At 41.9% G+C, this 71,817-nt stretch overlaps 10 protein-coding genes and 2 pseudogenes across 12 annotated transcripts in view; 1 reads left to right on the top strand and 11 right to left on the bottom strand.

Moving 5' to 3' along the window:
- Positions 1-329, top strand: part of LOC311025320 (olfactory receptor 1500-like) — a 955-nt pseudogene extending 626 nt beyond the window's left edge. Inside the window, exon 1 of the transcript in view lies at positions 1-329. This exon is cut by the window's left edge and continues 626 nt beyond it. The product of the transcript in view is annotated as an olfactory receptor 1500-like (transcript).
- Positions 330-4,125: 3,796 nt separating this feature from the next.
- Positions 4,126-5,118, bottom strand: LOC311025319 (olfactory receptor 2AT4-like; the record flags this gene model as incomplete). Its single annotated transcript, XM_084028169.1, has 1 exon — positions 4,126-5,118. The coding sequence occupies one exon, from the start codon at positions 5,116-5,118 to the stop codon at positions 4,126-4,128; it is 993 nt and encodes a 330-aa protein (XP_083884295.1).
- Positions 5,119-5,891: 773 nt separating this feature from the next.
- coa4 (cytochrome c oxidase assembly factor 4 homolog) lies at positions 5,892-8,726 on the bottom strand. The gene is made up of 2 exons (XM_084029437.1): positions 8,605-8,726; positions 5,892-7,301 (listed from the first exon to the last, which is right to left on the bottom strand). Exon 2 carries the CDS (start codon positions 7,266-7,268, stop codon positions 7,014-7,016), a length of 255 nt encoding a protein of 84 aa, XP_083885563.1. The 5' UTR covers positions 7,269-7,301; positions 8,605-8,726; the 3' UTR covers positions 5,892-7,013.
- Positions 8,727-9,956: 1,230 nt separating this feature from the next.
- On the bottom strand, positions 9,957-10,986 carry LOC311025318 (olfactory receptor 2AT4-like; annotated as a pseudogene). The gene has a single exon. The product of its transcript is annotated as an olfactory receptor 2AT4-like (transcript).
- A 1,823-nt stretch (positions 10,987-12,809) lies between these two features.
- On the bottom strand, positions 12,810-13,850 carry LOC311025317 (olfactory receptor 2AT4-like; the record flags this gene model as incomplete). The annotated part of the gene is made up of 1 exon (XM_084028168.1): positions 12,810-13,850. The coding sequence occupies one exon, from the start codon at positions 13,848-13,850 to the stop codon at positions 12,810-12,812; it is 1,041 nt and encodes a 346-aa protein (XP_083884294.1).
- Positions 13,851-14,286: 436 nt separating this feature from the next.
- On the bottom strand, positions 14,287-18,568 carry LOC311025316 (olfactory receptor 2AT4-like; the record flags this gene model as incomplete). Its single annotated transcript, XM_084028167.1, has 2 exons — positions 14,287-14,333; positions 17,593-18,568. 2 exons carry the CDS (start codon positions 18,566-18,568, stop codon positions 14,287-14,289), a joined length of 1,023 nt encoding a protein of 340 aa, XP_083884293.1.
- Positions 18,569-21,065: 2,497 nt separating this feature from the next.
- LOC311025315 (olfactory receptor 1M1-like) lies at positions 21,066-22,028 on the bottom strand (the record flags this gene model as incomplete). The annotated part of the gene is made up of 1 exon (XM_084028166.1): positions 21,066-22,028. The coding sequence occupies one exon, from the start codon at positions 22,026-22,028 to the stop codon at positions 21,066-21,068; it is 963 nt and encodes a 320-aa protein (XP_083884292.1).
- Positions 22,029-30,068: 8,040 nt separating this feature from the next.
- LOC311026376 (olfactory receptor 1496-like) lies at positions 30,069-31,031 on the bottom strand (the record flags this gene model as incomplete). Its single annotated transcript, XM_084029899.1, has 1 exon — positions 30,069-31,031. One exon carries the CDS (start codon positions 31,029-31,031, stop codon positions 30,069-30,071), a length of 963 nt encoding a protein of 320 aa, XP_083886025.1.
- A 4,319-nt stretch (positions 31,032-35,350) lies between these two features.
- LOC311025314 (olfactory receptor 1M1-like) lies at positions 35,351-36,313 on the bottom strand (the record flags this gene model as incomplete). Its single annotated transcript, XM_084028165.1, has 1 exon — positions 35,351-36,313. One exon carries the CDS (start codon positions 36,311-36,313, stop codon positions 35,351-35,353), a length of 963 nt encoding a protein of 320 aa, XP_083884291.1.
- A 4,347-nt stretch (positions 36,314-40,660) lies between these two features.
- LOC311025313 (olfactory receptor 1M1-like) lies at positions 40,661-47,154 on the bottom strand (the record flags this gene model as incomplete). The annotated part of the gene is made up of 3 exons (XM_084028164.1): positions 40,661-41,240; positions 44,934-45,172; positions 47,122-47,154. 3 exons carry the CDS (start codon positions 47,152-47,154, stop codon positions 40,661-40,663), a joined length of 852 nt encoding a protein of 283 aa, XP_083884290.1.
- A 1,921-nt stretch (positions 47,155-49,075) lies between these two features.
- LOC311026105 (olfactory receptor 1M1-like) lies at positions 49,076-50,038 on the bottom strand (the record flags this gene model as incomplete). The annotated part of the gene is made up of 1 exon (XM_084029438.1): positions 49,076-50,038. The coding sequence occupies one exon, from the start codon at positions 50,036-50,038 to the stop codon at positions 49,076-49,078; it is 963 nt and encodes a 320-aa protein (XP_083885564.1).
- An 8,985-nt stretch (positions 50,039-59,023) lies between these two features.
- On the bottom strand, positions 59,024-61,739 carry tpbgl (trophoblast glycoprotein like). Its single transcript, XM_084028987.1, has one exon. The coding sequence runs from the start codon at positions 61,655-61,657 to the stop codon at positions 60,473-60,475; it is 1,185 nt and encodes a 394-aa protein (XP_083885113.1). The 5' UTR covers positions 61,658-61,739; the 3' UTR covers positions 59,024-60,472.
- Positions 61,740-71,817: the final 10,078 nt, after the last annotated feature.

Below are 71,817 nucleotides of genomic sequence, written 5' to 3'. Positions count from 1 at the left end.
TGCTTTCTTTTTAATCATCTGCATTCCTTTTGTACTGATCGCATTCACATATGTTTGCATTTCCATAGCGTTGATCAGGATTGCATCAGGAGAGGAACGACTCAAAGCATCTAAAACTTGTACTTGTGGCTATTTTCTTCCTACCAATTTTTGGCACCAACATAGCATCAGTAGCCACCTTCATTAATCTTAATTCCAGGATCATGAACACCACTTTGACACACACCATACCAGCTTTGCTCAATCCTATTATATACTCTTTTAAGACGGAAGAAGTTCTGACCTCTATCAAAGCACTTTTCAAAAGAATTTGGATCAAAAAATGGTGATCTCTTTATCATTGCTACAATGAAACATTGAGGGTTGTTTCAATCTGCTAAACTCTTATACACACTATCATTTTAAGAAGGTTATCACCTAATTATTTGTTCTTTACAGTTCTTTGCTATGTATAAAACTACAGCAGCAAAACAGTAAAATGATCTCCCATTCAAAATGTAATCAGGAATTTCAGCTCCTCCTTGAACCGACACCTTACCGTGGTGGAGGGGGTTGAGCACCTTAATGATCCTAGGAGCTATGTTGTCCGGGGCTTAATGCCCCTGGTAGGGTCTCCCAAGGCAAACAGGTCCTAGGTGACAGGTCAGACTAAGAGCGGTTCCAAAGCCCTTAATGAAAGAGTTTAAATCGAGGAAGTTTACGTCGCCCGGATTGGCGTCACCGGGGCCCCACCCTGGAGCCAGGCCCGGGGTTGGGGCTCGCAGGCGAGCGCCTGGTGGCCGGGTCTGTGCCCACGGGACCAGGCCGGGCACAGCCCGAAAGAGCGACGTGGGCCCGCCCTCCTGTAGGCCCACCACCCGCAGGAGGGTTCAGAAGGGGCCGGTGCGGTGGGATTTGGGTGGCTGTCCTGGGCGGGTGCCCCGGCGACCCAATCCCCGGACGGTGACTCTAGCCATGGGGACATGGAATGTCACCTCACTGGGGGGGAAAGAGCCTGAGCTAGTGCGGGAGGTAGAGCGCTACCGGCTACAGGTAGTCGGGCTCACCTCCACGCACAGTCTGGGCTCTGGAACCCAACTCCTTGAGAGAGGCTGGACTCTCTTCTACTCTGGAGTTGCCCGCGGTGAAAGGCGCCGAGCTGGTGTGGGCTTGCTTATAGCCCCCCAGCTCGGCCGCCATGTGTTGGAGTTTTCGCCGGTGAACGAGAGGGTCGTTTCCCTGCGCCTTCGGGTCGGGGATAGGTCTCTCACTGTTGTTTGGACTCTGGCAGGGCTGCCCTTTGTCACCGGTTCTGTTCATTATTTTTATGGACAGGATTTCTAGGCGCAGCCGTGGGCCGGAGGGGATCTGGTTCGGGAGCCACTGGATTTCATCCCTGCTTTTTGCGGACGATGTGGTCTTGTTGGCTCCTTCGAGCCAGGACCTCCAGCATGTCCTGGGGCGGTTTGCAGCCGAGTGTGAAGCAGCCGGGATGAGGATTAGCACCTCCAAATCTGAGGCCATGGTTCTCGACCGGAAAAAGGTGGCTTGCTCCCTCCAGGTCGGGGGGGAGTTCCTGCCTCAAGTGGAGGAGTTTAAGTATCTTGGGGTCTTGTTCACGAGTGAGGGAAGGATGGAACGTGAGATTGACAGGCGGATCGGTGCAGCGGCTGCAGTAATGCGGTCGTTGTATCGGTCCGTCGTGGTAAAGAGAGAGCTGAGCCGAAAGGCGAAGCTCTCGGTTTACCGGTCAATCTACGTTCCTACCCTCACCTATGGTCATGAACTTTGGGTCATGACCGAAAGAATAAGATCCCGGATACAAGCGGCCGAAATGAGCTTCCTCCGCAGGGTGGCGGGGCGCTCCCTTAGAGATAGGGTGAGGAGCTCCGTCACACGGGAGGAGCTCAGAGTAGAGGCGCTGCTCCTCCACATCGAGAGGAGCCAGTTGAGGTGGCTCGGGCATCTGTATCGGATGCCCCCTGGACGCCTCCCTCGGGAGGTGTTCCAGGCATGCCCCACCGGGAGGAGACCCCGAGGAAGACCCAGGACACGCTGGAGTGACTATGTCACCCGGCTGGCCTGGGAACGCCTTGGGGTCCTCCCGGAAGAGCTGGGGGGGGAAGTGTCCGGGGAGAGGGAAGTCTGGGCGTCCCTGCTCAGGCAGCTGCCCCCGCGACCCGGTCCCGGATAAGCGGAAGAAAATGGATGGATGGATGGAATTTCAGTATGTGACTGTACACTGTTTATTATGACAATTATTTGGGACAAATATGCAGTACGTCATTTTGTTTACATCAGTTTTGAAAAATAAATTATGGTGTCCCATGTAATGTACAGACAAACCCACAAGAGGGCAGGCAGGTCTTCGTATTCTCTCATTCAGTGGGTCTCAACCTTTTTCAGTTTCTATCTCCATAATAATCAGATTGATGTTTGCAACATCCTCAGTTTTGTTTGAACGGCAAGCACAGAGGCGATGTCTCCCCCCCTGATCCGCTGAAAATCCCCCCGTCAGCAACTCATATGCATGCACACTTTTACTCTCACAAACACAATCATTAAAATTCCACCCCGAGGCAAATGATATTACTGGTACAGGTGATATAAAGTGAAAACCATTCCCCAGTCTAAAATATGTTTATTTTTAATAGGGTTATTATATTTCGCCTGCCCCCAGAAATGGTCTGCCCCATACTTGGGGGTCCTGAACCCCAGATTGAGACTGCTCTTATTTATGACCTCCATTATCTTAAAGCACAGTGTGCATTATACAACAAGATATCATTAAGCAGATACATTTTGAGAAGATCTGAAAGAGTTGTCTACTGTAGTTCATGATGCCACACTTTTGTCAAGGACCCGACCAAATACAGTGCATTAAATGAATCTGGTATCCTGTTTGTATCTAGATATGATTGATGTGTGTCTTTCAAAACTTTATATTTTGTGACCGCGAAAGTGAATAAACAGTGCAATGCAATAACTTTTAAATGTTCTAAGCTCAGTCCACAAGCACTATATTACCCACATGATGAGAATGTCAGAACATTTGTATGCAACAAGTAAATGATGCACAGTGAGTCAGTGACTCTTCTTAGCACATTAATCAACATAATGGTAAAAAATAAGCCCAACATGCTGCCCTTATAGATTTTATGAATGGCCTTTTCTTAAAAAAATTAAAAAACCTTAACTGTATGTACCTATAAAATAATTAATCAGCAGAATAAGTGTAATTTTAAATAGTGAATTTGTATATTTTAATATGGACAGCGAGATCGGCTGGATATGGAAAGGAAAGAATAATCTTAAAGCCTCAGTGTCCCAGGATTATGTAGGTGTGTGTACATCCAATGTCACCTTACCTTTAAAAGTCTGAATGTGCCTCATTCCTGATTGTCATGCACTCCTTTATGGCACAGTGTAGCTCAGCACAACCAAACAGCCCTAGCACCTTTCAAATAAAATGTTTTATATTCAATAAAATCATACGTTGTTGTTATTGGATTCTCCAAACACCAAATCTGTTATTTGAACACACATGAAGTACACAGGGATGAAAAGTTCACACATTTAATGCAGGAAATGTTTAAATGCAGTGAAAGACACTCGTAAAGCATTTATAGTCAGGTCATTCTATTCCAAACTATTGAAAATCCTTTACAATTAAAGGTGGAATATAAATGACATACACTTTATGCAATTAAGTTAATTACTAAGCAGTTGAACGAGCTTAACATTTGAAGAATTCATCAAAATGACACTTTTCCCACACCTACGTCTTTGAAGTCTCTCAAAATATATTGCATATTAGAACTCAAAACCTGCACGCACATTTGATTCATTGTAGTTAACAAGAAATAGATCTGCTGCCGTATCTTTCTGCACAAAACTCAGCCGAGTGAGGTGCAGTAGAGCCTCAAGGGAGCCACTCACACATTTTTTTTCAGGTTATATTCTGTTGTGCTGTTTTTAAATCAACAGTTAATGTTATTAAAAGGCGGTACAACATTTGAGTCCATGTATGCTTTTGTTAAGTTTAAGGACTTACATTCAAAGGTGATTGGTTACAACCCAAAAGATAGGGATGATTAGTGTATATCATTGTAGTTCTCTGTTCATAGCCTTTTCCACACTGATGACTTAATGACTGCTCTTACGTTGGTCCGTTTGCTTCGTGCTGATTTTATTTTTCCTCACTAGTGCCAGGGCTCTGATTTTGATCTCTTTGGTTTTCAAACAATATACAATAGGATTGATGCAGGGTGGGATGCAAGAGGCCAGAGACAGGCTCAGCACACGCTGGTCCGAGTCGATCAGACGCAGATAAAACCCGATCGTAAAAATGGTAATGAGAGGAATGTAAAACACAGCAACAAGGACCATATGCTCAACACAAGTGGCCAGAGCTTTCACCCGACTGTCTAAAGACTTCATCCTGAACACGGTCACCAGGATGCTCACGTATGACAGAAGAATAAACACGAAGGGTCCTACAAGGAGCAAGAAAGTAAAGGACGAGGCCATGGACCACTGCATTGTGTAATCGTTGCAGGCGAGTCTAAACACAGGTGCATAGTCACAAAAATAGCTGAACACTCTGACAGATTTGCAAAAGGACAGTCGAGTCATTATGCCTGTTGAAAATGTTGTTATTCCCAGAGCAAAAGACCAGGTCAGGCCGACAATACAAAACATGCTCCGCACCGTGTTGATGGAGTTCTGACGCAGAGGGAAACATATCGCGATCAACCGGTCGTAGGCGAGGACGGCGAGTGCAAATGACTCCAAAGTCCCAAATGTGTAGTAGACAAACATCTGCACCAAACAGAGGTTGAATGGAATGAAATTGTCCTTAACGAGGAATATCTTTATCATGCTGGGAATAGTGCATGTGCTCAGGATTATGTCCACTACCGCCAGGTTGAACACAGCCAGAAACTTTGGAGTGTGTAAACAGTGATGGAAGGCAATGACGTAGATCACCAAACTATTGAACAGCACTGTAACCACATAAACAAAGGCTAGAAAGATGAAGTAGACACTGATGAACGGGAACGTTTCAAATCCGATGATGTAGAAGCCCGGAGGATGAATGATGACGGAGTCATTTAAAACGATCCTGTAAAAAGACATAGTTCAACTCCACAGTGTCGGAGGACGGCGTCCGCTTAAAAGCTCTCCAGCCTAAAGAACAGAGAAATCCTGTCATGATGTACAGCTTATAAACCACACGTATCATTGTCATGCCAGTTCAATGAGAGCATTTAAACACAGCAGTAAACACATTCTCAATGAGTCCACATTTGTGCACATGTGCTGAAAAACAGTGAATATGGCTCACCTGATGCTCTCTTAGTAATTGCTTAGCAGCAGCTCTGTTTTTTTGCTGCAATAGAAAGCAGCAAATGGATGACTGCGTGTTTGACCTGTGCACGGTGGAAGATAAACTCTCCTCAATGGTCTCTAGAGATAATGCTTCAATTTGACAATAACCTATTAATTGATCCATAAACTCACTCCAATTAAACTTGTTGTTGCAATCAAAGCAAACATCGGATTATTGTTTTGAAGGATGATGAGTTTGAGCCGCTCACGATGCTTTTTAAACAGGGAAAAGTAGGTCAGTTGCTGACATGATTTCTGGATTGTGGAAATGTTGATGATGAATACTTGAATTTAAGATTCATGACAACTTAAGAACTTTCTTCCAGTCACATGGCACCACCATGACCTCCATGACCTCACTCAGGGATGGGTTGGAACATGGTTTAGTGGCAACAAACTCAGGAGGCAGAGATTTGTATGGAATCAGAATTTAATAAATGTGTCCTTAACTTACTGCTAGATTTGCTGCTACATTTCACACTATATGTATAAGTCATCAAATGTTTTGTGATGTTTGTGAAGGTAGTTATCATTAAATAGGTCATGTTTGGAGTGGATAGATTTGCAAGCAAATAATTTTGCCATAGATCCATAAAAAATAATTCTGTGACAATTGTGTACGAAGTTACAAGACATTCAAGTGAATAAACAGACAAACATGTGCAGTAATGACTTGTTTAATGTCCCACGAGGATGCTTTTATCATAGGTACAAAACATGGGTAATGAGCTAGTTTATGATGCCATCATCAGTGAACGCAAGTTAATCAGCTTCGGTGGTAACAAACAAGCCCTTCACTGTTTAAACTTGAGACTAATTAATCTCCCGTCACTTAGTAATTATGTTAATGATTAAAACTTGTCATTTAAAGTAAACTTTCTAACCTACAACGATCTGCAAACGAATACAACTGTTGTGTGTACCTTGTTTAAATTAGGTGACATGTCTAACCTTATCATCCTCTTACTGACTGCATATCATTCTTTGTTGTCCCATAGTGTTATTTTAAACATGGTCGACCTTTTGAAGGTGTTTGAATCACTTGACTTCCATTCACAATTTTAACTTTGCTAACCATTGTAGTGGCAATGTCCTCTGGGCTTAGTGAGGAACCTTGTAATTTCTCACATATAAAATGTTTACTGAAAGGAAATTTGTGAATTTCTCACAGCTCTGTATTAAACACATATGAAGTTATGTTATATTTGGGTAGTGAGAGACAATAATTATTCATATTTTAGCTGCGTTTTTGGTGTGATGAATTTTTTTTTAACCTGGTCCATGCAGTCACTGAGCCATATATACAGTACATGCCATGTATGGAGTATGCTTACGGAAATGCAACTAACCACTGCCCTCTGGTGGACAAACCTTATAAGAGACTGTTTCTAAATTACCTTGAGCATCTTTTGCATTTCTGTGCTCCCATTTCTTGTCACTTACCACATATAAATTGATACAAACTGTCTGCACTGAGCTTCTATTAGCTGATAAATCACATTTACCGGTTGGTCTCTTCACCACACAGACACACTTGAAAGTCCATGTCAGGATTTTTTGTAGCTGCTGATGCTTTATTTTCATTAACAATAATTAAATTAGGAACACTCTTTCCAGGGGGGGGGGGGGGGGGGGTTGCGAGTTCAGCTGGGGGCAGACTCAGTGGAGGTCGGCTGCTGCTGCTTCATCAGCTGTTTTTTCCGTGCAATTTGGAAATTCATCATGCAGTCTTTGAAAGTCTGGACTTGGCTCTGGCACAGGCGCCAGTCCTGGTGTTCAGCCATGCACTCCTGCACAGCGTAGTGTAGCTCAGCACAGCCAGTACGGGATATCATCTGTTCAACAGGGTCATCCTCGTCGTCCCTCCGGCTCCGGTCATGGGGGGAAGGAGACGCCATCCTGTTTCGATGCGCGGTGCTCCCTCAGTGGTTCTGTTGAGGACAACACATGATGTTATTCCTCCCGCTGTTCCTTCAGCACCCCTCTGCTGTTCAGGCCTCTTGGCAGGGATATTTATCTCTAAATCTCTGTAGTAATTTAGCTCACTTTCTTTAAGTGAGGATTTTGAGACGGCATGTTTAAAGCACTTACGAAGATACTGCTACATTTGATCATTCATAGTCTGTTATTAGTTTTGATCACATTCATCTTTTTGTCTTTATGATTGCTGGAGTGAGACGTACATTTATTCTGTCTCATAAGGCAATTTAAGTATTCATTGGATTTTCCACAATTACACGTGTTATTGTAACAGCAGCGGGAAAAAGAAAGTATGTTTCGTCAAAGATGCTACTGTACTTTATGTGTAAGTGCAATTCTAAGATACCGTAGATGACCATTTAGTAGCCCGGGCGTTTAATATGCTAAATCGACTTGGAGCCCAGGCGTTTATAAGAACCAGGCGCGTATTTGCAACAGGCTACAATTTATTTTTGCAATGAGCAGCACCAGACCATCATGCAAAGAACAAGGAGCTCACCATAGCACCACTGGAACAAAACTACTTTTTCCCCCCGACGCATCTTTATTGACATCAGACAATAAATACAAAGACAGTTTGTCTGTTACCGCGACACAGGGAGCTGATCAGAGCAGTGAATGATAACGGAAGGGGGGGTCGATCGCGGTAATTTCAACACTGTACATTAGCGCATTTATCTATATCCCTATATCCCTCAGTCTAGCGCGCCTGTGTTTGTGTGTCTGTGTGTGTGTGTGTGCGCGCGCCTACATGCGAGAGAGAGAGAGAGAGAGCGCGAGAGGAGGGGCTGACTGACAGAAGAGGTGAGAGCCGGTGAAGTGCTGTTAAAAAAACAACTTTTGTTTTCTGTGCAAGACTATGGTAAACACTTAATCGCCCGGGCGTTTAATTGAACCGGCGTTTATTATGCCAAATGAGGTCGGACCCCGGCGGGCGATTATTTGGTCATCTACGGTAGCTGTACTTCAGTATTTCGCTTTTTTTTATGCAACGCTTCACTTCCTCTCCACTACATTTCACAGGATAACATATTGTTCCCAAATTTGACTGCGATACAGTTAGCATGATGAAATGTGAGGACTTAAATTGAGCTCCACGACTTGTCAAACTAACTGAACGGGATCATTTAGCTGCACGCACAGCGGAACATTACGCTCCTTAACGTTACGTGTTGTCATAGGTTAGCTAACGTCATCGCGTACAAGGCTAGCTAACACAAACGTTCACACACAATACGCCTCCCTTATTCTTACCCGTTTATCCTCTCTGAACGAACCTGCCAGTCGAGACACTTCAGACTAAAGTTTCAATAACCTGCATAACTCGCCACACAGGTCAACGCTGTAAGAACTCCGCGGAGGGACACATTTGAGCACAGGACCAAAGTGCAACCGTTAAATAGTTCCGCCGATGCATTCACACGTTCCGCTTCACAATAAAGCAATTTAGTCGTTACATTCGCGATATACGAATTAACACACTGTTCATAGTTTTTTAAATAGTGCACATGCCGTGTAGACCTCGAAGAGCGGTACTCATTAAAGCCACTAGAGGGCAGGCTACATCACCGTTATGTGGTCCGTCCGCTCGTGCTGTTACGTTCTCCCATCTCTGTATAATGTGCATGTAGTTCATGTAACCTGCAGAATGCAAGAGGCTTATAGTCTGTTGGGTATTCATGTGGGCCTGATCGTGATATTAGTTGATAGCATATTTTATAACGGTTTAAGTTGTCACATTTAGAAACCAAACACAAAAAAGAAGGAAAAAAAGAAACAGGTTTATTATCTTGGATAACATAAAGACCAATGGGCTATGATGTGCCTAATGGATCTTGCTTAGGAGTCCGCTATTGATCAATATGCTTTAAAGATGCATAGAGACCAGGTCTCACATCATGCCTGCCATATGATGATGTGTTTCGTCTCCTACAAACCTAACTAAAACGATTTTGTTTCATATTTGAAAAATCTGCATGTCCCGTCTCATGCTTCAAAATCCATGTTGACTTAATATCTAACCAAGACAGATGTTTACCCAACTTTAGTGCTTTTGAGGTTATTGTAAACCAGTATAACTATTTCCTTGTGTTGAAGGGGAAAAATGTCCTACTTTTAAGGAGACAGGGTTTCATGTGACATAATATCAGATGCAGGATGCATGGAATCACAAACTGGTAAAAGATCTGACTCATTGCTAGAGTGATAATTCAGTAGTTTTAATCCGTGCAACATCTCATCAAATATAACACCAACAACATTCAAGCAACCTAAAGTTTTATTACATTTTACATATTTTTACATGTCATCACAAGCGACATCTTAGGAAGGTTCCAAAATATTTGATGACAAATCTTATATTTGAACATAAACCTGCCGCCACAATTGAACAAACATGTTAAAAAAGCATCACTGCTCAGAAAGATTATTTATAGCTTTTGTAGGAGTCTGATAAAAAACTTCAGTATTTGTGGTTAGGGTTAGGTTGGGGTCAGGCTAAGCTATGGGGGTATAGACTTGGACATGACACCTGTACAATAATAGTGTCAAAGTGGATTTATTAAGCCTGTTTAAAGGAAAACTTGGATGTAAGAACATAACAGAGCTTAGGCCTTTGCCCCACTACACTTTGGTCCTGAGTGTTTTATTAACCTCCAAGTTTTGCTCTTACGTTGGTCCGTTTGCCTCGTGCTGATTTTATTTTTCCTCACCAGTGCCAGGGCTCTGATTTTGATCTCTTTGGTTTTCAAACAATATACAATAGGATTGATGCAGGGTGGGATGCAAGAGGACAGAGACAGGCTCAGCACACGCTGGTCCGAGTCGACGCAGATAAAACCCGATCGTAAAAATGGTAATGAGAGGAATGTAAAACACAGCAACAAGGACCATATGCTCAACACAAGTGGTCAGAGCTTTCACCCGACTGTCTAAAGACTTCATCCTGAACACGGTCACCAGGATGCTCACATATGACAGAAGAATAAACATGAAGGGTCCTACAAGGAGCAAGAAAGTAAAGGACGAGGCCATGGACCACTGCATTGTGTAATCGTTGCAGGCGAGTCTAGGTGCATAGTCACAAAAATAGCTGAACACTCTGACAGATTTGCAAAAGGACAGTCGAGTCATTATGCCTGCTGAAAATGCTATCATTCCCAGAGCAAAAGACCAGGTCAGGCCGACAATACAAAACATGCTCCGCAGCGTGTTGATGGAGTTCTGACGCAGAGGGAAACATATCGCGATCAACCGGTCGTAGGCGAGGACAGCGAGTGCAAATGACTCCAAAGTCACAAATGTGTAGTAGACAAACATCTGCACCAAACACAGGTTGAATGGAATGAAATTGTCCTTAACGAGGAATATCTTTATCATGCTGGGAATAGTGCATGTGCTCAGGATTATGTCCACTACTGCCAGGTTGAACACAGCCAGAAACTTTGGAGTGTGTAAACAGTGATGGAAGGCAATGACATAGATCACCAAACTATTGAACAGCACTGTAACCACATAAACAAAGGCTAGAAAGATGAAGTAGACACTGATGAACGGGAACGTTTCAAATCCGATGATGTAGAAGCCCGGAGGATGAATGATGACAGAGTCATTTAAAACGATCCTGTAAAAAGACATAGTTCAACTCCACAGTGTCAGAGGACGGCGTCCGCTTAAAAGCTCTCCAGCCTAAAGAACAGAGAAATCCTGTAATGATTTACATCATCTTATAAACCACACGTATCATTGTCATGCCAGTTCAATGAGAGCATTTAAACACAGCAGTAAACACATTCTCAATGAGTCCACATTTGTGCACATGTGCTGAAAAACAGTGAATATGGCTCACCTGATGCTCTCTTAGTAATTGCTTAGCAGCAGCTCTATTTTTTGCTGCAATCGAAAGCAGCAACTGGATGACTGCGTGTTTGACCTGTGCACGGTGGAAGATAAACTCTCCTCAATGGTCTCTAGAGATAATGCTTCAATTTGACAATAACCTATTAATTGATCCATAAACTCACTCCAATTAAACTTGTTGTTGCACTCAAAGCAAACATCGGATTATTGTTTTGAAGGATGATGAGTTTGAGCCGCTCACGATGCTTTTTAAACAGGGAAAAGTAGGTCAGTTGCTGACATGATTTCTGGATTGTGGAAATGTTGATGATGAATACTTGAATTTAAGATTCATGACAACTTAAGAACTTTCTTCCAGTCACATGGCGTTATTGTGGCACCATGACCTCCATGACCTCACTCAGGGATGGGTTGGAACATAGTTTTGTGGCAACAAACTCAGGAGGCAGAGATTTGTATGGAATCAGAATGAAATAAATGTGTCCTTAACTTACTGCTAGATTTGCTGCTACATTTCACACTATATGTATAAGTCATCAAATGTTTTGTGATGTTTGTGAAGGTAGTTATCATTAAATAGGTCATGTTTGGAGTGGATAGATTTGCAAGCAAATAATTTCGCCATAGATCTATAAAAAATAATTCTGTGACAATTGTGTACGAAGTTACAAGACATTCAAGTGAATAAACAGACAAACATGTGCAGTAATGACTTGTTTAATGTCCCACAAGGATGCTTTTATCATAGGTACAAAACATGGGTAATGAGCTAGTTTATGATGCCATCATCAGTGAACGCAAGGTAATCAGCTTCGGTGGTAACAAACAAGCACTTCACTGTTTAAACTTGAGACTAATTAATCTCCCGTCACTTAGTAATTATGTTAATGATTAAAACTTGTCATTTAAAGTAAACTTTCTAACCTACAACGATCTGCAAACGAATACAACTGTTGTGTGTACCTTGTTTAAATTAGGTGACATGTCTAACCTTATCATCCTCTCACTGACTGCATATCATTCTTTGTTGTCCCATAGTGTTATTTTAAACATGGTCGACCTTTTGAAGGTGTTTGAATCACTTGACTTCCATTCACAATTTTAACTTTGCTAACCATTGTAGTGGCAATGTCCTCTGGGCTTAGAGGAACCTTGTAATTTCTCACATATAAAATGTTTACTGAAAGGAAATTTGTGAATTTCTCACAGCTCTGTATTAAACACATATCAAGATATGTTATATTTGGGTAGTGAGAGACAATAATTATTCATATTTTAGCTGCATTTTTGGTGTGATGGATTTTTTTTAACCTGGTCCATGGAAGGTTCCAAAATATTTGATGACAAATCTTATATTTGAACATAAACCTGCCGCCACAATTGAACAAACATGTTAAAAAAGCATCACTGCTCAGAAAGATTATTTATAGCTTTTGTAGGAGTCTGATAAAAAACTTCAGTATTTGTGGTTAGGGTTAGGTTGGGGTCAGGCTAAGCTATGGGGGTATAGACTTGGACATGACACCTGTACAATAATAGTGTCAAAGTGGATTTATTAAGCCTGTTTAAAGGAAAACTTGGATGTAAGAACATAACAGAGCTTAGGCCTTTGCCCCACTACACTTTGGTCCTGAGTGTTTTATTAACCTCCAAGTTTTGCTCTTACGTTGGTCCGTTTGCCTCGTGCTGATTTTATTTTTCCTCACCAGTGCCAGGGCTCTGATTTTGATCTCTTTGGTTTTCAAACAATATACAGTAGGATTGATGCAGGGTGGGATGCAAGAGGCCAGAGACAGGCTCAGCACACGCTGGTCCGAGTCGATCAGACGCAGATAAAACCCGATCGTAAAAATGGTAATGAGAGGAATGTAAAACACAGCAACAAGGACCATATGCTCAACACAAGTGGCCAGAGCTTTCACCCGACTGTCTAAAGACTTCATCCTGAACACGGTCACCAGGATGCTCACATATGACAGAAGAATAAACATGAAGGGTCCTACAAGGAGCAAGAAAGAAAAGGACGAGGCCATGGACCACTGCATTGTGTAATCGTTGCAGGCGAGTCTAAACACAGGTGCATAGTCACAAAAATAGCTGAACACTCTGACAGATTTGCAAAAGGACAGTCGAGTCATTATGCCTGTTGAAAATGCTGTTATTCCCAGAGCAAAAGACCAGGTCAGGCCGACAATACAAAACATGCTCCGCACCGTGTTGATGGAGTTCTGACGCAGAGGGAAACATATCGCGATCAACCGGTCGTAGGCGAGGACAGCGAGTGCAAATGACTCCAAAGTCACAAATGTGTAGTAGACAAACATCTGCACCAAACACAGGTTGAATGGAATGAAATTGTCCTTAACGAGGAATATCTTTATCATGCTGGGAATAGTGCATGTGCTCAGGATTATGTCCACTACTGCCAGGTTGAACACAGCCAGAAACTTTGGAGTGTGTAAACAGTGATGGAAGGCAATGACATAGATCACCAAACTATTGAACAGCACTGTAACCACATAAACAAAGGCTAGAAAGATGAAGTAGACACTGATGAACGGGAACGTTTCAAATCCGATGATGTAGAAGCCCGGAGGATGAATGATGACAGAGTCATTTAAAACAATCCTGAAAAAAGACATAGTTCAACTCCACAGCCTGTGTTGGAGGGCTGTCTGTTGTCCACAGTGTATACGGTTCTCCAGTCTGAGAAACAGGGAAATCAAATAATACAATACATAAGAGCACTTCTCTAGAGCAGAGATAAATAGGTAAAATGCATCATCTTCACGCCATTCTGAAGAAACACAATCAAACAAAGCAGTATTTGTATAATAGATTCTCAGTCAGAACTACACAGTCAGTCAATTATTCCTACCTGACACTAAATCATGATGACGACCCTGAAAGCAGCATGCAAATGTCTGCATCTGTGACCTGTGGACGGTGACATATATATCTCGGGAGCTCAATCAGGAGACACTGATGAACGGGAACGTTTCAAATCCGATGATGTAGAAGCCCGGAGGATGAATGATGACGGAGTCATTTAAAACGATCCTGTAAAAAGACATAGTTCTACTCCACAGTGTCGGAGGACGGCGTCCGCTTAAAAGCTCTCCAGCCTAAAGAACAGAGAAATCCTGTCATGATGTACAGCTTATAAACCACACGTATCATTGTCATGCCAGTTCAATGAGAGCATTTAAACACAGCAGTAAACACATTCTCAATGAGTCCACATTTGTGCACATGTGCTGAAAAACAGTGAATATGGCTCACCTGATGCTCTCTTAGTAATTGCTTAGCAGCAGCTCTATTTTTTGCTGCAATCGAAAGCAGCAACTGGATGACTGCGTGTTTGACCTGTGCACGGTGGAAGATAAACTCTCCTCAATGGTCTCTAGAGATAATGCTTCAATTTGACAATAACCTAGTTACATAGTTTTGTGGCAACAAACTCAGGAGGCAGAGATTTGTATGGAATCAGAATTTAATAAATGTGTCCTTAACTTACTGCTAGATTTGCTGCTACATTTCACACTATATGTATAAGTCATCAAATGTTTTGTGATGTTTGTGAAGGTAGTTATCATTAAATAGGTCATGTTTGGAGTGGATAGATTTGCAAGCAAATAATTTCGCCATAGATCTATAAAAAATAATTCTGTGACAATTGTGTACGAAGTTACAAGACATTCAAGTGAATAAACAGACAAACATGTGCAGTAATGACTTGTTTAATGTCCCACGAGGATGCTTTTATCATAGGTACAAAACATGGGTAATGAGCTAGTTTATGATGCCATCATCAGTGAACGCAAGTTAATCAGCTTTGGTGGTAACAAACAAGCACTTCACTGTTTAAACTTGAGACTAATTAATCTCCCGTCACTTAGTAATTATGTTAATGATTAAAACTTGTCATTTAAAGTAAACTTTCTACAACGATCTGCAAACAAATACAACTGTTGTGTGTACCTTGTTTAAATTAGGTGACATGTCTAACCTTATCATCCTCTTACTGACTGCATATCATTCTTTGTTGTCTCATAGTGTTATTTTAAACATGGTCGACCTTTTGAAGGTGTTTGAATCACTTGACTTCCATTCACAATTTTAATTTTAATTTCATCTCTGTATAATGTGCATGTAGTTCATGTAACCTGCAGAATGCAAGAGGCTTATTATGGAGCTAGAACAGTCTCATAATTCATAAATGCACACAGAAATTCATAAATGCACAAAAAAGATTTACAAATGTATTTGGGGATTTGTATATACATGTGACTCAAAACACAAATACATTTTCAATGCACACACAAATATGTTTCATTTCATATGTAAGTAAAAAATATTCACATATAAAAAACAAGATTCATAAACATATTTCCAATGCACACACAAATCAAAAAAAAAATCACAAATACATGAATGTTAAAGTATTTGCAATTTTCATCAAATACGCATTTGGGGCTTGTTACATTCATATATGAACTGTTGGACCTGTATTTACAAAGTGCTTTTAATTTGTAAACCTCCCTGCATTTGTGTGTGAAACTTTTGAGACTCCCCTGACGTGACTCTGATCCACAAATGCGTTTTTTCTAAGAGGAGGTTGTCTGTAGCCAATCAGATGTCTCCCTCCTTTACAGCCAATCACGTGAGTGCATTGCGTTGGAGGGATATGGGTGCTAGAGCCAGAATCAACCTTATTTCTGGAGATAATTTCCCTTCTTCCTGTGCTCCCTGTCTTTATGCTGTATAGATTAGGTGTACAGTTATATAAAATCTATTTTTCTTTTATAAAGAAGCATTTTATGGAAGTAATTTATTCCCTCATTCTGGGGAAGATGAACCGGTGCGGGCGGAGTTGTGTTTTAGACTTTTGGGGGAGACACTCACGTGATTGGCTGTAAAGGAGGGAGACATCTGATTGGCTACAGACAACCTCCTCTTAGAAAAAACGCATTTGTGGATCAGAGTCACGTCAGGGGAGTCTCAAAAGTTTCACACACAAATGCAGGGAGGTTTACAAATTAAAAGCACTTTGTAAATACAGGTCCAACAGTTCATATATGAATGTAACAAGCCCCAAATGCGTATTTGATGAAGATTGCAAATACTTTAACATTCATGTATTTGTGATTTTTTTTTAGATTTGTGTGTGCATTGGAAATATGTTTATGAATCTTGTTTTTTATATGTGAATATTTTTTACTTACATATGAAATGAAACATATTTGTGTGTGCATTGAAAATGTATTTGTGTTTTGAGTCACATGTCCCCAAATACATTTGTAAATCTTTTTTGTGCATTTATGAATTTCTGTGTGCATTTATGAATTATGAGACTGTTCTAGCTCCATAGCTTATAGTCTGTTGGGTATTCATGTGGGCCTGATCGTGATATTAGTTGATAGCATATTTTATAACGGTTTAAGTTGTCACATTTAGAAACCAAACACAAAAAAGAAGGAAAAAAAGAAACAGGTTTATTATCTTGGATAACATAAAGACCAATGGGCTATGATGTGCCTAATGGATCTTGCTTAGGAGTCCGCTATTGATCAATATGCTTTAAAGATGCATAGAGATCAGGTCTCACATCATGCCTGCCATATGATGATGTGTTTCGTCTCCTACAAACCTAACTAAAACGATTTTGTTTCATATTTGAAAAATCTGCATGTCCCGTCTCATGCTTCAAAATCCATGTTGACTTAATATCTAACCAAGACAGATGTTTACCCAACTTTAGTGCTTTTGAGGTTATTGTAAACCAGTATAACTATTTCCTTGTGTTGAAGGGGAAAAATGTCCTACTTTTAAGGAGACAGGGTTTCATGTGACATAATATCAGATGCAGGATGCATGGAATCACAAACTGGTAAAAGATCTGACTCATTGCTAGAGTGATAATTCAGTAGTTTTAATCCGTGCAACATCTCATCAAATATAACACCAACAACATTCAAGCAACCTAAAGTTTTATTACATTTTACATATTTTTACATGTCATCACAAGCGACATCTTAGGAAGGTTCCAAAATATTTGATGACAAATCTTATATTTGAACATAAACCTGCCGCCACAATTGAACAAACATGTTAAAAAAGCATCACTGCTCAGAAAGATTATTTATAGCTTTTGTAGGAGTCTGATAAAAAACTTCAGTATTTGTGGTTAGGGTTAGGTTGGGGTCAGGCTAAGCTATGGGGGTATAGACTTGGACATGACACCTGTACAATAATAGTGTCAAAGTGGATTTATTAAGCCTGTTTAAAGGAAAACTTGGATGTAAGAACATAACAGAGCTTAGGCCTTTGCCCCACTACACTTTGGTCCTGAGTGTTTTATTAACCTCCAAGTTTTGCTCTTACGTTGGTCCGTTTGCTTCGTGCTGATTTTATTTTTCCTCACCAGTGCCAGGGCTCTGATTTTGATCTCTTTGGTTTTCAAACAATATACAATAGGATTGATGCAGGGTGGGATGCAAGAGGACAGAGACAGGCTCAGCACACGCTGGTCCGAGTCGATCAGACGCAGATAAAACCCGATCGTAAAAATGGTAATGAGAGGAATGTAAAACACAGCAACAAGGACCATATGCTCAACACAAGTGGTCAGAGCTTTCACCCGACTGTCTAAAGACTTCATCCTGAACACGGTCACCAGGATGCTCACATATGACAGAAGAATAAACATGAAGGGTCCTACAAGGAGCAAGAAAGTAAAGGACGAGGCCATGGACCACTGCATTGTGTAATCGTTGCAGGCGAGTCTAAACACAGGTGCATAGTCACAAAAATAGCTGAACACTCTGACAGATTTGCAAAAGGACAGTCGAGTCATTATGCCTGCTGAAAATGCTATCATTCCCAGAGCAAAAGACCAAGTCAGGCCGACAATACAAAACATGCTCCGCACCGTGTTGATGGAGTTCTGACGCAGAGGGAAACATATCGCGATCAACCGGTCGTAGGCGAGGACAGCGAGTGCAAATGACTCCAAAGTCCCAAATGTGTAGTAGACAAACATCTGCACCAAACACAGGTTGAATGGAATGAAATTGTCCTTAACGAGGAATATCTTTATCATGCTGGGAATAGTGCATGTGCTCAGGATTATGTCCACTACTGCCAGGTTGAACACAGCCAGAAACTTTGGAGTGTGTAAACAGTGATGGAAGGCAATGACATAGATCACCAAACTATTGAACAGCACTGTAACCACATAAACAAAGGCTAGAAAGATGAAGTAGACACTGATAAACGGGAACGTTTCAAATCCGATGATGTAGAAGCCCGGAGGATGAATGATGACAGAGTCATTTAAAACAATCCTGAAAAAAGACATAGTTCAACTCCACAGCCTGTGTTGGAGGGCTGTCTGTTGTCCACAGTGTATACGGTTCTCCAGTCTGAGAAACAGGGAAATCAAATAATACAATACATAAGAGCACTTCTCTAGAGCAGAGATAAACAGGTAAAATGCATCATCTTCACGCCATTCTGAAGAAACACAATCAAACAAAGCAGTATTTGTATAATAGATTCTCAGTCAGAACTACACAGTCAGTCAATTATTCCTACCTGACACTAAATCATGATGACGACCCTGAAAGCGGCATTCAAATGTCTGCATCTGTGACCTGTGGACGGTGACATATATATCTCTGGAGCTCAATCAGGAGACAACTTTAAACATTTTGCAAGAGCCCATCAGTCAAGTTAATTTGATCCTTAGAGAGTTGTGCTATAGGTTATTTTTTATTTAAAAAAGGGCGTTTTTTAATTTTATTTGAGTGATCATTTAAAGATAGATAGACGCTTGGTAAAATAAAATAGAACAGAATTTAATGAAGAAAAGAGAAAAAAGGAATGTAGATCACGGATAAGGACATGCTAGGGTTTAAAAATATATTCAAGTCCAATAATCTTTTATGAAGACAAATGTTTGAATTTTAATGTGAAAGATTTACATAACACTCACTGCTACTGTGATCTAAACCTTTCTGGAGTCATGGTGCAAATTTACATTTATTAGGGCTGTTTTGACTAAAGAAATTCACTTAGTTGATTTAATATACAGATCTTTGGCATTGCTTTCCCAAATGAATCACACAAAACCACCACATTTGTGTTTACTATGTACTCACGAGTTTCTTGTAAATAAAAAGTCGAATGAGACAAATTATTTTTCGTAAACCAAGAAGATACTTACTATCAAAATTCTAGCACATAAAAGTGCAGGCTTTGCCCAATAAAATGGCACAGAATAATCTCAAATTCATACATTTATATTTAATTCAATAAAATGATAATATCACAATATTTCCACTGTTAGCATTGATGGATAGACATGATGTGTCAGTAAACAGTGACAAACACATCTAATGACTCGTTTATTGCACAATGTTCCCAGAGGATGCTTTTATCGTTAAACAGGCCAAAACAAAACTCTTCTAATGAGTTTATGTTGCCATCCCCAGAGAATTTTAGTTAATGACCTTAACTTTAACAAGCAAACCTTTTACTGATTACACTTCAGACTAATTACTCTCAGTTGCACCTATTAGGAATAACAACAATTAAAAAAGGAGGGTAATTAAAGCTTTAAAGAGCCACAAGAGAGAAGTTGTTGCCTTGATACTCCGCCAAGTGTCGTAACTACCTTTTTAAAAAAAAATCAAATTGCATAATTAAACTAGTTCTGCTTTGGTTTATGAAGATTTACAAATACAAAGTTTCATTCAGACTCTAAACTAAATTTTCCGTTTTGTACATTGATTGCTTTTTAGGCACAATTCCTCTCACAGCAATATACCGCTGAAGCTTGGTTTAAATGACATGCCCCAATATTCACCCGAGAAAGTCTGAATGGAACAAACATGTACATATACAGTTTCTCTAAAAAAACAAAAATCCTTTTCTCCAATACCTCATTTAATACCACATTTAAAAAAAACTACAAATAAACGGGGAGATTGAAGTCAACCCATGTTTTCATATGAAGGGTTGTGCCCTCTTTGTGGTGCGAACCCCTTCGTTCAGTATGATTAGAAAATGCATTTCTGATGCAGCACACCGACTTAAAATCTCTTCAAGTATCTCAGCTCAAGACAATAATGAGACCTGCTGTTTTTCAGACAATTTATGAAGAATATAAATGTGAGTTACAGTAAAGTAAAAACAAAGTGTTCCAGATCGGAGTGATTCAGGTGCACACAGAGCCAGAGCAGTCAAATATATCATACAAATAAATTAAAATACAGCTAAGTATATTGTATGCCTAAATACGTCAGTAATATGTACATAATGGCAGAATAAATACAAAGAAATATGAAGAGAAACACATTCTTGTGTAATAGGGAATAAATAACATGACAAATAAATATTAAGAAAAACACATTATTGTGTAATAGGGAACAAAGACATAGAGCACTGGCCCTCACAGATAAAGGCTCTATCATCAGCCATCATCAGCATCATCACTCTAATAGGCCTTAAAGAGTTTCTTATTTTTTTACAAGCATCTTATTTTGTTGTATAGCCTCTCTGTGCAAATCAGCCTGACAAGATTGTAGCCTGCTTCATAAAACGGTTGGGCTGTATCACAAATGCGTCGATAATGTTGGACTTGACCAAAAGGTATAGTGTCTTGAAGCCAGTTATGATGGGAACTATCCGATTTCAGCACAGTATTTATTTGAATTGTTGTCTTCCTTTATACTGCAGTGTGGAATTAGTGTGGACTGCTTCATGTGACGGATAAGTAAAATAGACCTAACAACATGCATTCATACACACATAGTCTTGACTGTTAAAGATTGCTTTTGTAGGGAAACACATTGTCAAAGGCTGGTTTTCATTCTATGGACCAGTGCCACGGCTCTGGTTTTAATCTCTTTGGTCTTCAAGGAATATACGATGGGATTGATGCAGGGTGGCATGCAAGAGGCCAGCGACAGACTCAGCACACGCTGGTCCGGGTCAATGGCTCGCACATAAAATCCCAATGAAAATATGCTGAATATAGGAATGTAAAACACAGCAACGAGGATCAGGTGCTCGACGCAAGTAGCGAGAGCTTTCATCCGGTTACTTAGCGACTTCATCCTGAACACGGTGACCAGGATGCTGCCATAAGACAGAATGATGAAACTAAAAGGGGTCATCAGATTCACCATACTGGAAACCGAAGCAACTGACCACTGCAGGGTGTAATCGTTGCAGGCGAGTCTAAACACGGGCGCGTAGTCACAGAAATAGCTGAACACACTGACCGAATTGCAGAATGACAGTCGAGTCATGATGGCCGTGCTGTGTGCCATACTTCCCAAATTGTAAACCCAAGTCACGCCAACGATGCACAACATGATCGTCACCGTGTTGAACCGGTTCTGACGCAGAGGGAAACATATGGCAACGAACCTGTCGTAGGCAAGTATGGCGAGCGCGTACGACTCCATAGCTGCCACGCTGTAGTACACATACATTTGCAATAGACATAGATTGAACGGAACAAAGTTGTCCTTAAGGAGGAATGTCTTAATCATGCTGGGAATCGTGCTTGTGTTTAAGATCATGTCAATCACTGCGAGGTTGACCACAGCCACAAATTTTGGTGTATGTAAGTTGGAGTCTTGAGCAATTATGTAGATCAATAAAGCATTGGAAAGTAGTGTAAACACATATACGAATGCTAGGAAGATAATGTAGAGGTTGATGAAGGGAAACGTCTGGAATCCGATGATATAAAAGCCAGGAGGATGAATGATGCCGGAGTCATTTAAAACGGTCCTGAGAGAAGACATAGTTGGACTGGCTCTGTGCCGAGGTGCGTAAAAACTCTCTGGTCTGAAAAGGAGGGAAAAGTACATCTTATTACCTATCTTTCAAATTATATACTTAATGTCTTTGTCAGGGTAAATGTATAATTCATTATATTTAAGAATCAATGAAACTTTAAGTAAGCGTAAACAGACACGTATACATTTATGCACCATTAATATAACATGCAACAGAACACAGTGTGTCTTTGGCTCACCTGTTGATGAGCACTTTACACAAAGCGGCTCCATATTCTGCTGACTCCAATAGCAGCCATTGAACGTCTGCATGTCTGACCTCTGCACAGTTAGAATTATACCCTCTTCATCAGCCTCCAGAGATAACACGCAACCTTCTAATTAAGAATAATATGGATCAACAATATAGTAATGAGCAGTGCCCTTCTACTGAAACGAGAGATTTGTATTCTAACTTATCTTGTTGGCACCACAAACATATTATTGTCCTGTGATTCCAAGCACCTCATTAATCTTTATCTCGAGGGCAGGAAAACATGCAGGTTGTAATTAATAGCCTCAACACTTATTACTGAATACCCCAATCAGCAACCACTTTTATTTCCATCTGACAATATGAATCATGTTTATTAAGCCTGTCAATAAATTTGGAAGTGGGTTTGACACTTCTGTTTTCAGTTACTTGTGCCTTTTAAGGAATTCAAACATTTATGTAATTAACAAATTAATACAAAAAATAATATCAATATTATATTGTATGCTGCCGACGTGTTCTCGCTTCAAAGGTAGATTTACCCTTAATATATAATGCGCCGAAATCCCTAACATCAAATGTATTCATCTGTACTTTAACATATAAACTGACAGATAGTCGAGACCTGATCATGATCATCCTAATGTTAACCAGATGGTTGATGTGCAAAATCCCCACTCGTTTACTGAACAACCTGCGTGTCATCGCGCTGCTCCAACTCTGCCTGCCTGCGGGTGCGCCGCACTAGCGGCTACGTCCCAGCACATGTAGATGCCAGAGAATGTTGGCTACGGCCAAGATCAAAGGCCGAGGAAGAGGGGGACCACACTCACGTTTGATGACGCACACGGGTTACGTTTGCCGGCCAAGAGATAGGAAATGTGTTGTATTTCTCTGCAAGGTGGACTGCAGGTGGCGTCGAAGGGAAGCACTTGCCATTCGTAGGTGGTGGGTTCCCGCTCTTTCTCCAGGTTCCGCCAAATGAATCTAACGAGGGCCCGGGCCCAGTGAATCCAGGGTTAGCTGGTGGGGGAAGGCCAGACCACCGAGGAGGGGGGGAGTATCCCCCGAACCTTCAGTGGACTCAGAGTCTCCGAATGATGAGCCGCTGGACCGTACTCTGCCTTCCTCAGGGAAGGCATCTCCCTGGGTCACGCCCAGGGGGTGACGATCCATCCCCAGCTGACGGCCCGTGGCAAGCAGAGGTCCGAATAGAGAAGCCGACATGATGGAGCTGTTAGTAGCATAAGCATATGGCATTCCCAAACCAAGGCTGCCTTACTTCGACAGTGGCAGGGAGAGTGATTTTGTCTTGCTCGACATGGCCTTAGGAAATCCGGTGAGCGTCCTGTTGTGGAAAAAAATGAATCTGCCCAATAAAGATCAACAACCAGGATCAGCTTTTTCTCCGAGGTTTATTCAACAAAGTATTTTCGTCTGCAGAGGAAAATAACGTTCACCCCTGCCTTCTGATGCAAAGGTTCAGAGTCAGCAGGAACGACCCTGAGTCTAACAGCAATCTCCCTTTTAAGGAGGAGGAATCATACTGTAGACAAAAGATGGTTCATGTCCTATCTGACAAAGACAAGAAGTACACAGGCATTCATTTTAGTCATAGCATAACAGTTGAGAAGAGGAGATGCGGATCGTCTGACCTGACAAAGATTTTGATTATAAATTACAAACATCCAAAATTCCCATTACAGTCCATACCCATCTGTCAGAACATTTCAAGTTCCAAATCCTCCAAGGCCATATAAAGCTCCCCAGTGCCTACAAGCTAGCCAAATCACACATGTATGCTAAAGATCCGTATAGCGCTGCCCTGGCTGCCCTGCGAACGAGATACGGACAACCGCGCCAGCTGGTCCAGGGTGAGATCAATAGCATCCTGAACACCCCGCCAATCAAGATGGGTGACAATGCCGCCTTTCAAGAATTCACCTTGTCGGTCAGAGCTCTTGTTGGGCTGTTAGAGACGGTAGAAGGCCAGCATGGCAGTGAACTGAAGTGTGGATCCCATGCAGACAAGCTTTTGGGGAAACTGCCTCCCTCCTACCGGGACGGATTTGTGGAATACTGCTACAAGTATGGCCTCCTGAAGGATGGAACCAGCCGGACATACACCATTCAGCATCTGTCCACGTGGCTCGACACGAAGGCGAGGGCCAGGAACATCACTCAGCAGTTGGCCTCTAATGTCCAGTGGGACAGGAAGGAACCCGTGGCTGGGGTGATGAGATGCAGGGAAGGCCCGACAGCTCTGTATCTCACGGGAACATCCCCACTGCCCAGAGTTCCTGCTGGTCCTCAGCCTAGGCCTACGGATCGTCCAGCCGAAGCGGGGACGAATACGAACCCCTCGGCTAAAGACAGGAACCGATTCCCGCCTTACTGCCCTTATCAAGACAATCATGAGCACTTCTTTGGTTCATGCCCCACGGTGATGAGGTTCACTCCGTCCCAGCTAAAAAAGTGGATTGCCGATAACAACAGATGTCATAAATGCACTCGTCGCCATCCATCAGACGATTGCACCCTGAGAAAGCCTTGCAACCTGTGTAGCAAGCTCCATTTGACTATTCTGCATGATAGTAGTGGTGCCGATTCCATTGATCCAACCCCCGTCATGATGGTTCAATCTCCTCGGGATGAAGCCGTCTACCTAGACCTGCCTAACCGATCACCGAGGGTCCTGCTGAAAGTTCTAAAGGTCAAACTGCACGCCGGAAACTATAGCCTGGAGACGTTTGCCCTGCTCGACGATGCTTCCAGTCGGACAATCCTCTTACCTGCTGCTAGACAGCCTCTTCACCTCCAGGGGGAGCCAGATGTGCTTCACCTTCGGACGATTCGGCAGCGGATAGTCCCTGTGCATGGAATGAATGTGTCCTTTTCCATATCCCCTGCTGAACGCCCAGGGATAAGATATTCCATTCACAATGCCTTCACTTCTTCCTGCCTTAGGTTGGCTGATTCACCACAAGGAGATTCAGAAACTGCTGGAAGCTGGTTATGTGACCATGGTGGAGGACTCAGACGACAAGCCGCACCAGTCGGAGGCATGGTATCTACCGCACCACTTCATTAAGCAGGCTAGTGGGAAGCATAGGCTAGTCTTCAATTGCTCGTTCATCTTCCGAGGACAAAGCCTGAACAATAACTTACTCCCTGGACCTACCTTGGGTCCATCTCTCCTGGGGGTTTTGCTCCGCTTCCGACAACATTCAGTAGCCATTAGTGGTGATATCCGCGCCATGTTCCATCAGGTCCGTCTCCTGCCACAGGACCGGGCCCTCCTTAGATTCATTTGGCGAAACCTGGAGAAAGAGCGGGAACCCACCACCTATGAATGGCAAGTGCTTCCCTTCGGCGCCACCTGCAGTCCATGCTGCGCCATTAATGCACTACAATGCCAGGCCAGGGACTATGAAGGCACGGACCCGGAGGTGGTGGACTCTGTGGAGAACTCATTCTATGTGGATAACTGCCTCCAGAGCCTGCCGTCATCCACCGCGGCCAAGAACATGCTGGAGAAGTTGCGCCTCCTGTTGGCTAAGGGTGGATTTGAGATCAGGCAGCTCATGGATCGCTGGCTCCTGTGGGAGCAGGAATTGGCCGATCTACATCAGGTCCAGATGCCCCAGTGCTATGTGCCTGCATCAGCTGATTCCCCGACCACCAAATGGGATCTCACTCCCTCAGGCAATGTTCGCCTCCACCAGCTTCGTTGGCACCCGTAGGTGGCGCCACAGTCAACTTCTCGCCGACCATTTCTGGTCCAGATTCGTCCGAGATTACCTACCCAGCTTACAGCCACGGGGGAAATGGAGAAGGAATACCGCCAACATGGCTGTTGGACAGACCGTTCTAATCATTGACCCTCAATCCCCTTGTGCGCTCTGGCCTGCTGGACAAGTCACCCAAGTCATCTCTGGGGTGGATGGGAGAATCCGGACAGTTGAGGTCAGAGTGGGAGATAGGAGCTATATCCGGCCCGTGGCAAGGCTCATTCCCTTGCCAGAATTGAAGGAGGAGGATGAACCTCGTGGCTCTTCCTCGGGAGTGGAATTTGCCACAAATTCCGGGGCGACTGTGCAAGATCCCCACTCGTTTACTGAATAACCTGCGTGTCATCGCGCTGCTCCAACTCTGCCTGCCTAGAGCGCACCCACGTGACTATGCCCCAGCGCACGGAATACACAGCTGGTGACGATCAGCTGATTCTGGACGCCATATAAACTCACCTGTTGCCGTACGCCACTGTTTGCCTCCGGATCGCTTGCCCGAGAATATCACACGTCTCCTCTTCTCCTGGCCGGCAAACGCTACCCGTGTGCATCCTTCGAACGCCACCGTTTGCCTCCGGATTACTGGCCCGAGAAATACAACACATCTCCTATCTCCTGGCTGGCAAACGTAACCTGTGTGCGTCATCAAACGTGAGTGTGGTCCCCCTCTTCCTCTGCCTTTGATCTTGGCCGTAGCCAACATTCTCCGGCGTCTACATGTGCTTGGACGTAGCCGCTAGTGCGGCGCACCCGCAGGCAGGGTTGAGGAGGAAGCAGCGACCACGTGCCCGCTATGCCGGTCACGGGAGTATTTAAAGACTCAGTATATTGTTTACCCTTAATAATAATTTATGTTAATGTTTATGTTATGTTAATGGTGCAATGGTATTTATGTAAAGTTATGATGTGTGTTGTGCTGATTATGGGGTGCTTTCCCTCTATTAATTTCGCCTCTTTTGTTGTTCCAGCACACACACACCCCTGTACTAACTGGACTCTGGAAAAAAGGTAAAAAAAAGGAAAATAACTATCAATAAATGCCCGTATGTGGCTCAAAATGGAACCTCTGCCTTGTCCTCTGTCCAACTCCCAACCATCTGACCATGGTTAGCCTGTCCAGACTTTCTCCACCTGACCCAACGCCGCACCTCACCTAGAGTGTACGACTCTTTTTCAGTTGAGTATTGATCAAAAGGACAGTTCCTGATGCGTTTTGAAAGATAGATGAGGCAGGAGTTCAGAACACAGAACAGTTTCCTGGCTAGCTGCTGCACTTCAACTACATCACCTTCACCTCAACTTGGTCCAATTAAATCCAATCATCCTCATCTTGTCATTCCCCCTTAACCTGAGCTCACTGGCCTTGCAGGGACTTGTACAGGCCTTCAAGGCTGAACCTGCCTACCTCACAAGGGCAATGATTATCTATGGAAGTATTTCTGTGCCATCTGAGTTTGAATATGAATTTCTAAGATTGACATTTTTCAGTATCAAAATCAGACTTTGAATTTTAAAAAACATAAAATTTCTTTTTTTGCCTCTGAATTTGAAAAAATTCAAAAGAATTTCAGTAGAAAAAAAATTCAATTTCTAGAAAAAATTCAGTCCAAAATAATTCAACATCTCAAACAATTAATTCAGTCTAAAAAAATTCAACGTCAAAAAATTCAGTGTAAAAAGAACCAGACTCAACATCTGGGTCACCAGGGAGAAGCAATCGATCCCTCATCATGTGACACCCACCCAGGTAGGACAGACCGGTCTGGCCATGGCCACAAACGCAGGTGATTGTGCGTGTGTGTTCGAAGTGCCATACTAACTTACTGCCTACTACATAGTCAACGTGTATGTACTGCATACCGCCTACTAAATGAACGTTTGAGTATGCTGTTACCCTCAGACTGTTCACATGGAAGTATACACATCTCATATTTTTTTTATTAACTTTATTGACATCTCGTCTTCATCTTCTCTCACGTAACTGAATCGATTACATTAGCGGTTCTAGCTCCTGTTTAATGGAAATTGCTTATCAATATATAAAGCATGATTACTATTACACTTTATTAAATATATCTAAATATTTTTTAAGTCAAATTACCATTGTCAAATGTTTTCTACAGTTTATTATATATGCGCGCTCCCACGCTTTCCCTCTTTCATCCTCTTACCTGAGTAGCTGCTTCACTCGCCATCTATTGCGACTATTAAGCAGCTTTTATCATTAATCGTCCATTCATAGATCGTATTATACCTCTGACCACGGAACACCAGCACTTTCACAGCGGAGACGACAGAGGCAATCGGCCCGTCGGAGGAGGTACATTATTCACAAGTACATGGAATTTGGAAATTGCTTCTGAAGTAAGTAATTATGCTTACTATCAAAATTCTAGCACATAAAAGTGCAGGCTTTGCCCAATAAAAAGGCACAGAATAATCTCAAATTCATACATTTACATTTAATTCAATAAAATGATAATATCACAATATTTCCACTGTTCGCATTGATGGATAGACATAGTGAGTCAGTAAACAGTGACAAACACATCTAATGACTCGTTTATTGCACAATGTTCCCAGAGGATGCGTTTATCGTTAAACAGGCCAAAACAAAACTGTTCTAATGAGCCCAGTTTATGTTGCCATCACCAGAGAATTTTAGTTATTGTCCTTAACTATAACAAGCAAAACTTTTACTGTTTACACTTCAGACTAATTACTCTCAGTTGCACCTATTAGGAATAACAACAATTAAAAAAGGAGGGAAATTAAAGAGCCACAAGAGAGAAGTTGTTGCCTTGATACTCCAAAACGCAAAAAAATCCAGTTTTTGTATAATTTTGTGTGAAAATGCAAAAATATTCACCCGAGAAAGTCTTAATGGAACAAACGTGTACATATATGAGTCCAAATACAGTTTCTCTAACCTTTTCTCCAATACCTCATTTAATACCACATTTAAAAGAACGACAAATAAACGGGGAGATGGAAGTCAACCCGTGTTTTCATATGAAGGGTTGTGCCTTCTTTGTGGTGCGATGAGCCCCTTAGTTCAGTATGATTAGAAAATGCATTTCTGATGCAGCACACCGACTTAAAATCTCTTCAAGTATCTCAGCTCAAGACAATAATGAGACCTGCTGTTTTTCAGACAATTTATGAAGAATATAAATGTGAGTTACAGTAAAGTAAAAAACAAAGTGTTCCAGATAGGAGTGTTTCAGGTGCATACATAAGAGCCAGAGCAGTCAAATATATCATACAAATAAATTAAAATACAGCTAAGTATATTATATGCCTAAATACGTCAGTAATATGTAGAGTGTTTACATAATGGCAGAATAAATACAAATAAATATTAAGAAAAACACATTATTGTGTAATAGGGAATAAATAACATGACAAATAAATCTTAAAAAAAACATTATTGTGTAATAGGGAATAAATAACATGACAAATAAATATTAAGAAAACCACATTATTGTGTAATAGGGAACAAAGACACAGAGCACCGGCCCTCACAGATAAAGGCTCTATCGTCAGCATCATCACTCTAATAGTCCTTAAAGAGTTTCTTATTTTTTTTACAAGCATCTTATTTTGTTGTATAGCCTCTCTGTGCAAATCAGTCTGACAAGATTGTAGCCTGCTTCATAAAACCGTTGGGCCTTATCACAAATTCGTCGACAATGTTGGAATTGACCAAAAGGTATAGTGTCTTGAAGCCAGTTATGATGGGAACTATCAGATTTCAGCACAGTATTTATTTGAATTGTTGTCTTCCTTTATACTGCAGTGTGGAGCTGGTCATCCTCTTGGAAATTAATGTTATTTTTTAGAATAGAATGGCATTCAACATTTGTCGTAAGCAATCAAGAAATTATGAAAATAAAACCATGCCTGCTTCCTCTGACGGATCAGTAAAATAGGCCTAACAACATGCATTCATACACACATAGTCTTGACTGTTAAAGATTGCTTTTGTAGGGAAACACATTGTCAAAGGCTGGTTTTCATTCTATGGACCACTGCCACGGCTCTGGTTTTAATCTCTTTGGTCTTCAAGGAATATACGATGGGATTGATGCAGGGTGGCATGCAAGAGGCCAGCGACAGACTCAGCACACGCTGGTCCGGGTCAATGGATCGCACATAAAACCCCAATGAAAATATGGTGAATATAGGAATGTAAAACACAGCAACGAGGATCAGGTGCTCGACGCAAGTAGTGAGAGCTTTCATCCGGTTGCTTAGCGACTTCATCCTGAACACGGTGACCAGGATGCTGCTATAAGACAGAATGATGAAACTAAAAGGGGTCATCAGATTCACCATACTGGAAGTCGAAGCAGCTGACCACTGCAGGGTGTAATCATTGCAAGCGAGTCTAAACACGGGCGCGTAGTCACAGAAATAGCTGAACACACTGACCGAATTGCAGAATGACAGTCGAGTCATGATGGCTGTGTTGTATGCCACATATCCCAAATTGTAAACCCAAGTCACGCCCACGATGCACAACATGATCGTCACCGTGTTGAACCGGTTCTGACGCAGAGGGAAACATATGGCAACGTACCTGTCGTAGGCAAGTATGGCGAGCGCATACGACTCCATAGACACCACGGCGTAGTACACATACATTTGCAATAGACATAGATTGAACGGAACAAAGTTGTCCTTAAGGAGGAACGCCTTAATCATGCTGGGAATCGTGCTTGTGTTTAAGATCATGTCAATCACTGCAAGGTTGACCACAGCTAAAAACTTAGATGTATGTAAGTTGGAGTCTTGAACAATTATGTAGATCAATAAAGTATTGAAAAGTAGTGTAAACACATATACAAATGCGAGGAAGATAATGTAGAGGCTGATGAAGGGAAACGTCTGGAATCCGATGATATAAAAGCCAGGAGGATGAATGATGCCGGAGTCATTTAAAGCGGTCCTGAGAGAAGACATAGTTGGACTGGGTCTGTGCCGAGGTGCGTAAAAACTCTCTGGTTTGAAAAGGAGGGAAAAAGTACATCTTATTACTTATCTTTCAAATGAAATACTTAATGTCTTTGTCAGGGTAAATGCATAAGTCATTATATTTAAGAATCAATGGAAACTTTAAGTAAGCGTAAACAGACACGTATACATTTATGCACCATTAATATAACATGCAACAGAACACAGTGTGTCTTTGGCTCACCTGTTGATGAGCGCTTTACACAAAGCGGCTCCATATTCTGCTGACTCCAATAGTAGCCATTGAACGTCTCCATGTCTGTCCTCTGCACAGTTAGAATTATACCCTCTTCATCAGCCTCCAGAGATAACACGCAACCTTCTAATTAAGAATAATATGGATCAACAATATAGTAATGAGCAGTGCCCTTCTACTGAAGTGTATTTCTCTTCAAACTTATCTTGTTGGCAACACAAACATATAATTGTCCTGTGATTCCAAGCACCTCATTAATCTTTATCTCCAGAGCAGGAAAACATGCAGGTTGTAATTAATAGCCTCAACACTTATTAAAACTGAAACCCCAATCAGCAACCACTTTTATTTCCATCTGACAATATGAATCATGTTTATGAAGCCTGTCAATCAATTTGGAAGTGGGTTTGACACTTCTGTTTTCAGTTGCTTGTGTCTTTTAAGGAATTAAAACATTTATGGAATTAACAAATGTGTACAAAAAATAACATAAATATTATATTGTGTGGTGCCAACGTGCTTTTACTGTTCTCGCTTCAAAGGTAGATTTACATTTACATTTACATTTAGGTCATTTAGCAGACGCTTTTGTCCAAAGCGACTTACAATAAGTACATTTGTCAAAAGAAGGAAACAAAGAAACCACAACATATCATTGCCGATAAAGTAAGAGCTAAAAATAGAACAAGTGTTAGATCCTCGTCTGAGTAAAGTAGTAGCTGTTCAGCAAAACATACCTTAAGAGCAACAGTGCTATGATCAAATTGCTATAGGTAAGGTTTGGTTTTTTAAAATCTGAACAGATGAGTCTTGAGCCTTTGTTGGAAGATGGCAAATGACTCAGCTGTCCTGACATTAGTCGGGAGTTTGTTCCACCACTGAGGCGCCAGAACAGAGAAGAGTCTGGACTTTGCTGAGTGACATTTGTTTGATTTCAGCGATGGTACCAGCCGGCCAGCTGAAGTAGAGAAGCGAAGTGCTCACCTCGGGGCGTGAGGTTTGACCAGTGTTTGAAGGTAGATGGGTGCTGTTCCATTGATGGCCCTGAAGGCCAGTGCCATCGTCTTGAATTGGATGCGTGGTGCAACAGGAAGCCAGTGGAGGTCAAGGAGGAGGAAGGTCACATGGGAGAATTTGGGTAGACTGAAGACAAGGCGTGCTGCAGTGTTCTGGATACGCTGCAATGGTTTAGTCGCAGAGGCCAGGAGTCCAGCCAGGAGAGAGTTGCAGTAGTCAAGGCGGGAGATGACCAGTGCTTGGACCAGGAGTTGCGTTGCATCCTTTGTGAGGAAGGTCCGAATCCTGCGGATATTGTAGAGGGCAAATCTGCAGGATCGGGCCACAGCAGTGATGTTGGGGGTGCAGGATAGTTTGGCATCAAGGATTATACCCAGGTTCCTCGCAGTTGATGAAGGCAATACTGTGATGCCCTCGACAGTGACCGACAGGTCCATGCAAGGGCAGTCTTTCCCTGGGATGAAGAGGAGTTCGGTTTTATTCAGGTTAAGCTTGAGGTGATGTGCAGTTTTCCAGACAGAGATGTCAGCCAGACATTCCGAGATGCGAGTTGCAATGTGAGTGTCAGAGGTTGGGGGAAAAGAGAGGAATAGCTGGGTGTCATCTGCGTAACAATGGTAGGAGAATCCATGCGATGTAATTACAGAACCTAGTGATCTGGTTAGAGTGAGAACAGAAGCGGTCCTAATACTGAGCCTTGAGGGACACCCGTGTCCAGAGAACAGGGTTTGGACATAGCCATTCCATGTGACCTGAAATGTGTGATTTGTCAGGTATGATGTGAACCAGGTGAGAGCAGAGTCAGTTATGCCAAGCTCAGCCAGGGTGGAGAGGAGGATTTGGTTGTTGACTGTGTCGAATGCAGCAGATAGGTCGAGGAGAATGAGAACGGAGGAGTGGGATGAGGCTCTGGCGTCTCGCAGGGACTCCTTGGGTTGGAGGCGGAAGAGTAAAGAGATTTACCCTTAATATATAATGCAGCGAAATCCCTAACATCTAATGTATTCATCTGTAATTTAACATATAAACTGACAGATACACAGAACAGTTTCCTGGCCAGCTGCTGCACTACAACTACATCACCTTCACCTCAACCTGGTCCAATTAAATCCAATCATCCTCATCTTGTCATTCCTGCTTAATCTGAGCTCACTGGGCAACGGGCCTTCAAGGCTGAACCTGCCTACCTCACAATGGCAATGATTATTCTATGGAAGTTTTTTTGTGCCATCTGAGTTTGAATATGAATTTCTAAGATTGACATTTTTCAGCATCAAAATCAGACTTTGAATTTTAAAATAAATAAAATTTCTTTTTTTGCCTCTGAATTTGAAAAAAAAATCAGTCTAAAAAAATCCAACATCTCAAAAAATTCAGTCTCAGTTTTCTACAGTCTATTATATATGCGCGCTTCCACACTTTCCCTCTTTGGTCCTCTTACCTGAGTAGCTGCTTCACTCGCCATCTATCGTGACTATTAAGCAGCTTTTATCGATCATTAATCGTCCATTCATAGATCGTATTATACCTCTGACCACGGAACACCAGCACTTTCACAGCGGAGACGGCAGAGGCATCGGCCCGTCGGAGGAGGTACATTATTCACAAGTACATGGAATTTGGAAATTGCTTCTGAAGTAAGTAATATGCTTACTATCAAAATTCTAGCACATAAAAGTGCAGGCTTTGCCCAATAAAAAGGCACAGAATAATCTCAAATTCATACATTTACATTTAATTCAATAAAATGATAATATCACAATATTTCCACTGTTAGCATTGATGGATAGACATAATGAGTCAGTAAACAGTGACAAACACATCTAATGACTTGTTTATTGCACAATGCTCCCAGAGGATGCGTTTATTGTTAAACAGGCCAAAACAAAACTGTTCTAATGAGCCCAGTTTATGTTGCCATCACTAGAGAATATTAGTTATTGTCCTTAACTATAACAAGCAAAACTTTTACTGTTTACACTTCAGACTAATTACTCTCAGTTGCACCTATTAGGAATAACAACAATTAAAAAAGGAGGGAAATTAAAGAGCCACAAGAGAGAAGTTGTTGCCTTGATACTCCGCCAAATGTCGTAACTACCTTTTTTTTTAAAAATCAAATAGCATAATTAAACTAGTTCTGCTTTGGTTTATGAAGATTTACAAATACTAAGTTTCATTCAGACTCTAAACTAAATTTTCCGTTTTGTACATTCATCGCTTTTTAGGCACATTTCCTCTCACAGCAATATACCGCTGAAGCTTGGTTTAAATGACATGCCCCATTTTTCTAAATATTCTATTCGTAATTATTTTATTCAGTCTAACATAGTGCTCGTTTAAATCACCAGCAGATGTAAAGTCAGTGAGTTCCTATTCAGGCAGATAATATTCATCTGTTCTGTGTCTCTGGAATAATCCAGTTTTTGTATAATTTTGTGTGAAAATGCAAACATTTTCACAGAGAAAAACTTAATGGAACAAACGTGTACATGAGTCCAAATACAGTTTCTCTAACCTTTTCTCCAATACCTCATTTAATACCACATTTAAAAGAACGACAAATAAACGGGAAGATTGAAGTCAACCCGTGTTTTCATATGAAGGGTCGTGCCCTCTTTGTGGTGCGATGAACCCCTTAGTTCAGTATGATTAGAAAATGCATTTCTGATGCAGCACACCGACTTAAAATCTCTTCAAGTATCTCAGCTCAAGACAATAATGAGACCCGCTGTTTTTCAGACAATTTATGAAGAATATAAATGTGAGTTACAGTAAAGTAAAAACAAAGTGTTCCTGATAGGAGTGTTTCAGGTGCACATATAAGAGCCAGAGCAGTCAAATATATCATACAAATAAATTAAAATACAGCTAAGTATATTATATGCCTAAATACGTCAGTTATATGTAGAGTGTTTACATAATGGCAGAATAAATACAAATAAATATTAAGAAAAACACATTATTAATGTAACATAATATACATAATAACAACATGCATTCATACACACATAGTCTTGACTGTTAAAGATTGCTTTTATAGGAAAACACATTGTCAAAGGCTGGTTTTCATTCTATGGACCATTGCCACGGCTCTGGTTTTAATCTCTTTGGTCTTCAAGGAATATACGATGGGATTGATGCAGGGTGGCATGCAAGAGGCCAGCGACAGACTCAGCACACGCTGGTCCGGGTCAATGGATCGCACATAAAACCCCAATGAAAATATGCTGAATATAGGAATGTAAAATACAGCAACGAGGATCAGGTGCTCGACGCAAGTAGCGAGAGCTTTCATCCGGTTACTTAGCGACTTCATCCTGAACACGGTGACCAGGATGCTGCCATAAGACAGAATGATGAAACTAAAAGGGGTCATCAGATTCACCATACTGGAAACCGAAGCAACTGACCACTGCAGGGTGTAATCGTTGCAGGCGAGTCTAAACACGGGCGCGTAGTCACAGAAATAGCTGAACACACTGACCGAATTGCAGAATGACAGTCGAGTCATGATGGCCGTGCTGTGTGCCATACTTCCCAAATTGTAAACCCAAGTCACGCCAACGATGCACAACATGATCGTCACCGTGTTGAACCGGTTCTGACGCAGAGGGAAACATATGGCAACGAACCTGTCGTAGGCAAGTATGGCGAGCGCGTACGACTCCATAGCCGCCACGCTGTAGTACACATACATTTGCAATAGACATAGATTGAACGGAACAAAGTTGTCCTTAAGGAGGAACGTCTTAATCATGCTGGGAATCGTGCTTGTGTTTAAGATCATGTCAATCACTGCAAGGTTGACCACAGCCACAAATTTTGGTGTATGTAAGTTGGAGTCTTGAGCAATTATGTAGATCAATAAAGCATTGAAAAGTAGTGTAAACACATATACAAATGCGAGGAAGATAATGTAGAGGCTGATGAAGGGAAACGTCTGGAATCCGATGATATAAAAGCCAGGAGGATGAATGATGCCGGAGTCATTTAAAACGGTCCTGAGAGAAGACATAGTTGGACTGGGTCTGTGCTGAGGTGCGTAAAAACTCTGTGGTCTGAAAAGGAGGACAAAAGTACATCTTATTACTTATCTTTCAAATGAAATACTTAATGTCTTTGTCAGGGTAAATGCATAATTAATTATATTTAAGAATCAATGAAAACTTTAAGTAAGCCTAAACAGACACGTATACATTTATGCACCATTAATATAACATGCAACAGAACACAGTGTGTCTTTGGCTCACCTGTTGATGAGCGCTTTACACGAAGCGGCTCCATATTCTGCTGACTCCAATAGTAGCCATTGAACGTCTGCATGTCTGTCCTCTGCACAGTTAGAATTATATCCTCTTCGTCAGCCTCCAGAGATAACCCGCAACCTTCTAATTAAGAATAATATGGATCAACAATATAGTAATGAGCAGTGCCCTTCTACTGAAGTGTATTTCTCTTCAAACTTATCTTGTTGGCAACACAAACATATAATTGTCCTGTGATTCCAAGCACCTCATTAATCTTTATCTCCAGAGCAGGAAAACATGCAGGTTGTAATTAATAGCCTCAACACTTATTAAAACTGAAACCCCAATCAGCAACCACTTTTATTTCCATCTGACAATATGAATCATGTTTATGAAGCCTGTCAATCAATTTGGAAGTGGGTTTGACACTTCTGTTTTCAGTTGCTTGTGCCTTTTAAGGAATTAAAACATTTATGGAATTAACAAATGTGTACAAAAAATAACATAAATATTATATTGTGTGGTGCCAACGTGCTTTTACTGTTCTCGCTTCAAAGGTAGATTTACATTTACATTTACATTTAGGTCATTTAGCAGACGCTTTTGTCCAAAGCGACTTACAATAAGTACATTTGTCAAAAGAAGGAAACAAAGAAACCACAACATATCATTGCCGATAAAGTAAGAGCTAAAAATAGAACAAGTGTTAGATCCTCGTCTGAGTAAAGTAGTAGCTGTTCAGCAAAACATACCTTAAGAGCAACAGTGCTATGATCAAATTGCTATAGGTAAGGTTTGATTTTTTAAAATCTGAACAGATGAGTCTTGAGCCTTTGTTGGAAGATGGCAAATGACTCAGCTGTCCTGACATTAGTCGGGAGTTTGTTCCACCACTGAGGCGCCAGAACAGAGAAGAGTCTGGACTTTGCTGAGTGACATTTGTTTGATTTCAGCGATGGTACCAGCCGGCCAGCTGAAGTAGAGAAGCGAAGTGCTCACCTCGGGGCGTGAGGTTTGACCAGTGTTTGAAGGTAGATGGGTGCTGTTCCATTGATGGCCCTGAAGGCCAGTGCCATCGTCTTGAATTGGATGCGTGGTGCAACAGGAAGCCAGTGGAGGTCAAGGAGGAGGAAGGTCACATGGGAGAATTTGGGTAGACTGAAGACAAGGCGTGCTGCAGTGTTCTGGATACGCTGCAATGGTTTAGTCGCAGAGGCCAGGAGTCCAGCCAGGAGAGAGTTGCAGTAGTCAAGGCGGGAGATGACCAGTGCTTGGACCAGGAGTTGCGTTGCATCCTTTGTGAGGAAGGTCCGAATCCTGCGGATATTGTAGAGGGCAAATCTGCAGGATCGGGCCACAGCAGTGATGTTGGGGGTGCAGGATAGTTTGGCATCAAGGATTATACCCAGGTTCCTCGCAGTTGATGAAGGCAATACTGTGATGCCCTCGACAGTGACCGACAGGTCCATGCAAGGGCAGTCTTTCCCTGGGATGAAGAGGAGTTCGGTTTTATTCAGGTTAAGCTTGAGGTGATGTGCAGTTTTCCAGACAGAGATGTCAGCCAGACATTCCGAGATGCGAGTTGCAATGTGAGTGTCAGAGGTTGGGGGAAAAGAGAGGAATAGCTGGGTGTCATCTGCGTAACAATGGTAGGAGAATCCATGCGATGTAATTACAGAACCTAGTGATCTGGTTAGAGTGAGAACAGAAGCGGTCCTAATACTGAGCCTTGAGGGACACCCGTGTCCAGAGAACAGGGTTTGGACATAGCCATTCCATGTGACCTGAAATGTGTGATTTGTCAGGTATGATGTGAACCAGGTGAGAGCAGAGTCAGTTATGCCAAGCTCAGCCAGGGTGGAGAGGAGGATTTGGTTGTTGACTGTGTCGAATGCAGCAGATAGGTCGAGGAGAATGAGAACGGAGGAGTGGGATGAGGCTCTGGCGTCTCGCAGGGACTCCTTGGGTTGGAGGCGGAAGAGTAAAGAGATTTACCCTTAATATATAATGCAGCGAAATCCCTAACATCTAATGTATTCATCTGTAATTTAACATATAAACTGACAGATACACAGAACAGTTTCCTGGCCAGCTGCTGCACTACAACTACATCACCTTCACCTCAACCTGGTCCAATTAAATCCAATCATCCTCATCTTGTCATTCCTGCTTAATCTGAGCTCACTGGCCTTGCAGAGGCCTCATCTTTGGGGGGGCAACGGGCCTTCAAGGCTGAACCTGCCTACCTCACAATGGCAATGATTATTCTATGGAAGTTTTTTTGTGCCATCTGAGTTTGAATATGAATTTCTAAGATTGACATTTTTCAGCATCAAAATCAGACTTTGAATTTTAAAATAAATAAAACTTCTTTTTTTGCCTCTGAATTTGAAAAAAAAATCAGTCTAAAAAAATCCAACATCTCAAAAAATTCAGTCTCAGTTTTCTACAGTCTATTATATATGCGCGCTTCCACACTTTCCCTCTTTGGTCCTCTTACCTGAGTAGCTGCTTCACTCGCCATCTATCGTGACTATTAAGCAGCTTTTATCGATCATTAATCGTCCATTCATAGATCGTATTATACCTCTGACCACGGAACACCAGCACTTTCACAGCGGAGACGACAGAGGCAATCGGCCCGTCGGAGGAGGTACATTATTCACAAGTACATGGAATTTGGAGATTGCTTCTGAAGTAAGTAATATGCTTACTATCAAAATTCTAGCACATAAAAGTGCAGGCTTTGCCCAATAAAAAGACACAGAATAATCTCAAATTCATACATTTACATTTAATTCAATAAAATGATAATATCACAATATTTCCACTGTTAGCATTGATGGATAGACATAATGAGTCAGTAAACAGTGACAAACACATCTAATGACTTGTTTATTGCACAATGCTCCCAGAGGATGCGTTTATTGTTAAACAGGCCAAAACAAAACTGTTCTAATGAGCCCAGTTTATGTTGCCATCACCAGAGAATATTAGTTATTGTCCTTAACTATAACAAGCAAACCTTTTACTGTTTACACTTCAGACTAATTACTCTCAGTTGCACCTATTAGGAATAACAACAATTAAAAAAGGAGGAAAATTAAAGAGCCACAAGAGAGAAGTTGTTGCCTTGATACTCCGCCAAATGTCGTAACTACCTTTTTTTTTAAAAATCAAATAGCATAATTAAACTAGTTCTGCTTTGGTTTATGAAGATTTACAAACACTAAGTTTCATTCAGACTCTAAACTAAATTTTCCGTTTTGTACATTCATCGCTTTTTAGGCACATTTCCTCTCACAGCAATATACCGCTGAAGCTTGGTTTAAATGACATGCCCCATTTTTCTAAATATTCTATTCGTAATTATTTTATTCAGTCTAACATAGTGCTCGTTTGAATCACCAGCAGATGTAAAGTCAGTGAGTTCCTATTCAGGCAGATAATATTCATCTGTTCTTTGTCTCTGGAATAATCCAGTTTTTGTATAATTTTGCGTGAAAATGCAAACATTTTCACAGAGAAAGTCTTAATGGAACAAACGTGTACATGAGTCCAAATACAGTTTCTCTAACCTTTTCTCCAATACCTCATTTAATACCACATTTAAAAGAACGACAAATAAACGGGAAGATTGAAGTCAACCCGTGTTTTCATATGAAGGGTCGTGCCCTCTTTGTGGTGCGATGAACCCCTTAGTTCAGTATGATTAGAAAATGCATTTCTGATGCAGCACACCGACTTAAAATCTCTTCAAGTATCTCAGCTCAAGACAATAATGAGACCCGCTGTTTTTCAGACAATTTATGAAGAATATAAATGTGAGTTACAGTAAAGTAAAAACAAAGTGTTCCAGATAGGAGTGTTTCAGGTGCACATATAAGAGCCAGAGCAGTCAAATATATCATACAAATAAATTGAAATACAGCTAAGTATATTATATGCCTAAATACGTCAGTTATATGTAGAGTGTTTACATAATGGCAGAATAAATACAAATAAATATTAAGAAAAACACATTATTAATGTAACATAATATACATAATAACAACATGCATTCATACACACATAGTCTTGACTGTTAAAGATTGCTTTTGTAGGGAAACACATTGTCAAAGGCTGGTTTTCATTCTATGGACCAGTGCCACGGCTCTGGTTTTAATCTCTTTGGTCTTCAAGGAATATACGATGGGATTGATGCAGGGTGGCATGCAAGAGGCCAGCGACAGACTCAGCACACGCTGGTCCGGGTCAATGGATCGCACATAAAACCCCAATGAAAATATGCTGAATATAGGAATGTAAAATACAGCAACGAGGATCAGGTGCTCGACGCAAGTAGCGAGAGCTTTTATCCGGTTACTTAGTGACTTCATCCTGAACACGGTGACCAGGATGCTGCTATAAGACAGAATGATGAAACTAAAAGGGGTCATCAGATTCACCATACTGGAATTTGAAGCAGTTGACCACTGCAGGGTGTAATCGTTGCAGGCGAGTCTAAACACGGGTGCGTAGTCACAGAAATAGCTGAACACACTGACTGAATTGCAGAATGACAGTCGAGTCATGATGGCCGTGTTGTATGCCACACATCCCAAATTGTAAACCCAATTCACGCCCACGATGCACAACATGATCGTCACCGTGTTGAATCGGTTCTGACGCAGAGGGAAACATATGGCAACGTACCTGTCGTAGGCAAGTATGGCGAGTGCATACGACTCCATAGACACCACGGCGTAGTACACATACATTTGCAATAGACATAGATTGAACGGAACAAAGTTGTCCTTAAGGAGGAACGTCTTAATCATGCCGGGAATCGTGCTTGTGTTTAAGATCACGTCAATCACTGCGAGGTTGACCACAGCCACAAACTTTGGTGTATGTAAGTTGGAGTCTTGAGCAATTATGTAGATCAATAAAGTATTGAAAAGTAGTGTAAACACGTATACAAATGCGAGGAAGATAATGTAGAGGCTGATGAAGGGAAACGTCTGGAATCCGATGATATAAAAGCCAGGAGGATGAATGATGCCAGAGTCATTTAAAGCGGTCCTGAGAGAAGACATAGTTGGACTGGGTCGGGGCCGAGGTGTGTAAAAACTCTGTGGTCTGAAAAGGAGGGGAAAAGTACATCTTATTACTTATCTTTCAAATGATATACTTAATGTCTTTGTCAGGGTAAATGCATAATTCATTATATTTAAGAATCAATGAAAACTTTAAGTAAGCCTAAACAGACACGTATACATTTATGCACCATTAATATAACATGCAACAGAACACAGTGTGTCTTTGGCTCACCTGTTGATGAGCGCTTTACACGAAGCGGCTCCATATTCTGCTGACTCCAATAGTAGCCATTGAACGTCTGCATGTCTGACCTCTGCACAGTTAGAATTATACCCTCTTCATCAGCCTCCAGAGATAACACGCAACCTTCTAATTAAGAATAATATGGATCAACAATATAGTAATGAGCAGTGCCCTTCTACTGAAGTGTATTTGTCTTCTAACTTATCATGTTGGCAACACAAACATATTATTGTCCTGTGATTCCAAGCACCTCATTAATCTTTATCTCCAGAGCAGGAAAACATGCAGGTTGTAATTAATAGCCTCAACACTTATTAAAATGAAACCCCAATCAGCAACCACTTTTATTTCCATCTGACAATATGAATCATGTTTATTAAGCCTGTCAATCAATTTGGGAGTGGGTTTGACACTTCTGTTTTCAGTTGCTTGTGCCTTTTAAGGAATTCAATAATTTATGTAATTAACAAATGAATACAAAAGATAATATAAATATTATATTGTGTGGTGCCAACGTGCTTTTACTGTTCTCGCTTCAAAGGTAGATTTACCCTTAATGTCACCGTCACACTCGTCACCGTCACCCTCCTTTACGCCCATTGTGCAGACTCTGGAAGGACAGAAACCATTGAACTTTTTGTTTTAATATACAATACATTTTAAAATCTGTTTACCCTTATACCTCTGGTCTCAGTCGGGTCTGTGTCTCCCTCCTTTTCGGACACAATCACCGTCAAAATCACATCAAAGTCAAACTTCCTCAAATATTAAAGCAATACATTAAATACATGTTGGTAAAGGAGCAGAAAGATGTCATTTACCTTCAGATCGGACCACTTTTTCTGAAGTTCTACCACCGTCCGCTATGTACCACTGACGCCGTGGACTGCAGCAGCAATGTGTTGCCACTCGCACTGCTTCTTTTTAATTGTGATCCCACTGCTGTGGCCACTAAATAAAATTATTTTCCGGGCCTCCACCTCCCCAACAAGTGTCTCTATCTCGGTTTCTGAGAAGTTACGCTTCTTCTTTTTTTTTCTGACCTGTCGCCATGATTCACCGCACGAAAACAATTGCATGCCGGCTCATTAATATGGTAAAAAAGTGGGCGTGCACAGGGTGGGATTCAGGTACGCACACTTGTAGGTGATCTGTGATTTTTGGGGCACGCAAACTTTGGCTTTTGGGCATGTGTACACTTTTAGTAAGGATCCTACGCACGGTTTTATAAATGAGGCCCCTGGTCAGGCCGACAATACAAAACATGCTCTGCACTAGGGTTGTAAACGATAAACCGATGCGACCGGATATTCGGTTCAACAAGTGAGAGATACGGCTGCATCGGTAGCAGCCTCCTCAATCGATACGAATTATCAATGAATTCCTAGATGAATCGGTTACAGAGTCATGGATTGGGTATCTCGAGACTTTGAAGCTGTTGGCGGCATTACACCAGCGTCTCTAATGCGGCGTTCACACCGAACGCGATAGACGCGAATACAATCGCGTCAGACGCGTGTATCGCGCCGCTTGATCATTTTGGACTTTTTTAGCGTCATTCGCGCCATTCGCGCCATTCGCGTCATTCGCTTCATTCGCGTCATTCGCTTCATTCGCGCATAACGCTCATTTTTGAGGGGAGCCGGCGGGTCACGTCGGCGGACCCTCCTCCTCCGCCTCGGGGTACCCGATGCCAGAGTCCGTGAGCCTCCTCCGGGAGCCACGTCCCTCGCACCTCTCCCCAGAGTCGGGGCCACATTCGACCTCAGATCAGATGAGACAACCCGCTGAATTTAAGCATATTACTAAGCGGAGGAAAATAAACTATCTAGGATTCCCTCAGTAGCGGCGAGCGAAGAGGGAGAGCCCAGCGCCGAATCCCCGTCCGACGGGCGGGCGGCGGGGGAAATGTGGCGTACGGAAGACCGATTGCCCGGTGTCGCGCGGGGGCCTGAGTCCTTCTGATCGAGGCTCAGCCCTGACGGTGTGAGGCCGGTACGGCCCCCGTCGCGCCGGGGTCCGGTCTTCCCGAGTCGGGTTTGGTAATGCAGCCCGTCCATCTCAGCTCATCTGTCTGTCGGCTTGAACTCGTCGCTGATTGGATGTCGCGGCGCGATGCCGCCTGAAAAGTTCGATATTTTCAACTTTATTCGCGCCGCGTCAGACGCGCCATTCGCGCCATTCGCGCCGCGTCAGACGCGCCATTCGCTTCATTCGCGTCAGACGCGCCATTCGCGCCATTCGCGCCGCGTCTCATCGCGCCAGACGCTCCATTCGCGCCGCCTCCGCCTGAATCGCGTGTCATCGCGCCATTTACATTGGTTTTCAATACTGAGTCGCCGCTCAATTCACGTCTATCGCGTTCGGTGTGAACGCCGCTTAAAACAACACGAGAGCTGAAGCTACCCGCGAAATGCCGTAGCTGGCTAGCTTGTATGAGTTATAAACAAGGGAGGTGGAGGTGGAGAGGCGGGTGCAGCACAGGTAGGCGGCTGCAACGCTGCCGTGTGACCGCAGGCACTCACGACCGCACGTGAGAGACGGATGGCTTTGAATGTCGATCGCTTGTGTCTCAACTTGCGCCTAAAGAGGCGGCAGCAGCACGGGTAGCGTCCACAACACTGTCCTGTGACCGCCATCCAACGATTCAGCCAGACTTTTTTTTGGTCCATGTCTAAAAATAAATACATTGACATGTGATTTTGTTGTTCTGTTTTTTTTTTTTTTTTTTTGCCAGTGCCATACAGCCACAATGTTTTGGGGATATGTGGTATTTTACATATTTGAAAAGAAACTATTGTACTGTCACTTTCATAGAATCGGCTTCTTTATTTTATAAAATATCTACAACAAATATTAACCGTAGAATTGAATCGTATCTTTACACTGTATGGAATCGATTCAAATCGAATCGGTCTGTAATAAAAGGATATCGTTTTTGAATCGAATCGTAACCTGTGTATCTAGATGCATATCGAACCGTTTATCACAAAGAGATGTGCAACCCTACTCTGCACTATGTTGACCAAGTTCTGACGCAGAGGGAAACGTATCGTGATCAACCGGTCGTAGGCGAGGACAGTGAGTGCAAATGACTCCAAAGTCCCAAATGTGTAGTAGACAAACATCTGCACCAAACACAGGTTGAATGGAATGAAATTGTCCTTAACGAGGAATATCTTTATCATGCTGGGAGTAGTGCATGTGCTAAGGATTATGTCTACTACTGCCAGGTTGAACACAGCCAGAAACTCCGGAGTGTGTAAACAGCGGAGATGGGAGTAAGTCACACATATGCAAGTCTCAAGGAATTCTCAAGTCTTAACCTTCAAGTCTCAAGCAAGCCCTGAGTCATTTTTGTGAGAGTCGAGTCAAGTCAAGTCAAGTCAAGTCATAACTTAGGTCAAGCAAGTCACAAGTCAAGTCATAGAAATATAATAAACTGGAAAACAACCATCTTAAAAGACTAAATCTTTAAGAGACTGCAGCCTAAGTTTTATGCAGCCCTCCTTTGCACAAAAGGGCCAACAAATAGAGGAAGGCTAAAGAATAATTATAAATACTCACTAGGACCAGCAGGATTAGAATTACTAGGAACTACTACAGGGCCAGATGTACCAAACAATAATTACCAGACAGAGTACTCAACACAGTAGTTTATCTTGGGAAAGGCAGCAAACCACCTTCCATTTACAACAACATTTTCAATATATTGCAAAAAGACAGTGCATCAAAGAATGAACTTGAACAAATAAGACTTCTATGTCCACTACTCTTTCAAAGTGGCCTCACTCTTTCATGTGAGAGAAAACTTTAACCATAACTTGGTGTCTTAGTGTAAGCATGTGCGTATGTGTGTGAGAGAGCAAAAGAGTCAGAATGTGTGTGAGAAAGAGAGAGAGAGAGAGAGATTTTCGAGAGCTTGCGGGAGGTGGCGCACCGCCTCTCGAAACTCGCCGCAACGCGAAGACTTTGCACGGCTTCTTACATAGACAATGAATGGGAAGCGTGGAAATAACGCTGCCTGTGGACACATAGGGCCCTAGTTTCGTAGACCAGGCGCAGTCGGGGCTCAGCGCACTTGCGCCACGCCGAAGGGGTGTGTCCGTCTGGACTTTGCAAGTTTCGTGCACGGCGCAGTCTAGCGCAGGCACACCTCCCGTCACTCCTACCCCCGCAAGTGGGAAAGAGGGAGGAGAGAAGGCGTGAGTGGGAGACGAGGAGGAGAGAAGGCGTGGAGTGGGATTAACAGCCAATTCAGATCTTCACCAATCAAATGAGCTCCTCTCCTCACCTTTAATGCGCCGAGGCGGGGTTCAGTGCAAGTGTCGTCACTTGACAACCCAATGACAGATGACAGCAGCAGCAGTGCCAGACGGCCAAACTTTTCCCAGGACGAAACTGATGTTTTGGTCTGAGAGGTCCAAGTTTCAGCTGTGTTAATTCAGTCAGGCTGAGTTTCCGTTACGCGTGCCATCCGCCTTTGATCTGACGTCAGATGTGACGGGACAATCTATATAGATATAAATTCACGTGTTGATTCAATTAGTAGGCTGCACGGTGGTGTAGTGGGTAGCACTCTCGCCTCACAGCAAGAGGGTCCCGGGTTCGATCCCTGGGTCGGCCCGGGTTCCTTCTGTGTGGAGTTTGCATGTTCTCCCCGTGTAAGCGTGGGTTCTCTCCGGGTTCTCCGGCTTCCTCCCACAGTCCAAAGACATGCAGGATGGGGATAGGTAAATTGGTGACTCTAAATTGTCCGTAGGTGTGAATGTGAGCGTGAATGGTTGTTTGTCTCTATATGTTGGCCCTGCGATAGACTGGCGACCTGTCCAGGGTGTACCCTGCCTTCGCCCAATGACAGCTGGGATCGGCTCCAGCCCCCCCGTGACCCTGAATACAGGATAAAGCGGTAGAAAATGGATGGATGGATGGATTCAATTAGTTGCATTAAATAGTGTTTGTTGTGATTATTTATTGCATTTAAATGTGCCTGGAACTGTGGAAACCTGCCTGTGATGTCTTGGTGACGTGTGCGCACTGCGTGCCGGTGAGCCAAACTGCCACTCCGCCAGCTGTAATTCGCCTTGCGCCGAGGGCAGACCAGGTTGGAGCTGGCGGGCTTTTGGCACAGTCTCGGCGTGGCTTTTTGCCACGAAACTTCAACAGCGCCAAGCTGAATGTGTGACACCTCCCCCTGCTGCGCCGCCACACCCAACTCGGCGCAGGCGATCCACCAAACTGCCAAACTGACTGTGCGCAGGGCTGCACTGGTCGAAACTTGCATTGAGCCGGCTCCATCCCCTGCGCTGCGCCACGGAATTTTTTCTTTTGTTGAGTTGATTTTTTGTAAACCAAGAATATACTTACTATCAAAATTCTAGTGCACGTAAAATTGCAGGCTTTTGATGAATGTACTGAGTTACAGTTACATTCATATCAACAGTGACAAACACATCTAATGACTCGTTTATTGCACAATGTTCCCAGAGGATGCGTTTATCGTTAAACAGGCCAAAACAAAACTGTTCTAATGAGCCCAGTTTATGTTGCCATCACCAGAGAATTTTAGTTATTGCCCTTAACTATAACAAGCAAAACTTTTACTGTTTACACTTCAGACTAATTACTCTCAGTTGCACCTATTAGGAATAACAACAATTAAAAAAGGAGGAAACTAAAGAGCCACAAGAGAGAAGTTGTTGCCTTGATACTCCGCCAAGTGCCGTAACTACCTTTTAAAAAAAAAAAAAAATAGCATAATTAAACTAGTTCTGCTTTGGTTTATGAAGATTTACAAATACTAAGTTTCATTCAGACTCTAGACTAAATTTTCCGTTTTGTACATTCATCGCTTTTTAGGCACATTTCCTCTCACAGCAATATACCGCTGAAGCTTGGTTTAAATGACATGCCCCATTTTTCTAAATATTCTATTCGGAATTATTTTATTCAGTCTAACATAGTGTTCATCTATTAATATATATTTATAATATGAATATAATATTCATCTATTCTGTGTCTCTGGAAAAATCCCGTTTTTGTATAATTTTGTGTGAAAATGCAAAAATATTCACCCCGAGGAAGTCTTAATGGAACAAACGTGTACATTTATGAGTCCAAATACAGTTTCTCTTAAAAAAAATCCTTTTCTCCAGTACCTAATTTAATACCACATTTAAAAGAACTACAAATAAACGGGGAGATTGAAGTCAACCCGTGTTTTCATATGAAGGGTCGTGCCCTCTTTGTGGTGCGATGAACCCCTTAGTTCAGTATGATTAGAAAATGCATTTCTGATGCAGCACACCGACTTAAAATCTCTTCAAGTATCTCAGCTCAAGACAATAATGAGACCCGCTGTTTTTCAGACAATTTATGAAGAATATAAATGTGAGTTACAGTAAAGTAAAAACAAAGTGTTCCAGATAGGAGTGTTTCAGGTGCATACATAAGAGCCAGAGCAGTCAAATATATCATACAAATAAATTAAAATACAGCTAAGTATATTGTATGCCTAAATACGTCAGTTATATGTAGAGTGTTTACATAATGGCAGAATAAATACAAATAAATATTAAGAAAAACACATTATTGTGTAATAGGGACTAAATAACATGACATTGCAATTGTTCAAAAGTTCAATGAGTAATTCTAGTAAAAAGTTAGAAATCCATATACAAATCTTAGACAACACTAGTACATATAGAGATATAGCTGAGTTACAAGAAGACACAGAGCACCGGCCCTCACAGATAAAGGCTCTATCATCAGCCATCATCAGCATCATCACTCTAATAGGCCTTAAACAGTTTCTTATTTTTTTTACAAGCATCTTATTTTGTTTTATAGCCTCTCTGTGCAAATCAGTCTGACAAGATTGTAGCCTGCTTCATAAAACTGTTGGGCTGTATCACAAATTCGTCGACAATGTTGGAATTGACCAAAAGGTATCTGTCTTGAAGCCAGTTATGATGGGAACTATCAGATTTCAGCACAGTATTTATTTGAATTGTTGTCTTCCTTTATGCTGCAGTGTGGAGCTGGTCATCCTCTTGGAAATTAATGTTATTTTTTAGAATAGAATGGCATTCAACATAAAACCATGCCTGCTTCCTCTGACGGATAGGTAAAATAGGCCTAACAACATGCATTCATACACACATAGTCTTGACTGTTAAAGATTGCTTTTGTAGGGAAACACATTGTCAAAGGCTGGTTTTCATTCTATGGACCAGTGCCACGGCTCTGGTTTTAATCTCTTTGGTCTTCAAGGAATATACGATGGGATTGATGCAGGGTGGCATGCAAGAGGCCAGCGACAGACTCAGCACACGCTGGTCCGGGTCAATGGCTCGCACATAAAACCCCAATGAAAATATGCTGAATATAGGAATGTAAAACACAGCAACGAGGATCAGGTGCTCGACGCAAGTAGCGAGAGCTTTCATCCGGTTACTTAGCGACTTCATCCTGAACACGGTGACCAGGATGCTGCCATAAGACAGAATGATGAAACTAAAAGGGGCCATCAGATTCACCATACTGGAAGTCGAAGCGACTGACCACTGCAGGGTGTAATCGTTGCAGGCGAGTCTAAACACGGGCGCGTAGTCACAGAAATAGCTGAACACACTGACCGAATTGCAGAATGACAGTCGAGTCATGATGGACGTGCTGTGTGCCACCCTTCCAAAATTGTAAACCCAAGTCACGCCCACGATGCACAACATGATCGTCACTGTGTTGAATCGGTTCTGACGCAGAGGGAAACATATGGCAACGAACCTGTCGTAGGCAAGTATGGCGAGCGCATACGACTCCATAGACAGCACAGCATAGTACACATACATTTGCAACAGACATAGATTGAATGGAACAAAGTTGTCTTTAAGGAGGAACGTCTTAATCATGCTGGGAATCGTGCTTGTGTTTAAGATCATGTCAATCACTGCAAGGTTGACCACAGCCACAAACTTTGGTGTATGTAAGTTGGAGTCTTGAGCAATTATGTAGATCAATAAAGTATTGAAAAGTAGTGTAAACACATATACAAATGCGAGGAAGATAATGTAGAGGCTGATGAAGGGAAACGTCTGGAATCCGATGATATAAAAGCCAGGAGGATGAATGATGCCGGAGTCATTTAAAGCGGTCCTGAGAGAAGACATAGTTGGACTGGGTCGGGGCCGAGGTGTGTAAAAACTCTCTGGTTTGAAAAGGAGGGAAAAAGTACATCTTATTACTTATCTTTCAAATTAAATACTTAATGTCTTTGTCAGGGTAAATGCATAAGTCATTATATTTAAGAATCAATGGAAACTTTAAGTAAGCGTAAACAGACACGTATACATTTATGCACCATTAATATAACATGCAACAGAACACAGTGTGTCTTTGGCTCACCTGTTGATGAGCGCTTTACACGAAGCGGCTCCATATTCTGCTGACTCCAATAGTAGCCATTGAACGTCTGCATGTCTGTCCTCTGCACAGTTAGAATTATACCCTCTTCGTCAGCCTCCAGAGATAACACGCAACCTTCTAATTAAGAATAATATGGATCAACAATATAGTAATGAGCAGTGCCCTTCTACTGAAGTGTGTTTCTCTTCAAACTTATCTTGTTGGCAACACAAACATATTATTGTCCTGTGATTCCAAGCACCTCATTAATCTTTATCTCCAGAGCAGGAAAACATGCAGGTTGTAATTAATAGCCTCAACACTTATTAAAACTGAAACCCCAATCAGCTTATTTCCATTTGACAATATGAATCATGTTTATTAACCCTGTCAATCAATTTGGAAGTGGGGTTGACACTTCTGTTTTCAGTTGCTTGTGCCTTTTAAGGAATTCAAACATTCCTTAAAAAGCGCTATTTGTTATTAATTTAACAAATGAATAAAAAAATATATATAAATATAATATTGTGTGGTGCCGACGTGATTTTACTGTTCTCGCTTCAAAGGTAGATTTACCCTTAATATATAATGCGGCGAAAGCCTAACCCTAACATCTAATGTATTCATCTAAACATATAAATTGACAGATAGATGAGACCTAATCAGGCACAATCATCCTAATATTAACTAGATGGTCGAGACTGTATTGATCAAATGAGACAGTTCCCATTTTGAAAGATAGATGAGTTCAGAACACAGAACAGTTTCTTGGCCAGCTGCTGCACTACAACTACATCACCTTCACCTCAACCTGGTCCAATTAAATCCAATCATCCTCATCTATTCATTACCGCTTAATCTGAGCTCAATGGCCTTCCAGGGGCCTCATCCTTGGGGGGGGGGCTTCAAGGCTGAACCTGCCTACCTCACAAGGGCAAGGATTATCTTTCACGACTACCTTGACTGCAAGTGACCTCATGACGTGTGTGCAAAGTCACAGCAGTTGGATTCCTTCCCACACCGAAATGCGAAGGAAGTGACACAATCCAAACACGATGCACCATCATTTCCTTGACTCCCTCACCTGTTATATCTGTTTGGAGTCAACTGATTGGGAAGAAACTCTGGTTTTAAAATGCTGGCCAATCATTCATGGGCAAGTTCATTCAGCCACTTGCTTTTACAACCCAAAATGATTGCACCAAATGTCTGTTGAGAAGAGTAGAGGTCCAGGGTGTTATACATGTATAATGCAAAATATTCTTTACGTATCACTTAAAGTAAGTGAAAAGAAAGTAAACTATCATCCTCTCTGAGGGAGCATTTATCATCAAATAGTCCATAATGGCTCCAGACAGGATGACTTTTTGCTGCATCTGAGAGCTCAGAGTCATTCTAATGATCCCCGTTTGAGATTTCGTCACCTGAAGAAGCAAGTTAATGACCCTTCTTGCAACAAACAAACCTTTTGCTGTTTAAACCTTCACCTAATTAATCTTACCTGCGTCTATTAGCAAGTTTTGCACCCTTACATTTGGACGGAAATGGATGGGAAATTGGGACCCTCGTGGCCTGTGCTTCCCCCCACGGGTACCTCCTCTGAAATAACAAGCTGCGTTTGTTTGGACTACACAGAAACACATCATTTGATTTCACAGAGGCTTAATTAAATGTTGGAACACAACAGATCACGCAACTCGGTAATCAACGGATGATCAAAGCTGTAATTTGAATGTAGCAACGGCAGACGTGTGCGATATTCAACCTATGTTCAGCAATGAAAAACATCAAGACAATTTCATGAGTCTGTATAAAAACATCCACAGTTTGTATAAACTTGGAGTGTATAAACTGACTTGACAATGCGTAGCGACATTGAGAGTTAATAGTATTTCCTGAGGGGGCTTTTATCATCAAACAGGGCACATTGACCCCAGACTAAAGGCTTCACTTCTGCCTCTTTGACTCATGGGAACCCTGCTAATGAGCCCTATTTGTGATGTCATTACCAAAGGATGCCGGTTAATGACTCTGCCCATAACAAACAAACCTTTTACTGTTCCGACTTAAGCCTAATTAATCTTATCTGCATCCACAGGAAGGGTTTGCACGGCCACAATTAAAACTCCAGTGTAATGGGAATGGGTGTACAGGGATATTAATGAGTTTTTGGTGTTCTTGAAAAAGCTCAAGTATAAACCCTCAATTTGACTAATAGTCACCTCTTCTCTGGGAGATATAGGAGATATAGACCTGCAATCTCAGCCCCTACGTGTCTTTGATGCCTTTTCTGAAGTTGACGCTTTCGGTATGCTAAGTGTGATGAAAGTGCCTTCAACTTTAGAATGTTTTCATCGTTACTCGCTGCGTTGGCATCGGACACAGACAATATACTGCGGAACATTCGGAAGCACATAACGTATTACAAGACATCTAGAAGTTACTTGTGTGCATCAGCACAAAAAAATTCAAAATGCTTCTAAACAACTTGAACAAAAAATGAAAGGCTGGTAATGATGTTCTGGGTAACCATGATCAATCAATTAATGTACCATCGAATGTTGGTTAATGAAAGCTATAAAACAGCAATGTGGTGTAAAAATACTGAAAATATAAGAGGCACTAGCAACTATTCAATGTGAATTCAGTAATCCACCTCATGCCCAGATGTTTGTCACCACACACACATCTGGATCTGGAGAGAAAGATGGCGTCTCCGTATTGGGGGGAAAAAAGGAAAATCACATAATTCTTGAAAAATGTCTTGTCAAAATTCATCACAAGGGTATAGCAATACACATTTAGACAGACCATCGTGAAAAGCATTAAGGAGACTTCAGAAATAGGAAAAAAGTGATAAGGCCCAGCCAAGAGCACGGCATGATCCATGAGAAAGGAGCAGATAAGAGTCGTCTCAGTGTTATTGTGCAGTATACAAACTGTACAAAGATTTACTACGAGGGGCAAAGTCAGAAAACACAATATAAAGCCATAACTTCAGTACAGTATTACTTAAACTGTTAAATTAGTAGCCGTGAGGAATCATCTAACTATACTAAGTGAAGGGACTGTGCTGAACTACAGTTTTAATATCTCGCCCTGTTTACATAACACGAGAAGAATAATTTTAAATTATTTACAGAGGGCTATAACACCAAACATTAATTTATAAGGCACTGTGGCTATTTGATTGATTGTAGGTCTGTTTTGAATCAAGCTTTTCCTCAAACTGTAGATTTTCTCTACAATATACTATATATTCCTGCGTTCTCTTCCATTTTAATTAATGGGGGGAAGATATTAATGAGGCAAAATTTCAATAGAGGTTTTATTTGTTTACAGGCAAGGTCATGAAGTATTTTTCCCCAGTGATGTCATCCCAGCTGGGACTCATTAGACAGACTTTTAGGGACGTGGTCCTTTTGTCTTGGGTCATCTTGTCCTTTTGAAGTTGTAAATTCCAAGGGGAATCTCATCAAAGTGTCAGACTGCCAGACAAGAATATATGTACCCTATGTCTATTATATAAAGTATATATAGCTGCAGTGTAGCCAAATAACCACACGGGGGTAGTAGTTGGCAGACTTTAATGGTAAAGGTCAAGGAGGGTGCAAAAAGTTAGCATGCACTCAAATGCACTGAATGATATATTAAGATTGTATTCTTCTTCTTCAGCCCATAGAACATAATGTTGTAGCTGTGTGTTTATCAGTTTGGGGTTATACTGTAGCATGCTGAACTGAGAGGCGAGAAGGTGACAGACAGGTTGTCAGGGCAGATATTGTTTTCTCTGAGGTAACGGGCCGCTCAGAGGATCAGCAGCTTCTTTCTGGTGAAGGACAGCATAAAATATTCAAACTGCTGAGACTGCATTTTGTTTTTTCACAGCCATTTGACTGAGAACCGGCCCATCTCATACTCATACTGCTCAAAGACTCACTGGCAGCTAATTAGCAGAGCTACCGTAGATGGTGCTGTGATTGATGGGAATGAGATTTAATGAGCACTAAACATTTCCTAATTAGGCTGAATATTTGTTAGCAGGCATTTCAACGCATCATTCTTATTTTTACAATTGCTTCAGTGATTATAAAATGATGTGATGGGATGTATTTGTGTTTTACTACAGTTAAAGCCACAGTGGTGTGCAGAAAATGAGAACATTATTTATTTAAGATCTGTTTGTATGATAACTAGAGTATCGATAAATGCTGTGTGTAAATACTGTAGAATGCAGATCTTTGAAAGCCAGTACATCATCCTTAATTATTTTTGTTTTACATTATCTTAAAATGGAAATTGTGTCTTAGGGTCACTGTATTCTATAAGTGTCCCTTATTCATTAAAACAACAACATAGATAAGTAAGCATCATGACATTTCTTTGAGTGTTTGTACCTTCACTACTGATTTTAGTTTTTTGACTGGTCTGGATCACAACTGGGAGGATATCATTAAATTGTATTGTCTGATTTATTTGTTAACATCATTAATGTGATTGTTCATAGAAAACAAGAATTCCCACACGTTAAATGTGCCTCCGCAATTCCTTTTGATTATTTCATTAAAGACATTTCTCGTGGTACACTTATACAAACACACATATACACAGATAAAGGAAGTGAATGATGAGTGAATCTTCATTTGTTTTCAGTGGGTGTTTTTATCGGAGAGTATCTCGTAAGAGTGTCATGGGGAGCAGGACTTGCACTGGTCTGGTCTTGGTCTCGTTTCATCCTGCCTTGGTCTTGGTTTTGGCCTGGTCTTCTCCCCTCAAAGTCTCGGTCACGCCTCGGTCTCGGTTTAGACGGTCTTGACTGCAACACTGCTGCGATGTGAAGGACATTTTTGGATTCTTGTTAATCGAAAGATCTAATCCAAAGTGAGCATCTGTGCGGTCGCTGGAAAGAACTTGATTGAAATTAATGTGTGAAATCTGTTAATGTTTGTCCTACAGTGAGGGATTAAGGTCAAAACCCTCATAAGCTCATCTCCGGCAAGCAAGTCTGCGGGTTTAATTAGCGTATAGATCGGAGACACCTGTACAGCTTGTTAAGACAGAATCTGTTCTCCTGGTCAAAGGCCCATCGACCAGCCAAGCGCGTTGATCCACAGTCCAAGCTCAATAAAAACTCAGGCCAGGACTACAGTTGTCCTCTTTAAGACCCGATGTGGTCCTGATCAAAACCCTGTGACCCTTGAGCTTAGAGGTCAGACAGAATTTCATAATATCCCACTTCATTACATTGGTTCCCATGGTTAGTAATTACACTGCAGAGTAGCCAGCACAAGGAAATATTGTGCTGGGATTTATTGATTATTTCATCATTTTCTTTCTTATCATGTGCAATGCTTTTATGATGGCCTCTGTTGGACTTCTTGCTAATATAATCTTTGGAGCTTTGAATGTATGAACAAGACAATATGATGGTGCGCCACATGTATTCCCCGAGGGTGCATTTAACATCAAACAGGGCAAACAAAAGGACTCACTCCTGCCTCTTCGACTCCTGGGAATCTCTCTAATGAGCAACATTTATGAGGGCATTACCACTGAATGTGGTTAATGACCTTGCCTGTAACACACAAACAAACTTTTAACTGTTCAAGTTTAAGCTTAATTAATCTCATAAGAACCTGTTAGGAGTCCCAAAGCATGCACCCAATTATACACAGTAAAGACTGGAAGGAATTTGTGGGTCCGCACGCTAATAATGAGCTATTAACCTTGGTTTTGAACGCTTACATTTAATTGAAAGTAAACATGGTAATTGTGAAATGGTGAACCCTTCTGTGACACATTCAAAGCTGTCTAAAACGCCCTGGTTGACTTCATGTCGACGCCTTCTCCCGGGGAAATCCCTTTACCCATTTTATATTCTAAACCTCCCAAATCTGGAATCTGATCTCAAGGGGACATCCGAGAGATCAAGCCTTCAAGGACGGAGGGAGAAAGTGAATAATAACAGACCATATTTACCCAGAATGCACTGGGATCTTTTAGTAATTCCTCTGTGCTGTGGAATATCATTTTATAAAGTGTATATAGGGCTGGGTATGATTTGAAATTTCTCAATACCAGTTGTTGTACGATATCCAAACCAAAATTATACTTTATTTTCATACCTCACATTAATAGTCTTTTCCCCTTATAAACAAAATATCAATGAGTTAAGTTAATATTTAAGTTAAAAAAATCGAATAAGACTGAGAATCTAACCAGAAATTCACTGTCAAAATTAGTATTCAACAAATGTTCATGCTAGAGCTGTAGAATTATAAATCAACCAGACTTATGTATTGGCCAATATTAGGATATTCCAGATATATCAGTATTGATGTATGTGTTGGCCAATAGGTAACAAGAAATTGCACAGGAATACCAAATATATTTAGTTTGAGGTAATTCATTACTTCAGACAGCACTGAAAAATACATTTTCCAACTGTAAAATGTCTCGAGTATATATTTTGGTCACACTTAAAACAAAAAGAAATGTTATGGATCTGAATCAAGATTGCTTATTTGTGTGTGTTTACATTCAAAGACGTATCGGTCAAGTATCAGTCGCAGACGGACGAGAAGTAAAAAGCAATGTCAAAGAATTCAGTCCCTGTACACCATGAGCTGTCCTCCATTGACTGCTTCTTTCTTCCTCATTTTTTTATTAAAAGCTGCTATTTTCTTCTGTATGTGAACACTTTTTTCAACACTCAATCAGAGCTGCAGTCTATTTATTGAGATGCAGGAGAAAATCCGGGCTACTGGTTCTGTATAAAATGAGTGAGAGAAGAAAATAGAATATCACATTTGTTTTAAGTTCACTCTGCTCCATACAGACGAACACATAGCACACGATTTCCTTCCAATACAGAAGCTTTTCTCAGCTAATACAATCTGAAACACAAACTCTCCTCTTTTACTGTAAACCATAGGAAGTTTAAGCGGTGTTTAACCAGACAGATTTGTCCGTCAACCTCCTCCTGCCCCAAGGCTGCTTCTCCTCTCCCAGAGCCAGAGCATTTCCCCCTTCCCTTATCTCCAGAGGGCTGCCAAGGCACATCCAGCAATCAATAACCAGTAATCACCAGACTATGAACTGGCAGACTCCGTTCCATATGTCACATCACGAGCCTCTCACATACAGCTAGTGATGCATACTATTCAATCAGTGGTTGATGGGCTGTGCGACAGAGAAAGTGTTGCTACGGAGGAACGATGGAGGACATTTGAAAAGTGGCCCGAAGTTTAGAAGCTCCCATGTGATTGAATTATCTGAAAGCAGCAGCTGTTCAACAATTAAGATAATATTTCCACATTCATTTTTCGACCTCTCCCCACGTTTGCGGCAGGGCTTTGGCCTCCCAGACATGCACATAAAGAGCAAGGAGATGAGTCATCGCTTTGCATAAGTCAAGGACATTCGGTGTCTGGACTAAAGAACTCTAATGAATCTTTTTCTACTCCCCCTTTTCTTTATCTGTCTTTTTCCGTTCTTTTTTTTTTTCACTGGGCTCAGCTTAAACCCCGTCCCTGCGTCCTTTACAAAGTCACTCAACTGGATAAAGTCATTTACCTGAATGAAGGGGGAGTGAGAGAGGGGAATAGACAGAGCGAGAGGGTGGGCCGTGCACGGCAGAGAAGAACGTCTCAGACAAACACTGTATTTGTAAGGAGAATATAGCACGATGGCAGAGAAAGAAATGGAGTAACAACAAGTCAAGTGCATGGAGTGAGCAGCACTGAAGCGAGAATACTTTGAAAAGACAAATTTGGCCTTTTTTGAACAATAACAGAACACTGTGTTATCTCTTTATTTATGCCCAAGAATCCGAAACAAATAGAAAAAAAAATGTGATGGCTGGAGGGACAAACCAGGGGAAAGTGGGGGAAGATGGCAGATTCAAGGTTGTTAAGTTACAAAGGAAAGATCATTATCAGTTATTTAATTGAAAAGGAAATGTTGCAAAATTGCTAAAGAGGCAATTAAAATGAAGAAGGCGATTATCATAAACATTATAGCTGCTGTACATCAGCATGGTGGCAATTTCACTGTACACTTTGCATGCCGATGTGTTTAGCTCTCTCCAGGCAAAGCCTTAAAGACCTGCCACCATAGATTTAGACTCTGGTAACCAATGACTGTATATAGCAACACACAACATATTCCTCACTCACTGTCATGTCATTTAAAGTTCCTATATTCATAAAAAAAAAAAAAACTTGTTTCTAGTGTTTATTTACATCCTCAGACACACGTTGGTGTTTCAATTGTTTTCTGTTGCTTTATTGAAGGCTGTCGTTTTTTAAGTGCATCATCACTCTTAAAGCATCAAGGGCGTGATGTCAAAATGAGTCATGTCAACACGCTTTTATCTTTGAATACCGCTTTCCTAATGATGAAGTCTGTCTCATCAGTCTCCATATACGACATGACAGTGTATCGTACGCTGCCATGTCACCTGACATAACAAGCGGCAATGCCTCGCGTTTCTATGTCGTTATGTAAAGGCAGCTCCTAGACTGCTGACATAGTGAAATAATCTATCTATCTATCTATCTATCTATCTATCTATCTATCTATCTATCTATCTATCTATCTATGGAAAGCATCACATGATTCAAACAGAAATGCCTATATAGCTAGCCTTCTGTTTCAAAAGGATGCATTAATGATTATGTCTCACCTCGTCTTGAATCTGGTGTATTAGTCACATTTATTAGGATTCTTAGTAGAGTGAATGCAGGTGAAATTACACGTATTCCACATAATTTTGTCAGCCACTTGCGCCGATGTACAAGTACACTGCCATTCACCATCGATTGGTGTGAGGTTACATGAGAAAAAACGCAAACCACATGAAAATACCATATCATCAATATCATAAGAAACACCTCGTTTTCATTTAGTTTTTTAATGTTTTTCCTTACGTGTGCCACTTGGAATCTGTTACATGAATATCCTCACACACACATTGCTTTAGTCCTGCTGCGTTCCAGCTGTTTGGCCTTTAAGTTGAGATGATGAGCTCCGGCGTGCAGAGACACGGACTTCACAGGTCGATCGGGATTCTCCACGGTTTATTCGTCACAGTGCTGATGAGATTAACGCCGTCGTGCCTTTTGATTTATTGTGTTTATCCCTATGAAGACCTCTACCGGCCTAGGACTCTTTGTTGATTTAAAAACAAGCAGATGAGATAGTGGAGACCCTTTTCCTGGAGAGCAGAGGTGCTGACGATGTGACACTTCGTTGCAGTTCAGTTTCACTCACTCAACATTTCACACGCAGATGCACTCGTTCACACCTGCTTGTCGCCAGGTTACAAAAAAAAAAAAACATATTTACAAAATACAAATGGGGAGATCTTCCTGTGTTTAATGTGTGGCACAGTGCTGCATGAAATCAACATTTCCTGACAGTGATGATAAAGTGCACCGACGTAAAGAACACTGCTAACTCGCCATTTTTATTTGACCTTTTATTTATGTTTTGGTTGGTTATCTATTGCTACAACAATCACATGCATGGTTAGATTCCGTCTCTTCCTCTTTCGCCCCTTCACTGATAAACTGACCCGGTGTCAGCTAACACGTGTGTTATACGCAGAGATCAGACGTATTCTGTCTTCTTGATGATGAGATATGACTGCTTGCACGAACATGGCACCAGCTTCCTTGCCTAGTCATCCCCTGCCCCAAGTCTCACCACTTTTCTCTCTCACGCTTTGCAATATGCACCCTTCACTAGATTAGAAACACGACTCCCTTGTTCTCCCTGTGGGGTGTCCCGAATGTAGGCCATTAGCTTGCAATTTGCATTTCATTCTAGAAATGCTGTGTCCCTTTACTGTATATTTTGTCACATTGTTAATAAGATAAATAATACTAAGTTAGTCCGACAGGCTGCTGCAGACCGTGCAAGTTAAGACGATGCATGGAAAGCATTCCTCTCTTGAGGAGGTACTGTATGTACAATAGTTTAAGAAGTGTAAGTATTCGTTGTGCAAGATGAACACTTACTGTATAGTCTTTATAAGTCTTTTAAACTGTGTTTGGCTCTGTGCATATCTCAGTATGAGAGGGATGCCACATGCAGTTCATTGGCCAGCTGCTGAGAAGGATGAAACTGGTTGTAAAAATAATTGATTTTGCTTGTAGCAGGACACTTCCGGGGATGGGAGAGGGGGGGTCAGTAGATTAAACAGCCACGTTGGCCAGTCTGGGGTCTGAGTCCTGCTCATAGCGGTAGTGGTAGACTTCCATCTGGTCTCTGCACGCGTCTCTGAGGTTGTTGAGCCACCGTTTGATGCCTCCTCGGTTGAGATACAGCACCATCAGAAACACCACGCCGATCAGAGCCAGCACCAAGCCGAGGAAAACGTAGGAAACCGTCTCGAGATTCTCGTTCATGCAATCCAAGTCCTCCTCCCGGAGGTTCTCCACGGGGACCCCCCTCTTGGCCTCTGGCTCGCTGCACAGGAGAAGCCCCGCATCCGGGCACTGGGACGAGTTCTTCATCCAGTAGTAAAACGCCTCCAGTTCACAGTTGCACCGAAACGGGTTGGAAGACAAATAGACCCGTATGCGCTTTTGCTGGTACAAAAGGGTCACGTGTTCCACCCCGATGCTCTCTATGGAGTTATTCACCAGCACCAACGTGTGGAGGTTGTGCATATCTAATCGCATCAGGGGGATAGACGTCAGCGTGTTTCCCGCCAACTCCAGTCTGTGGAGGTTGCGCAAACTTTGAGCGCCGAGCGCATTCGAGAGCTGCTCGGCGGCCGGAGGTGAAATCGAGTGATTCAGGTAGAGAGAGCGCAGCTCCGGTAACCCGTGGAAAGCCCTGGCTGAGATGGACTCCAGCTGGTTGTGGCTCAGATCCAGCACGTGCAACCGGGGTAGTCCCAGGAAGGCGTACGGTTCGATAGCCTGTATCCCGTTGTAGGACAGCGAGAGTGTCGTCATTTCCAATTCCGTGCCGTTGATCATGAACGCACCACGCTGTAAAGTTGAAATGTTTCTCCCCTTGAGTATCAAGGTGGACGTCCACTCCGGCACGTCCCCCGGTACGTCGGTGTCCTCCCCGTCGCGGCAGGTCACCGTCCCCGAGTCTCTAGCACAGATGCAGGACGACGGGCAAGCATCATCTGTCCTGACAGGCGAGAACAACAAACACGCCAACGCTGCGTAATACAAACACCACTGATTCCAAATGGAGAAAAGACACTTTGAATGATCGGCGCCGTAAAATATCCACATCTTCTCCCTCATGTTAGTCTCGGAGCAGGTCTGTGCCGATGTGTCTCGCAAAGAAGGTGACCGACTACAGTCCTCTCCGGCGTGTAAAGTCGAATCAGTCCGGCTTCGGTTACTTTGAACCATCAGAATATTAAAAAAAAAAAAGAAAACCTACAAAAAAACCCCGCTCTTTCCACCGTCACGAAGGTGCTGTGTGTCTGTCCTCAGAAAAGATGAGTGGTCTTTGGGTTATTTACGCATCGGTACGGCGGACAATACCCGATTGTGGCTGCGTGGAAAGCTGCTGATGCGCCCTCCCTTGGTGGTATTTTTGACGCCTGTCACAGAGAGAGAGAGAGAGAGGGGGGGAGAGAGAGGGAGAAGAGAGAGCGAGAGAGGGGGGAAGAGGAGAGGGAGAGAGGTGCACATGACAATATAAGTAGCCTGCTCAGTCACCTAATTTTATTTTTATTTTTTTAAGTAGGAGAAGGGGTGCTTGAATAAATATAAAATAAACATATATCATCTTTATTATAAAAGTTATTGAGAGTAAATTGATTGTAATGTTCACGTGAATAAACACCAAACCCAGTAATCCTCATTTTAATGACGTATCAGCGCCTTCATCACGACTTAGGCCTAGATGTTTGCAAGATAATTAAAGTCAAGGAGAGCTTGTTTCCTTTCCACATCACGTTTCCATCATTACAGTCTAAATTTATGGAATTTTATGGCATTGTTACAAATCAGTCGCTGTAATTATGTCGCAGTGGAGCCGGTTTTAATGGGGGCCTTGGTCAGTTCCTTTTGGAGAGTTGACCACACTCTCCACGTCTAACTGCGCAGAGTTGGCAAACAAATCAATGAGCTTGAATACATAAGCTGCTTCCAACTGACATGGGGCTCTGCCATGTTTCCTCTGCTCATGACTGAACTGGAAACACAGAGTCTTACAATTAAGACAGGAAGTAATGAGGATGAAGTGAGTAATACTGGAAGCGAAAAAGGGGACTTGTGGACGAGAGCGCACACTACACGACTAACAATCAATAGGCTGCATCTTTTATCTGATGCAGAACATTTTATCTGTTCCTCCACCCACCAGCACATACGTTAGCACAGACTATGTATCTGATGCATGAAGTATTTTGGTGGTCAGCATGAAATAAGGCGAGATAGAAAGAAGATCTGCTCACAGAGAGCCAGAGTGAGTGAGAGGTTCAGCACTATGGACAGCTCCACCGAGCGCTTTAGTACTTGGTTTTAATGAAACTTTTGTTCTGTGTGGAAAGTGAAACAACAACAGAAGGGGCCTAGAAATAGCAAGCAAGAAGAACATAGGAAGGCACGTTAGTTTGTTTTTTTGTTCTTTTTAACAGATCAACAGCAAAAACTGTGAGCTGAGGAAGAAAAAGAAATGCTGAAGAAATGTTCAGAACCGCAGATTGCTCCAAAAGCATCGCAGTTCTGAGCAAGGAAACTACATAATGAAAGAAGGAAAGTAAAATACATACAAGTGGAGACTGTTCACAGAGATTCTGGACCGTGGATAGCACAGGGGAGTAAAGCGCTACTGGATACAGTTGATAAATGAAAGAAAAACTAAATGTTACTTAACAGTATCAATCTTTCACGTCACGTTGTCCCATTTATACATGATTACTGATATCTTATCACGGTCACTATGAGCACGATAGGGTTGTTCTTTTTTCCACTATTTCTCTCTGTGTGTTTACTGGGTGGGCGAGTGAGAGCACACACCTCGACAAAGATTATCTGTGAGTGTGTGTGTGTGTGTTTGTGTGTGTTTGTGTGTTCTGTCCTGATAAAAAAGAAGGTGCATCTGCAATCTGCCGTGCATTGAAGTAGCAGCCTTTTCAGGTTCCTACCGGTTTATGACACCATTTCTCAGAACTGCAAAGAAAAGGGAAAGTGAACAAAGTAACTGGCTTATTTAGCAAAACCGAAATTTGAAGATCACCTGAATGCATTACATTCTGTTTGTTTAAAGGATTTAGATCCACAACACTATATATCCTGCTTAAATACTAGTCTCACAGGGCCAGCTTCGAACCTAGGTATTCATTTACTGTTATAAAAGCCTCCACTCTTCAGGCTTTCCTCAAACATGTGGAAGTTGGCTGTTGGGACTTTACCATCTAAAGTCCCAACAGCCATTTAAGCCACAGTAGCGCTTGTAAGCTTAGGGAACTAGTGTTGGGAAATAACTTCTCTCAGTCTTAATTCATCCTGAATGTCTTGGATGAGGTTGACGTCGGGGCTCTTTGCAGTCCAGTCAAGTTCCTCTAAACCAATCTGGGGAAATCTTGTTTTATGGACCTGGATTGTGCTTCTTAATGTTGAAACATGAACAGACCTTTCCCTAAAGTGTGGCAACAAAATTCAAAGCACACTGTTGTCTAACATAAAAAAGGGCCAAAATAATAAGAAAAAATAGCCCCTGACCAAAAGTATACACACATATGTTGACAAGAGAATCCATATATTTTTGGCATTATATAAAATATAGCAGAGTGTCAACTGACCCTGATGATACTTGAATCATAAAGGAATAGGAAATCACAGTGATATTGATCTTTTAATCTAAGTCTCAGCACGAAAGAATATACGCATATTTCTTAAACTGACAAACTATTCCCTCAAAGGACAACAGGAAGCATGAGACATTCAGGTCTAGTGTTTTGTTTGTATCTAAGAGGGGCCATGACACTGGGGAGTCTTAAGCTGATTGCAGTTCGCTGTCATGCTCAAGAGCATTAAATCTGGAAGGGGTGGACAAAAAACGACCATGGTGGGGATGTAAATATAGACACTGTGAGGGGGAGAGGGCGAGAAACTGAGAAAGAGAGGCAACAAGGGAGGAAGAGATAGAGAATGATGGAGAACGGTCTCCCTGCTGCTGTTCCTGATAAGCACAGAGGGCCATATTAATGTCAGGGTGTTTTGCCTATTACGGCATATGGGATAGTATTTCTTCCTCAGAGCAAACGAGGACATCTCCTCAGTCCTGCACGTCTCCTCTCAGGTGCCCTTCATGCGGTCCACAAGTGTTCGCTCTATCTACCAGTGCAGAGAGCTGATTTAGTGGCGCTATTCACAGGCTGTAGCTGGGATATTGTTATGGTGCCCTCCTTGTGACCTTCAACTTGATACTGAACCTTGTAATTGATTTACTCAAGGCTGCCCATCCCTATCTCCTGACTACAGTGTGTGTGTGTGTGGGTGTGTGTGTAAGCTTGTGACCAGTTGCCAGTAACCTTGGCAGTTGAGTATTCCTCATATCCTCAGTTGGGTTGTTATTTCTGACAGCTTGTGCACATGCTAAATTCGCCACGACATGCTGCTTTTTTCTTAATATATTTGGAATACACTGTGTAATTGTAGTATTACATGTCTGCTGTGAATTCTACCCTCACATTTTGATTTCCTCCTTCATTAGTCCTGCTTCACTCATCAGTCATTAACCTTGTTCAAAAAAGCCAATCGGCTCTGCCCTTCATCCTCGCACTAGCTGGAACCTGGCCGACACACAGGACTTCCTCATAATAAAAATACAATCCAATATGACCCGAGTGAAGGACAAGAGCATAAATATGTCATGTGAAGACTTTGGAGTCTTCAGGGTCAGGGCTCGAGGAGGATTACAATACAACAAATAGTTTGCGGAGTAGTTGTGAGCTCAGATCTCCCAGTATGACTCAACACTGCACCACGATCATCTCTCTTGTACAATATATTTACATATGTTGACCCTTGCCAAAGGGTGTTTGAGTGCACATTTACATTTTAAGCTGCAGCTGTTGACAGCAAACATAGCGGGGAAGGGATAAACAAGCTACACTACTGTTTATGGATAAAGGGATGTTGGACTATATCACAAACAACTGTGCTAATACTGTTTATGCAGATTTGGTTATGATGGAGAAATAGATTTTAAGGCATAAGACAATGTTGTCCTTTTCTAACTTCATGCTGCATTCGGGAGCCAACTCTCAAATGACTTTAAATAACAGATTGCTATAGCTACTGTGTCAAACTGCTTTCTCCATCTCCACAATTTGCAATATTACATTTCCAGTGGATTCTGCCCCTCTTCTCCCTTCTTCCTTTTGACGGATTTGCAATGTTCATTCAAGTTTTACATGAAACGGACCGAAAGCGGAGGACTGCCTTTAATAAAAGTGAACATTTCTATCCCTCTCAGTAGAGACTCAGAAAATTAGAGTCATAACTCTGTTAGCTATGAAAGTGACTATGAACAAAATTCCTATTTACAGGAACATTATTGGCTAGAGGCACACACACTTATACGGCTGCTGTCCTTTAGATGGGCGCCAGGAGACATACTGTGGTACACCAGGGTGCTCACAGGTAACAGTAGTTTCATCTAAAATCTCCCTTAATCTTTCCCCTTGCACTGTGTGTGTGTGTGTGTGTGTGTGTGTGTGTGTGTGTGTGTGTGTGTGTGTGTGTATGATAGTGTGGGTTGAGAAGCAGAAGGACTGCAGATAATGGGGTTTACACACACACACACACACACACACACACACACACACACACACACACACACACACACACACAGGGTCTGTTATCTGTTTGACCCAACATAAAACTCAAACTCCTGAAAAGACCGATACTTATCACACATCCCCCACCTCACTCTTTCTGCCTCTCATCCCAAGTGCACTGTGTACCTCCATTTGTCTGGCCGACCTGTCTCTCAATCTGTCTATCCGCAGACCTGCCCCTTAAACAGTACTCTACCACCGGATGAATAAGAGATGAGGGGATGAGGGGAAGGCGAGGATGGAGGTTAGGGAGAAGTGAAGAAGTGCAGCGGAGTTCATGCCGAGCCCTGTGGGGATGGGGATGTAAATGGATCTTGAGGAGCCGGTGTCACCTGTCCCGGGACCATTAATTAGTCATTTAGACTTGTAATGGAGTGAGCCGTCGCCAGACAGACACAACCGGTCATACAAAGCCAAGTCACTCAATCAGAGGAGGAAGCTGTGGCTATTGATCACTGTGCGGTCGTAGTGGAAATCTATAGATGACCAGAGGAATCACGCAGTCTATGTCACAACATCACATATGATTGAATCAAAGTGCCTTTTTGGATCCTGAGATTTCCAGAGACACAAAGTATTGCAGTATAATGTAGAATCATTCATGCAATAATAATAATCATACATTTCCAGTGTGGGGGTAAATGAAATGCAAAAGAAGATACAGGATACAATAAAATAACAGCAGTAAATGATACATTTTGGAGACGAGGCATAAAAACAGGATGGGAAACCTAAAAATATAAAAGCATTAGTCAAGGTGGCACATATAAAACATTAAACAAGGGAAAGGAGAATATTAAACCAAACCAAGTTGTGTATACATTATATTAGTTACATTATGTTTTCTCTATCATTTTTTTCTTTACATATTTTATTATTTTGTAGTGTCAAACATAATGTATTTAAATTAAATAATGTTAGATCAAATAAAATATTCCATTATCTTACTTGTCTGCATATAATGAAAAGTTAATATCCCATTTCAAGGTTGCAGATGAAGTATGTTTTCCAACCTTATGGCACAGTGATGCATAAATTCATCATTTTTCACATTACAGTATTGACTGAGGGCATGCCTCTCAGTGGGAAATCATAGTTCAAACTCTTAATATTTAGAGTCTTAATCTGATATGATATGTTCCTCTCTAAATATATATGAGGGACTTTTGATTGAATTACAAAGTGTTTGCGTCACACAAGTGTTCCTCGGGATTATTACGGCGCGTTTTGGTTGAAGAGGTTTCATATACTTTGTCTACTGCTACTTTACTGCTACTATTTACTACTGCTACTGTTTATATCCTGTTTATTTAGCCATGAAATTAACATTTTGGATCGTAGGACTTGAATATGAATACCTATAACCAGAGAATCAGGGGTAATATGAGGTGATATGCACGTAAAGGCATCTTCATGACTTTATGTATGTTTTTAAACCCCCAAAGTCCCATAGGGCTTCACCCAGTTAGTATTACACAATAATGACTCCTCCGGTAGCCGGATGGATTAGTTTACGTCTCCTTCTGGTCTGTAAGAACATTAAGTTTCTAACTATCCCGTAACAATCAAACGATACGGATACTTGGCTAGTAATGTCTCTGTTTAGGTTGAATTACAAAACGGTTGATATCTGATGTTCAGGCGGCCGCCGGTTGTCCTTCGGGTTGTCATTGACCGAAGACGCAGGGGTCCCTGTGGCGGTTAAGACACTCCTGCTGGAGGACGAGGTGTATCAGTGACACCTTGGAAAGTGAACCAACTGCCTGAGTCAGCAAGACGCTGGCCTACAGCCAGTCCTGTTAGAAGGGGTTAACCATTTCCATGTGATCCTGTTTCAGTACTATTCGGATATAATGTTTTGGAAAAAGGGTAATTCCTTCCATTTGTCTATTAGATAATTGCGCTATAAATGCTGAACTGTATGTTTCCTTTCTCTCTTTGGTACAAAATGTAATCAATGACTCCTTTGAGCGTAATAAGACAGTGGTCTCGTATAAAAAGCTTTGTATTTTTTATCATATTTTATTAAATTAATTCAATGCTGATACTCATCTACATGGCCACAGGGTGTCAGTAAAAGGTCTATTTGTTTAAGTACAAATTCTGACTGGGGTCAAAATTAACATTGGTTAACAAGGGCAGGCTGTGGATTTGGGTTTGATCAGTCAGATTTTTTTAGAGCACATGATGACATGTGTTGAAACTTTGGTTACCTAATTATTAAAAGCTAGCACTACATAAAGTAAGTTAAAAGGACAGCCTTTTTCTTTTAGAGCTGAGTGGACATTTTCATGCCGATTGTGTACTAGCCAGTCTGATATCACTCCCTCAACATCTTTCAATAAACCTTGGTGCTGTCAGGCTGTCCTGTAGGGACAAAGTAAGACGCAGTATTTATGTTTGGCAGGGCCAGGCAGTCAGAGTAGTAGTGACCTCCATCCATCAGCAACTAGACTGCTCATCACTTCTAGTCGGGGGGAACTTTCCGGGGCAAGCTGTCGCTGTGCAGCTCTGCATCCAGGGCAGCAGGACACTGTAGAGATGGACAAGCAGTGCCTGGACTTTAGTGCTCTCACCTCTCATTTATTTAATAATTCATGTATTTGAAGTTGCTGAGAAATGTGTGGTGTGAGATCCCCAGGACTGTGTGGTCAAAGAATGTAGTTAGTAAAAGGAAGTTACCACAAGACAGTGGTGGAAATGAACAAAGTAGATTTACTCATACTGTAGTTAAGTACCATTTGGTGCATACGGTACTTTTACTTACTAGTATCATTAGAGTATTTGAGTTTATCCAAACATTGTACCTCTACTGCATTACATTTCACATGGATTTCCCTGCGTCATTAATCATCTCACTACCCCCACATTTGGACTAAACATAGTTTAAACAAACTCCATCTACGACTTATCAACAGGAAGACCAGTATTGTGTCCTTGAACTCAACACTAAGTGCTTACCTGCTCTGCTGCTGATCCCGTGCTCTACTTGTGAAGGGAGAAAGTGGAAATGGTCCTCCAGAGGACAATAAAGAATTGCATTACATTACAGCAAGAGATAACTGATGAAGGTGATGCATGACCAGTCATCATCTTCATCATCCATCCATGTTTCACCACAGTGCTGAAAATACTCGTGCGATTACGTCTGAGAACAGAGCGGAACATTTACAGAGAAAAGGAGGCATGGATAGATGGAGAAGGAGGAGGAAGAGATTATCTTACATTTATTATGGTGGCGCTTATTAAAAAGGGGAGCTCATTATTTTTATCTGGAGAGTAGACAGAGAGAGACAGGGGGGGACCTATTCTTAGCTTTTACCCCTTCGGCTGGTCGACAAGATAGATCTCCAGTTTTATGTGAGCCTGTTTTAGAACCCCCAAACCCGACTCTGCCGAACTACTGCTTTATCAAACACATCTCAAGAGTTATATTATCGTTCGTTTGTCAGATGGATCTTGGCAGTTCTGAAAAAAGAAAGAGCTGCAGTTCTTTGGCTAATATATTTAGTACCCCGGGCAACTAGGGAATGCTGATGCCACAGAATATAAACTAAGTAAATAAATAAGTTTCCCCAAGGGCAATCCAATATTCCTCCACATTTTTTATTTGCTTCTCAAGGTTTGCAGTATGTCTCCATGATTATTGTTCCCTAGAGAGGATGAATAATGTCAGCAATATTCAGTTTTTTTACACCTGGGAAGATGAAAACAGGAGAGTAGTAACTAGTGAGAGGGTTTGTCAACAGCACATCCGGTTATTTGGGAAGATATTGTGATAATAATGAAACTGAAATTATGTCAAAGAAAAAACTGCAGTTGTGTGAATACAACTCATAAAATTGCTGAAGATTTAAATTCCAAGAACCAGCCGATATAAGGCTTTACACGTGGCACAATGGTAGCATTGAGCTAAATGCTAAAAAGCCCACAATTACAATGCTAACATGCTGACGTTAAGCGCACCATCTTTAGCATGATCACCATCTTTCTGCCTCCTAGCATGCTAACATTTGCTAATGATCCCTAAACACAAAGTACAACTGATGCTGGGGGTCATGCCATCCATTCTCCATTCTCCAAACCAAAGTATTGGAAACATTATTCGACACTACATGAAAAGTTTAAGTGACAGATTATCCAGCGGGGGACATGAATGTGTCTACCACATGTAATGTTGATTCCTCTCATAGACATTTCACTTGAAACCACGTATCATCCTCATGGTGGTGCTAGAGGTAAAGTCAGGACCACCAAAGTCAGTCAAATTCATCCCCTGGGGACCATGCTTTTTGACACAAAATCTCATTTAACAGGAGGTTCTTTCAGTCGGGACTGAAGTGGTAGACTGACCCACCGACTGACAGACAGACCACCAGAGACTTGATGCTGGTGGAGCTAAAGCTGCAGCAGATTGGAGTGCCATTCAAACCCTTAACTTGCACGATTCAAGCTGCTTAGTCATAGGTGTATGTGACTGTGTTTCAGCAAAGTGAACAGGCTGTTTTAGGAGAGTGATTACCGGTGGGTCTGACCCTCACCTTGTCCAGGAGTGTACCCGCCTCTCATGCACACATACCAAATGCCACATTGAGCAAACCCCCCCTCTCTCTCTCTGCAGCTGAAATTAAACCAGCCCTCAAACATATAGATCGTGATTCCCATTCAACCCACCAGGCCTTCTCGCTCTCTTTGTAATAATGAATTCGATGTTGACATAGTAGCCTGCAAAACAAATGAACGTTTTTCTGTTTTTGCCCCCAACACAAACCGAGGACAATTTAGTCTGTTTTAAATGCGCCATTTCACTTAAACGCTCAGACATTCAGGGACTATTATTTACCGTCGGCCATTTCCATAATAGACGGTAATAACCTTGCCTGTGCGAGAGATTGATGGGGATTTTATTTTTACATGAACACGAGCCACATTACCATCGGCCGCATCATGTATCAGATGTCGTCTGTTGTGGAAAGAGGGGCTGAAAGATGGAGCATCGAGGAGACCGACTAAAGGAACAAATCCACTTAAAGGCAGACATCGGAGAGCTTGAGGGGGTCGGAGCTCTCCGAGAGGAAGTGAGGGGCTCATGTAACTATGGGGATGGCAACAAGGCAAGAGGGGATATTTAGTTCAATAAAGGTGAACATGAGACCCTCCAAATGGGTCTGCATGGGAGAATTTTAAGTGCAGGTTGATGGATAAGCGGTGAAAGGCAGGTCAATGGGATTGTTGCTGATGAAATGAAAATAAACTGTGACCACAAACACCAATCCAAGACTAGCGCTACAAATATGACAAAGATGTGATGTCATGTGACTTATCACGGGGTTATTTTTGCTGAAAAACCTCCTAGAAACTGAGCTGCATTTGAAAGATGTGGTCTAATAGACTTTTAAAAAAGAGTTGGGGACTAAAAGTTGGAATATCCATCTATGTTAAATCACCTTTGATCGTTCTTCTGTCCACCACCGATCCAAAGTGAAATTTACCAAGTGCTTAAAATGTGAGCGAGGTGAGGACATCAGAGCCAGTGCGTTGATCTTTTCTTTCTCGTTACCATTCCAGCCACACCTTCAGACTGAAGGTCAGAGTTCGTCGTCATGGTTACCAGCTCTGTGTATAATTCATGCGGGGTTGGTTGTAATGTCGATGGCCAGTGGCCTACAGGAGACAAGATGAGTCAGGTCGACTCAGCTGTTAGTAACTCTGTCG

This window comes from Eutrigla gurnardus (genome assembly GCF_963514095.1).
Source record: "Eutrigla gurnardus genome assembly, chromosome: 15".
Lineage (NCBI taxonomy): Eukaryota > Metazoa > Chordata > Actinopteri > Perciformes > Triglidae > Eutrigla > Eutrigla gurnardus.
This window is presented reverse-complemented; position numbering and strand designations above follow the sequence as displayed.

Bases quoted from the DNA above. Each gene is read 5' to 3' on its own strand.
- coa4 (XM_084029437.1), bottom strand. From the start codon at position 7,268: ATGGCGTCTCCTTCCCCCCATGACCGGAGCCGGAGGGACGACGAGGAT.
- tpbgl (XM_084028987.1), bottom strand. From the start codon at position 61,657: ATGGTTCAAAGTAACCGAAGCCGGACTGATTCGACTTTACACGCCGGA.